Source organism: Geotrypetes seraphini, chromosome 16 (genome assembly GCF_902459505.1).
Source record: "Geotrypetes seraphini chromosome 16, aGeoSer1.1, whole genome shotgun sequence".
Lineage (NCBI taxonomy): Eukaryota > Metazoa > Chordata > Amphibia > Gymnophiona > Dermophiidae > Geotrypetes > Geotrypetes seraphini.
The window spans coordinates 8,940,910-9,002,540 of record NC_047099.1 but is presented as its reverse complement, the minus strand read 5'-3'; the positions used below and the strand labels follow the sequence as shown (position 1 = coordinate 9,002,540).

The window sequence follows — 61,631 nt, the reverse complement described above, 5'->3', positions numbered from 1 at the left end:
CTAAGATGAAACACATTTCATTCCCTTCAGAAGAGAGGAATGATTCACTGGAAGTATTGTGAGATTATAAAAGCATTCCACCGATGGCTATGTAGATATAATTAAATAACATCATGAGAGAACTGATGAACGATGCTCAAGTTTAGGGAAGGGGGCTAGTGGGTAGTAGATGGTGAGCAGACTTCAAGTGAGAAAAGTGCTGGTTTAAGTGGTTGAGCTGATCTCGAGATATGGAAATGAGATGGATTTTTTGTTTAAATGAGCACCTCATTTGGCTACAGTTGGGTAGACCTTTATTCATAATCTCCAGGTAATGAGCTATATACAGTAATGGATTAAATAAACGCCTTTTATCAACATATGTATTTATGTTTTCAAGAGCAATTTAAAATCTGAGAAAGCATCTTAAGAGAGACCATCATCCAAAACTGTGAGGATGTCTGTTTTACTATTTTGGATCTAGCTAGGTTCTTAGCACCTGAGTTGGCCACTGTTGGACCTTCTGTCTGACCTAGTATGGCTATTGTTATGTTCTTATATGAACCAAGTATAAGACAATCAAGCCATTGTGACATCACTGATGAGGTTGGCTCTTAGGCATTGGTGGAATGAGGCATTATGACATCACAATCTCAGCTCTGGAATGTTGCTACTTTTTGAGTTTTTGCTTGGTACTTGGGACTTGGGTTGGCCACTGTTGGAAACAGGATGCTGGGTTTCATAGACCTTCGGTCTGTCTCAGTACGGTAATTCATTTGTTCTTAATAAAAACGTATGAACAGCAGAATTATTTCAGTGGGTAAAGATTACTTTAGGGGGCTAATGAGTGTATCTTGAGCATATTAAGCCATATAAAATCCTAAAACAGAATATAAGACAAAGCATGATAGACCAAATTTTTATGGCAGCTTAAGTCCTTACTTACATTAACATTTCCAAAACACAATTAGATGTACACAGCACTGTAAAGACACATACGAGAGAGAGAGAGAGTCCTTGATCCATACAAAGTACACAAGAGAAACACATAATAAACAAGAGAATATAGAGGAGTGGTCAAGATGTAAAGGTCACCTCAAAAAATGTGAGTGTTTAACCTGGATTTGAAATAGACCATGACACAGCAACTCAGGAGGTCCTTCTAAAGAATATTAATGTTCTCTGAATTTGTCTCATTTCATGTATTCTCTCTATTGTCTCTTCTGTTATTTTTTTTCCTACAGTTGATGAAGTAGAAGAGATGGCAATCAGGAATGAATCCAGAGTCACAGACTTCATCCTCCTTGGAATTTCAAGTGATCCAGATTTACAGTTAATATTCTTTGTGCTGTGTCTAGTGATGTACCTGCTCACTGTAGCTGGGAATCTTCTCATTCTGGCAACCATATATGTGGACCCTCACCTACGCTCTCCTATGTATTTCTTCCTCAGCAACTTATCTTTCATAGATTTGTGCATTCCGACAGTCACTGTGCCCAGATCCCTTGTCGTCTATCTTTCACCAAACAAAACCATCTCTTTCACCGCCTGCATGACTCAGTTGTTTTTATTTCATTTCATCGGGGGTGCGGAATGCTTTCTCCTGGTCCTGATGGCTTATGACCGCTATGTTGCCATCTGTCATCCTTTACATTATACTACAATAATGAACAGACAATTCTGTCTTCTCCTGGTGGTCTCTATATGGGCATGTGGTTTAATTCATGCCTTTGCACAGGTAGTTCCAACGACTCTGCTGCCCTTCTGTGGTCCTAATGAGATAGATCATTTCTTTTGTGATGGCCACACCTTATATTTGTTGGCTTGCTGTAGTACTTTTCTCAGTGAAGTTACGGATATGGTTAACAGTGGAACCTTAACACTTAGTTGTTTCTTGGTTGTGTTTATATCTTATGCATACATCATCTCCACTGTCTTAAAAATTTATTCAACTAAGGGAAGATGGAAAACTTTCTCTACCTGCACTTCTCATCTCACGGTGGTCACTTTGTTCTTTGTCCCCTGTGTCTTCCTGTATATGAGACCATCAGTTGTTTTTGCAGCTGACAAACCAATCTCTGTGTTTTACAGCATCGTGACCCCTTTGTTAAACCCCTTCATTTATACTCTCAGAAACGAGAAAGCGAGAATGGCCATGAAGAGGCTGGGAGGTTGGAAAGTGTCCAATTTAAGCTGAATCTGTCCATTGAAAGAAAGACGCCATTACGAGGGGGTGATGGATAGTTCTCAGCCCAACCAAGAAGAGAATGACGTGGATATGGCTCAGTCAATGATCTGAAAGAATGTCAAAACATAGAATTTCATTTCTGCAAATTAGCACTTAATAAAATAAGATAAGATATTTTTTTAGCTACAGTGGCAAAATAACACGCAGAATTTAGGAAGTTGGTTGATCTGTTAGACTGAAAACTTTTCAGCACCCCTCGTATGTAAACCATTTGCTCTCACTGATTGAAATATGTTCTTTTATCTAGTGTTTAAAATTCTGATCACTTTTCCCTTGATTAATTTTTAAAATGGAATTTCTATTGAAAAAGGTAGTAAAGCTGAATGAATAATGCTGATTTTAACAAAAAGTGGGAGCTCTCTCTCTCTCGTGACATCCACATTAGAATCCAAGAACCATGATTTATAAATAGATGCTCATTAAAATTGTGTTTTTAAAAAGTTTTTCTTGAGAATCAGTAGCAATTTTATTATGAGACACTTTTATATCTTTTTATTAAATAAACTTTTGCTGTTACATGCTATCTTTTGTCATCAAAAATGCACTCACTGAATGCTATTTTGAAATGAAAGTATTCTATGGCGTTTCTGCTTTGGTAACGTGTCTTTTGGGGAATGGATCCTCAATCTGATCCTGGAGGTTACCCCAGCCATTCAGGTTTTCAGAATATCCACAATGAATAGTCATAAGAAATATTTGCACACTGTTTCCACTGCATGCAAATCTCTCTTATGAATTTTGCATGCAATTAAATTCCAACCTAAGCATATGAATATCCACTTATCTGCTTGTAGTGGTGTCAGTGGTCATGAGACAGGCAGCTATGTTTTTGGTTTATATTCAGGTACTCAAGCATTTTTTTCTTTCTGTCCCAGTGGGCTCATACTCTTTCTAATGTAGCTGGAGCGATGGGGGATTAAGTGACTTGCCCAGGATCACAAGAAGCAGTTTTAAAAGTTCCTTGAAAAGCTTTTTGTGTACAGATTCTTTTGACCTATAGCTCCCCAAAACACTATTGCAATTCCTCTCTTTTACATTTTTCCAATCCCCCTCCCTACTGTGTCTTCCATATATGTTATCTTTCTCTTTTCTATAATAAACTATAGTTCTAGCCCCCTATCCTTACATAAAAGTCATAGAAACATAGAAAGTGACGGCAGATAAGGGCCAAGGCCCATCAAGTCTGCCCACACCAATGACCCTCCCCTACCTCCCTTTGTGAAGAGATCCCACCTTTCGATCCCATTTAGCTTTAAAATCAGGCACACTGCTGGCCTCAATTACCTGTATCGGAAGACCATTCCATCGATCCACCACCCTCTCGGTGAAGAAGTATTTCCTGGTGTCGCCATGCAATGTCCCTCCCCTGATTTTCCACGGATGCCCTCGTGTTGACGTGGGTTCCTTGAAGAAGAAGATATCCTCCCCCACCTCTATACGGCGCGTGAGGTATTTGAATGTTTCGATCATGTCCCCCCTCTCCCTGCGTTCCTCTAGGGAGTAGAACTGCAATTTATTCAGCCGTTCCTCATACGGGAGATCCCTGAGCCCTGTGACCATCCGTGTGGCCATTCGCTGGACCGATTCAAGTCTCAGCACATCTTTGCGGTAATGTAGTCTCCAGAATTGTACACAGTATTCCAGATGGGGGTCTCACCATGGACCTATATAATGGCATTATGACTTCGGGCTTACGGCTAACGAAACTCCTGCTTATGCAACCTATGATTTGTCTGGCCTTAGATGAAGCTTTCTCCACTTGAGTAGCAGTCTTCATGTCCTCACTAATGATTACCCCTAAGTCTCGTTCCACTACAGTTCTCTCTAGGATCTCACCATTAAGAGTGTAAGTCTTACATGGATTTTTGTTGCCAAGGTGCATGACCTTGCATTTTTTGGCGTTGAAACTTAGTTGCCAGGTCCTGGACCAATTCTACAGTAGGAGGAGGTCGTGTGCCATACTATCGGTCTTGGATTTGATGTTAGGTCCTGTTGTGTTCTTGTCTACTATAATGCATAATTTGGCGTCATCGGCGAATAACGTTAATTTACCCTGAAGTCCCTCAGCCAAGTCCCTTATGAAGATGTTGAATAAGATTGGGCCCAAGACCAAGCCCTGCGGTACTCCACTGATCACCTCTGTCGTTTTGGAGGGGGAGCCATTCACCACCACCCTCTGAAGTCTACCTCCTAGCCAGTCCCCCACCCATGTAGTCAAGGTATTACCCAAACCTATAGAGCTCATCTTGCTCAACAACTTGCGGTGTGGTACGCTATCGAATGCCAAGTACACGATGTCCAGGGACTCCCCAATATCCAGCTTCCTCGTCACCCAGTCAAAGAAGCTGATCAGGTTGGATTGCCAAGACCTCCCCTTTGTGAACCCATGTTGATGGGGATCTCGCAGATTCCCCTCGTTCAGGACCGTATCCAATTGGTGTTTGATTAGAGTTTCCATTAGTTTGCTCACTATTGATGTGAGACTCACTGGTCTGTAGTTCGTAGCTTCCGTCCTGCATCCTTTTTTGTGGAGTGGAATGACATTAGCCATTTTCCAGTCAGTATATGTACCCGTTTTATTTTAGTGTTTTAATTGAGATTGGTTTTAAGCTATATGATACTTTATGTTCTTATATTTTTATTGTTGTATTTCGCTTAGATAAGCGATCTAATCAAATACTAATAAACCTTGAATAAACCTTGCAGCCTTAGGGTGCTGAGACTGTAGGTCTAACCACTGCACCATGCACTCCGCATGCTCCCCACTTCTATGTTTCTATAACCATAGAGCTCTATGATCTCACAATGCAAGTGTTAAGAGCCTTAGAGGGGCATAATAAAAACAAACGTCTAAGTCCAATTCAGGCGTGTGGTGCTAGATGGCCAAAGTCGGCAGTGGAAAAGGGCCCATTTTCGAAAAAATACGTCTAGAATGTTTTTTTCCTGAAAAGCATCTCCCTGTACGTCCAGGCGTTTGATCATCCAGACCGCCACTACGTCTGTCTTTAAACCACATTTTCGAACAAGATTTTATCCAAGTCCCAAATGTCCCAAACAAGACCATTTGGATGTGGGAGAGGCTAATCATGCAATAGACTGGCCACCCAGACATGTCAACAGAGCAGTGGGGCACTTAGAAGGCACTGCTGTGAACGTCACAAAAAGGGTGCCACAAAAACACATCACCAGAACTCCCTTATATGTTATGGTGAGCCCCCCAAAACCTACTGTACCCACCTATCAACAACCCCAATAACCCTTATGACTGCAGGTGGCACCTATATGGCAGTAGAATAGGGTTTTGGGCGGGGTTTGGTGAGCGCACATGTTCCACCATAAATGTAGCGGTTAAAGTGGCTTATGGATCTGGGTCCTCCTCTTTATGGTTCACTAGCCCATCCCAAGCTATTTAAGAAACCTCTGTGCAGCTCTACTAGACTTTCCTATACCAGGTGCTGATATTCTGGATAAAGGTATGCACTTTTTTATTCTGATCTTTGTGGGTATATGAGGGGGTCAATGAACACTGGGGGAATGTGTGGGGGTCTTTACTTTGGCTTTGCAGTGGTTATCTGGTCATTTTGAATACCTTTTTGGCACTTATACCTGTTTTTACATCGTCTAACTTACAACATTTAAGTTTTGTCCAGGATGTCTAGTAAAACCTTTGATTATCTCTACAGGACGACTAAGTCTAGGTCGGCCCACATCCCGCCACTCCTCCAGATATCCCCCTTTTAGCTCTGGGCACACAGCAGGATTCAGAGGCCTAAAAAATCCTGTGACACATCCAGAAAATCAGTTTGATTATCGGCAATTGGACAACCTGTCTTTTAGGTTGTCCAAGAGCCGACTTGAGTGGGTTTTTAAACGTGTTTAAGTGGATGGGCAGACTGGATTGGTCATTTGGCCTTTATCTGCAATCATGTTTCTATAACCATAAAACTCTATGATCTCACAATGCGAGACATTGTATTGAAAACAACCATGAATTTATGTCATTGAGAGCAGTGGTAATTGAAGTAATGAAGCAAGGGATACGGGGGGGGGGGGGGGGGGAGGTGATTTCAGACGATATTTAGCCCAACATGAACAGCGTTGGATTCATCAGCTGGATACTCTGAGCCCGAATGGTTTGAATAAAAATATAGAATGGCAACATTTCTATTAGAACGGGGTTTGTGAAAGTTTTTTATTTGTAGTGTTAGTCCTGAAGTTCTGGATCAATAAGATCAGCCGGGAGGAGTCACGTCAGTACATTTGAGTTAGTATAAAAAAGACGCCGTCGCCATTTTGATGATGTTTGAAAACTTTGATGGGAAAATTTTGACGAGAGAATACAGCAATGTAAGTAATGTTTGCTTTTGAGGTTATATTTTAACGGAGAGCTAATCAATTTTTCTAATTGTAGAGCTGGATGCCTTAGTGCTGGCCCTGAAGCAGTAGATAAGAATAGACTCCGCGAAACGCTGGCCGCGTCGGCATTTTTACAAACAAGCACTGCTTAAGATAAGTAGCTTTTTTTGTCAATTTTTTCAACGTGTTGGATAAGTGCATGCGAACAAATGATTGAAATTACAAATAAGGTGGACACTGGTGTAAAGACTGTGTGGAGAAAATATTGATGAACAAAATATATATATATATATATATATATATATATACAAAAAAATGTTGAGGAATTAGAAAATCTTAATCATTTATATAAAGAAAAGTGGAAAAATGGGGAAAAAAAAATGAGTAACAACATCAGGTCCTTCGGCCAATGATTGGAGCAAGGAGATACAACACTACGCTGATCACTTCAGTTTATGATAGTACAACTGTGCGTAGGCTCCAACTCTGAGGCCTTTAGAAGTATACCTGGAAAACTGGCTGAAAGTTGCTAGATGCACTTCTCTGGTGTGTTATATGTTCTGTAATTCTATATTTCTATAACCATAAAGCTCTATGACCTCAAAATGCAAGTGTAAAGAGCAGTGAGCCTATAGGGAGAGGGATAGATAGTGGATGCTGCGGATGGGCCATTTGGCCTTTGTCTGCTGTCATGTTTCTCTGTTTCTAAACTTCTTTGCTCAAAATATCAATCTAGAAGTGGTATGTTACAAGATGTTATTGCATGATAATTTCCAACAGCTAACAGGAAGGCTTTGCATTTACTGTAGGTTAATTATGATAATTAGTATATAATAACTTTAGAACCTTAGTACACTTTAGTATCTAGGACCTGCAATGACTTATCTAAAGTTTCAAGGATTGCTAGAGGCAGAAAGGGGATTTGAACTCTGGTTTTCCTCCATCAGGAGTGGTGCATCAATGTCATGGTTTTAGTTGCAAGGAACAAGCGATTGCTGTGGGAGTCACAAAGTTCCTGCCTGCTCCTGTACTGAACCCATGATATTGATGTACCAGACACAATAGCAGGAATGTGACCGGAGGATTCCTGTACACCTTGGAGAGAATGCAAAAGACAGAAACATTGGACACACATCATGGTTCTCTTTTGCTTTATAATTGCAGTTTGGTAGACTGAAAATCTTTTGGCTTAGTATCAGTGGAGTTAGAACTAGGGGTGCTAGAAATATACCAAAAGAGTAAAATAGATGCAATTTCCCAGGTCTAGAAGATCTTGAATTGGAAGGAAATGAAAAAAGATCAAGCAAGTACTCAGGACTGGAGTAATCATGTATTTTAAATATTATGCATGCCAATTTGAAAAAGATGCACACCTGAAGAAGAAACCAATGAAGTCTAATGAAAGAATGGGAACTCTATCAAAGTTTTTAAAATGAAGAATTCATTTTGCCACTGTGGTTTGGAGAATCTAAAGTTTAGAATTTAATTTAGATGTAAGGTAGCAATAAAGTCTAGTCTAAATGGGACAGAATAAGAGAGAACTTGAATCAGAATTGAAAAATGTTTCTCTCCGAATAACAGACAGAATGAAGCTGACAGAGTTAAAAAAAAACAAACAAAAAAATTAACTGCATAAGGTAATTAACATGAGGTTCCAAAGATAGTATAGTATCCAGAATAAAGCCCAAATGCTCTACAAGATATTTCTGTTTAGGTCAATGTACCGGGAAAGACAGGGAAACATGGCAAAAGCAAATAACATTGGTTTATTGCAGAAAAGGATGCCTACTAGGTGATAATAAAGAAATATGGTAGAAATACTCATGCACTTACCTTCTAAAGCATGAAAGTCTTCAATGAATGAGATGCAAAGGATCTATCTATCTATCTAATAGTCTTGGCTGTGGTTTGATGGTTCTCTGATAGGCTACTCAATGTTTGGTCAACAAAAAACATTGTTGGCTGTCTTGTGCCTGATTTCACTTATGGAAGTGCATAGGGTCTGACCAGCAATGTTCCCCTTGGAGGTTAGTGAGAGTCTTCCATTGATTATGTTCTTGCTATTGAAACTGTGACATTGCTGCATCATCACTTCCATAATAGGAATGTGGGTGATGGAGTCCACCACCAGGAAAACTAGATGCTAAAGGGAGGCAAGGAGACAAGTGAGATGGAAGGAAGAACTGTGGTGGAGGACTGTCCAACATACCTTCTAAAGCAATGGTTCCAAACTGTAAGTTAGGACCACAGATGGAGTCACTGCTTCCCTTCTCTCTGGACTTCCACTCTGACTTGTTTCCTGCAGTGTAAAGTCATCTTAAGGCTTATGAATCCATGAACATTCACAGGTCCTTAACCTTAACCAGAACTGTGGCAGAATGAGACCTGGGAGTAATCATTAGTGAAGATATGAAGGCAGCCAATCAGGTGGAGACAGTCTCATCTAAAGCTAGACAAATGCTGGGTTGCATCCGGAGAAGCTTTGTCAGCTGAAAGCCCGAGGTGGTAATGCCGCTGTACAGGTCCATGGTGAGACCACATCTGGAGTACTGTGTATAGTTTTGGAGGCCACACTATCGGAAAGATGTGCTAAGAATTGAATCGGCTCAATGATTGGCCACCAAGATGGTCTCATGGCTCAAGGATGTCCCTTATGAAGAACGACTAGATAAGTTGCACCTTTACTTTCTCGAAGAACGCAGGGAGAGGGGTGACATAATAGAGACGTTCAAATATGTTACTGGCCGCATTGAGGTGGAAGAAGATATCTTCTTCCTTACAGGCCCTATGGCAACAAGAGGGCATCCGCTGAAAATCAGGAGCGGGAGATTCCATGGTGACACTAGGAAGTACTTCTTCACCGAAAGGGTGGTCGACCATTGGAATGATCTTCCACTTCAGGTAGTCAAGGCCAGTAACGTGACTGACTTTAAGATCAAATGGGATCAACACGTGGGCTCACTTCAAAGAAGAACTTAGAAGGGAGGGTTATTTGAATGGGCAGACTTGTTGGGCCGTAAGCCCTTTTCTGCTGTCATATTCTATGTTTCTATGGTCCTAACTCTTCTTTTGTGTGGACTTCCTGTTAGACTGGAACCCAGTGGAGTATATTGGGTGAGTGCACACTGTGCCAACTGCTGCTATTGGTGCCACCGCTGACTCTGGCACTGATTTCATGCTTTGGTTAAGTGAGAGGAAAGTGGAGATTCTTTTTTGTTTTCATCATGCCTAGATATGATCGACGAATGGGCATTAAGCAATAGGTTAGTTTTAAATCCTCAAAAAATGACTGAGATTTGGATCAGAAGGACTCCCACCTTTCCTCCTGTCTCTCGGCTTTTCTGTGACAAGCCCATTGAGTTGTTAGGCACCATGTAATATCTAGGTGTACATCTAGATACGTTGTCATTTAGGAAACAGTTAACTTCTGTGACTAGATCCTGCTTCGCCAGATTCAAGCTGTTCGTCCGTATATTGATAAATCAAGTTGTGAATCTTTAATTCATGCCTTAGTAATTTCAAAATTGGACTACTGTAATATAATCTACACTGGCCTTCCAAAAGTTGATCTAAAAAAATTACAAACAGTGCAAAATACTGCTATCAGAATTCTAAACAAGGCCCTCCGATATGACCATGTAACTTCTTCTGAAGGAGCATCATTGGCTCCCCATAAAATTCCGATTAATGCACAAAGCACTGACTTTGACCTTCAACGCTTTACATTCAGGTACACCTGATTACTTATCAAAGCTCTTGGTACCATATAGACCAATTAGAAATTTACGTTCTTCTAACACTCACCAGTTGTCCCTGCCCTCGGTTCACCTGGCAAGATTGACTTCGACATGTAATTTTTTGCTTCCTTATTTATGGAATTCTCTTCCTACTGAATTATGTACTGAACTCTCCTATATTAAATTTTGAAGTCTCTTGAAAACTTACCGTTACAATTTAGCACACTCTTAGAAGAATATGAGTTTCTTGCTATAACTAGATTTTCTTGGATTAGAACCTGGGGAGGGATTCCAGACTGTAGCTTTTTTTTATATTTTATTTTTATATTGTTATATTTAATTTATCTTTCCTTTTGACAATGGAGTTCCTTTCTTTTGGGTTTTCTTTTTTTTTTTAATTTGTAAACTGCTCTGCTCTGCTGTTATTGCGAAGGGTGGTCTATAAATGCTAATTAACATAAACATTATCACATGAATATGCTGAGAAGTTCTCAGCCCAACCAAGACGAGAATGATGTGGATGGTTCAATCAATTATCTGAAACAACAGACTTTTGTTTCAGTAAATTGGAACTTAATGAAATAAGATAACACTATTTTCAACTGCAGCGGCAAAATAACACTCAGAATTTAGGAAGTTGGTTAGTTGGGCTGTGAACTTTTCAGCACCCCCCTCATACATAATCCAGATTTCCATCTCTTTCCTTCACTTTGAATTTCTTGATAAGGAAAAATATCAATGAGAAAATGACGTATTCATTTTGCATGCAAGATTTACCCGCATGAATCCCATTGGCTCCAAACTACTGATATTTCACAGATGTATTTGTGAACAGTGTCGCTGGCAAAGTGGTTTAACCACCTGCTTCTTGTAAAATCCTCCAAAGGTTATAATCCCCATAGCCTCAAAATAGTTTAAGTTCATCATATTAGAGAAAGCCTTTCGGCCTGTAGATGGAGCAAGAGCCAGTGAGAGGGTAGCTGTTTTTCAGGATCTCTGAATTTACTCTCTCTAAAGATAAGACTTTAATGTTAATTTCCACGAAACTGTTTGGTATTTGGAAATGAACAAGGCAAAAATCATCCATTCAAGTTGTGATCTCTCCTAATAATATGTTGTAAGTATTATATCTATGTATATCTCATATGAGGAAAGACTAAAACGGTTGGGGCTCTTCAGCTTGGAAAAGAAACGGCTGAGGGGAGATAGGATTGAAGTCTACAAAATCCTGAGTGGAGTAGAACGGGTACAAGTGGATCGATTTTTCACTCCGTCAAAAATTACAAAGACTAGGGGGACACTCGATGAAGTTACAGGGAAATACTCTTAAAACCAATAGGAGAAAATATTTTTTCACTCAGAGAATAGTTAAGCTCTGGAACGCGTTGCCAGAAGATGTGATAACAGCAGATAGCGTAGCTGGTTTTAAGAAAGGTTTGGACAAGTTCCTGGAGGAAAAGTTCATAGTTTGTTATTGAGAAAGACATGGGGGAAGCCACTGCTTGCCCTGGATTGGCCACCGTGAGAAAGGGCGCCTGGGTTTGATGGACCGTCAGTAAGGATATTCTTATGTTCTTATGTAGAATTTATCTTTCTGGTTTAACTCACCCTGTAATTTTCAGTATTTTAATATGTGTTACAATTTCACTTTGAAAACTATACTTCACTTATAGGGTAAACCAGGGAAACTGCATCAGATTATCTTTTCATAAGCATGATAAAGAATATGACTTTTGTGCCAGTTCCGGTATATATCCATCTCCTGTCTTGTTCGCCTTGTTTTTCCTCTTCCCACCTCACTTGCTCTGTCTCATTGTCTCTTTCCTAGTCTTCCTCTAATCTATCAAAAAATAGCAGTTATTGTCCAAAAACCTTGAGTAGAACATACTACTATTTATAATTTCTATAGTGCTGAAAGGCGTACACAACACTGTACATTTAATATTTCAGAGACGGTCCCTGCTCAGAAGAGCTTACAATCTAATATGGACAGACAGGACAATTTAGAAAGCTGCTTAATACCCATTTGTTTGTTCAAGCTTTTTAAAGCTAATATTCTGCTCCTTGAGTGAATATTTTTCTTTCTGAATATCATCTTTTTTGTGCAGGTTATTAGATTTGTGCTGCTTGATTGAAGTATAAATGAGCAGTTGAGATGTAATTTATAGGTTGAGATAGTATAATCTTGTGATTTTTGCTGATGTATGAGATTTTTATGTTGTGCAAATTTTGAAATACGTACGTAAAACTGTGAGCCGCCTTGGATAAAAGCGGATTATAAATGTATAGGGGGGTTGAGGAGTTACTTGCAGAGAGGATGAAAAGATGGACATAAGTGTCGTACAGTGAGTGGGAGTTAGGAGTTGAAAGTAACCTTGAAAAAGTGGACTTTTAGCTTGGATTTGAATACTGCTGGAGATGGAGTCTGACATAGTGACTCAGGCAGTTTGAGGCATAGGAAGAGTTGGAAGCCATTGTGCAGATTAGAATTATATTGCCAGTGACATCACTTCTTAATTATTAATGCTGTTGTTTACTTTTAGGCCCAGACCGAGATGAAATACGTTTTACTCTTCCGAAAAAAAGAATTTCTCACAGAAAGTACTGTAAGATTAAAGAACGTTTCAGCGATGGTTTTGGCCACGCAATAACATCTTGAGAGAACTGATGTACAGCGACGGAGTAGGAGGGAAGGAGATTTCAGTGCATAGAACTGTATTCCCAATCTTTCGGATCACCAGGTAAAACTTTCCCTGAGGAAATAAGTTATATAATGGATTAATCAAACCCTTTATATCAACCTATGAAACTATCCCCCTCTTTTACAAAGGTGCGCTATGTTTTTTAGCGCACGATAAACACGTGCTAAACGCTCATGCCAGCGAATGGCCACTAGGAAGGTCTCTGGACTCAAGGGTCTCTCATACGAGGAAAGACTGGGCAAATTGCAGCTGTACTCTCTAGAGGAGCGCAGGGAAAGGGGTGACATGATTGAGACTTTTAAGTACGTCACAGGTCGTGTCGAGGTGGAAAACGATATATTCCTTCCCAAGGGACCCTCGGTCACAAGGGGGCACCCGCTCAAACTCAGGGGAGGGAAATTTAGAGGTGACATCAGGAAGTATTTCTTCACAGAAAGAGTGGTAGATCACTGGAACAAACTTCCGACGCAGGTAATCAAGGCCACAAGCGTGCTCGACTTTAAGAATAAATGGGACATCCACGTGGGATCCCTACGTGGGTCGAGCAGCACTCAGACTTAATGGGGTGGGTCAGTAGAGTGGGCAGACTTGATGGGCTGTAGCTCTTTTCTGCCGTCACCTTTCTATGTTTCTATGTTTCTATGTTATCCTATGGACGCGTTAGCAGTTAGCGCATGTGTTGATTTAGTGCTCGCATTGATTTAGTAAACGCGCTCTAAAACGCTTAGCGTACCTTTGTTAAAGAGGGCAATTTAAAATGACTGAAAGTGCCTTAGGAGAGACCATAATCCATCATTTGAATGCCATTCTCTGAAGGGTTACTGAGATAGAATTGTGGGATGTCTGTAAGAATAATAGCGTATGGGTAACAGAATTCATTCAGTGGCGCAAGGATCACTTTAGGAGGCCAAAGAGTCTGTTTTGAGCATATAAAACAGTGTAAATGCCTAAATCAGAACAGAATAGTTTGGCAATTTAAGTCCAGGCATATGCAGGGCTGTAGACAAGACACGTAAGGGACAGCCCCCATCTTCAGAATGTACCATCTAATCCAAAGAAACATTTTTAAGAAATGATTTTAGGAGAAGGTATAATACAGAAATGGTTGAGCTGTAAAATTGACTTCAAAAGGACAGTTTTTAACCTAGATTTGGAGTCAAAAGATCATGCGGCAGCATCTTAGGAAGTCCTTAGAAAGAATACAGTGCTCCCCCGGTCATTTGCGGTTGGCGATTCGCGGTCCCGGTCAATCGCAGTATTTTCCGACCGCAAATTACCGGGCAGGAGAGGGCAGCCGGAGCGCCAGCGAGTGAAGGAAATCACTCGCGGTATGCTCCGACTGCCTCTTCCTGCGCTAAAGTCGGGCCTCACCAATCAGGAGCTGTGTGTCAAAGCAGCTCCTGGTTGGTGAGGCCCGACATTAGTGCAGGAAGAGGCGGTCGGAGCGTACTGCGAGGGATTTCCTTCACTTGCCGGTGCTCCGGCTGCCCTCTCCTGTCTCTCCCGCTAAAAACTGTATTTGCGGTTTTTCAAGATTCGCGGAGGGTTCCATGAATGGAACCCCCCCGCAAATATCGGGGGAGTACTGCATTAGTGTTTTCTGAGAATCTTCTCATTTCATGCGTTCGGTCTGTGGTCTCCTATGTTTCTGTTTTCTTACAGCTGATGAAGCGGAAGAAATGGCAGTCAGGAATGAAACCAGAGTCACGCAGTTCATCCTCCTCGGACTTTCTAGCAACCCAGACTTACAGATCGCATTCTTTGTGCTGTTTCTAGTGATGTATCTGCTCACCATTGCTGGGAATCTTCTCATTATGATAACCATATATGCGGACTCTCAACTGCACACTCCAATGTACTTCCTTCTCATCAACTTGTCTTTCATAGACCTGTGCTTTTCTACAGTCACCGTCCCCAGAGCCCTCGATCTCTTTCTCTCACCGAGCAAAACCATCTCTTTCACTGACTGCATGACTCAGTTATTTTTTATACATTTCATCGGGGGTGCAGAATGCTTTCACCTGATCCTGATGGCTTTTGACCGCTATGTTGCCATCTGCAATCCTTTGCGTTATACCACAATAATGACCAGACGCGTCTGCCTCCTGATGGTGATCTCTACGTGGATAGGTGGTTTCATTCATGCATTCTCGCAGTCACTCCCAATAATCCAGCTGCCTTTCTGTGGTCCTAATGAGATTGATCATTTCTTTTGCGACGGCCCCACCTTATCTGTGTTGGCTTGCTCTAACACCTTTATCAGTGAAAGAGCTGATATGATCAACAGCGGATCCTTAACCGTGGGTGGTTTATTGCTGGTATTGATATCTTACGCATACATCCTCTCCGCTGTCTTAAAAATTCGCTCAGATGAGGGAAGACGGAAAGCCTTCTCGACCTGTGCCTCTCACCTTCTGGTGGTCATTTTGTTCTATGGCCCCATTGTATTTAGCTACATGAGACCGTCGGTTATATTTGCAGCTGACAAACCACTCTCTGTTTTTTACACCACCGTGACCCCTTTCCTAAATCCCTGCATTTATACTCTCAGAAACGAGAAGGTAAGAAGTGCCATGAAGAAGCTGAGAGGCAGGAAAGTGTCCTTTCTGGAGACGCTTATAAACTGATTTTCTGCCCTTTTAAGAAAGACATCCTTGTGTAAATCAAATGCTGTCACTGACTGATGCATTCTTTTGCATTTACTCTTTAAAATTCTGATTATTTTTCTATTGATTTTATTTTAAAATAAAATTTCTGTTGAAAGATTACTCACACGATACACTGAATAAAATTTGCTGTTTTTTTTTAGTGAAATGTGAGACTGTCTCCTGTCACGTCCCCACGAGTATCTAATAACCTTGATTTATGTAAATAGATGCACATTAACTTGTACTGATTATGTTTATTACCTTTATTTAGACTCATTAGCAGTTATGTGCTAGGAAACTTTATTGATTAAATATACTTTGGCTATTGCATGCTAACTTTTGTTATCAAGAACTCACTCAATGTGTGATTTACAATACAAATATTGTACGGCAGTCCTTGTCTTGAAACCAGTACGCAGATGTGCCTTTAACAGCTTTGGATGTGAGAAAATTTGATGTCTGTCCCCCATCCTTATCAGATCCCTTTCACTCACTCCGTCTCCTATACTGTCCCTTATCCCCTCCTATCACCTTCTTGTGTGCCCTGCTTATTTCTGAAGTCTAGAAATGTATATGGGGCACCTGAAATATCCAGCAGATTATATTTCACATGGATTTTTTCCTACCTATGCGCTTGAAATAAAAGAAATCCTGTTTAGTTTTATCAGAATTTGCTCAGCGGTCCTTAAAGATCTGGACAATTGTTTGAGATGAATGAAGAGCAGAGACAGTGTTTGCTTGTGAAATAATTATTTCGATGTTATTATACCTAAGCAAATAAAGACCTTTTTTTTTCTCTCTCTGCAGGTCTGAAGCTTTGCTTCTTGCTTCTGTGCTTCAATAAAAAAAATGTGACTATCGGTTCTTGTTTATACTGATAGAAGCTAGCAAGTGATAATTTGACAAATGGTAAGTTTAACACTGAGGAAACTGGGAACATGAGCTTTCTAAACGGTTAGGTGAGGAAAACCTCCTTACAAGCTACAAGGGTGCTTTAAGAAGTTTGGTAAATTTCCATGAGATGGCGCCACAGTCAATGAAACTTGCACAGCCCCAGTGGCATAGCGAGGGTGAGAGGCACCTGGGGAAGTCACAACCCTCCCCCACCCTCTTCCCCACCCCCTCCTGCCGCACACGGGCCACTTCCCTTCCCCGTACCTCTGGAACTCCCAACCTGCTGTCGTACCAGCGTCGGCTTGTCCTCTGATGTCACTTCCTAGATGCGGGTCCAGGAAGTGACATCACGGGAAGAGCTGATGCTGGCACAACAGCAGGCTGGGGGTTTCTGTTCACACCAGGAACGTTACAGAGGTACAGGGAAGGGAAGTGGCACGGGGGTCGGAGAGGAAGATGGGTACCTGTGCCCTCACCAAGACAGCGCCCGAAGTGGACTGCCCTTCCTGGTCCGCCCTTACTATGCTACTGCATAGCCCTCAATGGAGACTATGGGGCTCATTTTCAATAAAGATAGATGTCTAAAAGACACACTTGGATGTCTTACTAGTCAAAACATCCAAGTGCACATTCTTGAAACAGACTTTCTAGACATCTTTCTGGTCACTGCCTCTCCAGTGCATCTAAATCTTAAGGGCTTAGGACTTGGACATTCTGCAGGGGTAATCAAACTTTTAACAAAATGTCCAGGGCACCATTTAGATGTTTGGGGCTAGACCTGTTTTAAAAATGAATAAGGACCAAAAAGGTGCTGCCGCATGGCAAACGCTCCAGTGCCCATTAAATTCCTATGGGCACCGTAACAATTACCGCAACAGAAGCCACGATAGTGGCTTTGTAAAAGGAGCCCTTAATGCCTCTTAAGGTCAGGAAAGGTGTTATAAAACTTCTGAACAAAGACTAAGTTCTTCAACACGTTTGCCTTCCTCTGGATCACCGCAAATAATTTCCACCAAGCTCTTTTGAACGGGACTGAATTGGCCTTAATTTCTCCTTCGTTATGGACTCTGGCAATCCAAAATAACTTTTAAAGATGAAGGCTATCAACTTGGGGCTACTATTAAGATTTTGCTGTTAAACTGGGTCATTAGTAACTGGATATCATTGCATAAACTAGCACAAATTAGTGGCAAAATAACCCATCAATGCTATCCCACTTCCCCTCTTATTGTGAAGAGTTTCAGGTAACAAGAGCTGAGATTGTGACATCATAATGCCTCATTCCACCAATGCCTAAGAGCCAGCCTCATCAGTGATGTCACAATGGCTTAATTGCCCTATACTTGACTCACGTAAGAACACACTGGGACAGACCGAAGGTCCATCAAGCCCAGCATCTGGATTCCAACAGTGGCCAACCCTGGTTCCATGAACCTAGCTAGATCCCAAGTAGTAAAAGTGGTTACAGTGTCTGGTAACCAGAGCTGAGATTGTGATATCATAATGTCTCATTCTACCAATAAGAGCCAACCTTATCCATAATGTCACAATGCCTTGATTGTCCTATACTGGTCTCACTTTCATTACATACAGGAGTGATTTCGATTTCTAGAGACATTTCTTTTTTCTTTAATTAAGGGGGAGTTACCTCGTATCAACTTGGGCTCTTGCTAAGAAGTGTCATTTAACTGTTAACCCCAGTTATTAGTAACTAGGTCTCATTGCATAAAATGGGACCTGTGCTAAAATAACATGACTTAAGGTAAAATAGCCCATCTTAACAGTATCCTAAATTGATAACTTCCCCCCTTAATGTGAAAAGTTTCAGCCTCTCATAACCAGAGCTGGTATTGTGACATCATAATGCCTCATTCCACCAATGCCTAAGAGCCACATCCAGCCATTGGATCGTCCAGACCGCTATGCCATCTATCTTTATACTCCATTCTCATCCCAAAATTCACCCAAGTCAAAAACGCCTAGAACAAGACCTTTTGGATGTGGGATGGGTTAGCAAAGATATTGAAGAGAATTGACTTAGTAGAGAAAGAGAGATTGTTCACCCTCTCCAAGGTGAAGAGAACGCTAAAGTTAGAAGGGAAAAGATTCTGTACAAATGTAAGGACGTTCTTCTTCACCCAGAGAGTGGTAGAAATCTGGAACGCTCTTCTGGAGGCTGTTATAGGGAAAGCACAAGACAAGGTTGGATAAGTTCCTATTGGAACAGAGCATATGCAGGCAAGGCTAGACTCAAATAGGGCAGTGGTCTTTGACCTAAGGGCCGCCGCGTGAGCAGACTGCTGGGCATGATGGACCACTGGTTTAACCCAGCAGCGGCAAATCTTATGTTCCTTCTTAATGACACATGGCAGCACAGTAGTGGGGCACCTTACAGGGCACTGCTGTGAACTTCACAAAAATGGTGCCACATAAACATCTCACCACAATTCCCTTTTAGGTCATGATTAACCCACCCAAACACTCCCAAAACCAACTATACTACCTGTCTACCACCCCAATAGCCCTTATGGCTGCAGGTGTCACCTATATGGCAGTAGAGTAGGGTTTTGGGGGGTTTGGGTGGGTGTACATGTTTCCTAATGAATGTAGTGGTTAGAGTTGCTTATGGGCCTGGGTCCTCCTCTCTATGGTTCACTAGTCCAGCCCACCCCCCAGACTACATAAGCCACCTCTGTGCAGCTCTACTAGGCTTTCCTATGCTAGGTGCTGATGTTCTAGAGGCAGGTTTTTATTCCAAAATTTATGGCAGTGGGGGAAGGGGGTTCAGTGATCACTGGGGGAGTGTGCGTGGGCCTGTACTTTGTGTCTACAGTGGTTATCTGGTCACTTATACCTGTTTTTAGATCACCTAAGTCACAATGTATAAGTTCTATCTCGGAAGTCTCGAACTTTCGATTATCACTGCAGGACGATTAAGTCTAGGTTGGCCCACATCCCGTTTACCTCCTGCCCTAACCACTGCTTCAAAAATGCCCCTATTCACTCTGGGCATACCACAGCACTGAAAAGGCCTAAGATGTTTTTAGATACATCTAAAACCCGTTTTGATTATCAGCACTTGAACGACCTGTCTTTTTGATCATCTAAGTGCCGATTTAGGTGGTTTTTTTAGATGTATTTCCATTTCGATTATGTACCTCACAGTCTCTGTTTCCACCACTTCCTCTGAGAGACTGTTCCACGCATCTATCACCTTTCTTTAGATTACTCCTGAGTCTATCACCTCTTAACTTCATCTTATGCCCTTTCATTCCAGAGCTTCCTTTCAAATGAAAGAGACTGGTAGCTACTCTTTGGGCTTCTGCTAGGTACTTGTAACCTGGGTTAGCCACTATTGGAAACAGGATGGACCTTCGATCTATCTTAGTATGGCAATTCTTATAGTCTTAGCCATTCAAATTATAGGTCAGGCATTCAAATAGGGTCACAGAAACAGAGCTGATACCAAGTTTACCAAGTTTAAACTAAACTAAACTAAACCTTAAGTTTGTATACTGCATCATCTCCAGAATGATAGAGCTCGGCACGGTTTACAGGTAATTCAATAAATGAGGGAAGGACATAATAAGAAATTAGAGGTTATGAAGAGGATAGCTAGCTTTAAATTTTAAATAGATAGCTCTACGATTTGGAGAAAAGCCAGGTTTTTTCACTATTTGATATACTAACTATCGACTAGTATCTGGTCGGTTTACAATGCTAAAATTAGGATAAAAAAGAAAAAAACAAAAGAGGATTGTATATAAATAACATAGATATTAGATGAGACATTTATTGAATTTGATACAAGATCCCCCCTCTCTTGCCCTCTACTGTAACTTGTGCCCTGCAGTGGCAATCAGCTTCAGACATTCACAGGTACTCCACCTCCTCTTCTATGGGCCTTCTCATTTAGACTGGAAACTACTGGAGTGTACTGGAGTTTGTGAGCAGCTTGTATTTACTGGGACAACCACTCTTGTTGTCACTCATGTCAAGCTTTCAATTAGTGAAGGAAAAACCGAGGTCTGCTATTTTGTCATCATCTATGGTCACATGAACTGGTAAATATTAAAAAGGGAGTTATAAGGGATAAAAGGTTGGGATCCTGTGTTCTTAGGTGTTCCAGAATCTGATACCTGGGTTCCTATGATAGGAGAAGATGCAGCGATATTGCCGTAACAATGGTGAAAGGTAGGGAGACTGGGGGACTCAAGGAACTTGTTTGATTGATATTGAAACTGTGGCATTGCTGCGCCTCCCCCCCCCCCCCCCCGAAGGCAGGACTATGGATGGCAGACTCCTTTTGGGGTTCAGGAGCAGTATCAATGCTTGGGAGTTGGGCAACAAACATGAGGAAATGGGTAAGAATGGAGAGAGGCCAAGAATACCCTTCTGTTGAATTTTCAGTCACAAATGGAATAATAAAATATTATGATAAGTCTTTGGTTTGTAATGCTGACATAACTATTACGTTAGAGATTTCTATTCCGCCATTGCCTTGTGGTTCAAGGCTGATTACAAAAGAATTACAAAAAAGGTATTACATGAAGAAGATATCTGGTAATTTCTAGGGCAGATACGGAGTAGATGAGGTTGCTTTGGGGAATTGGGATTGTATTAGGGAATGGTATTGGAAAGTGGGAAGGAGCTCACGGTATTAAGTTGTTTGCAGGAATTTCTTGAAGAGTAGAGTATTTATTTCTTTTCTGAATGTTTTGTAGTCTGGAGTCATGATTAGTAGACTGGAGATTTGTTTGTCGAGTTTTGCTGCTTGTGTGGCTAGGAGGCCATCATATAGTTTTTTCCGTTTGACTTCTTTGATTGGAGGGTACGTGAATGGAGTGTGGATTTTCCTATGTCTAGTTGATGTAGTTTGGATGAGACGGTTGTTCAGGTAGATTGGGCTATTGCCGTTTATGGTTTTAAATAGTAGACAGTAGAATTTGAATGGTATTCTATGAAGTATGAAAAACAATCACTCGAAAGTGAATAGAGGTCCTTAGCTAGTGTTCCTTCCATGGGGGCTGGTGATAATACTGTTGCCCCAGCTACAATGGTAGAAAACTTTAAGAGACTGATGATTAAGAAAGACTGCATATCTCCTTTCTTATGACTTAAATCCTAACTCTTTGAATTTTCACAACAAGAACAAAAATCAGTGAGAAAATGACCTGTATTAAATTTTCATGGAAGATTTAGCCACATGAACTCAATAAGTTCTGAACTACTGCTGGATTTTTTTTTTTTCCAACGTTGCTTAACCACCTGCTTCTTTTCAGATTCTCCAAAGACTATAATCTCAGGAGCCCCAAATACAGTTTAAGTTCACGTCATTGCTCTGTACTGGAGAAAGCCAGGAGGCTTTAGGTGTTGGCAGAGCTAGTGAGGCAGAGATGGTCTACGCTCATATTCTCTAGAATTTCTGAATTTACTGTACCCAGAAATGATACATTATGAGAATTTTCAGGAATATGCTTTATGTTTGGAATGTGCAAGGCAAAAATCATGCATCCATGTCACAATCTCTCCAAATAATATGTTGTAAGTATCTATCTCTTTTTGATTTTATCTTTATTGTTTACCCTCCATATAATTTTCAGTTTTTAAAATGTTAAGGTGTCATTTTGAAAATATTCTTCACTTTCAGGATAAAGCTGGGAAACACAACAATAATATCTAATTAGGTGCAAGTATATATTTGTCTCTTGTCTTGTTGGTCTTACTTTTCTGTCTCACACCTCAGCTTTTGTATCTCATTCTTTCCAACTCTTTCATCAATATATCAAAAGAGAACAATCATTGCCGAAGAAAATGCAAGTAGACCATCAAGTTAAAAAAGGAAGAATGGGAAGGTAGCTGTCAGATTGGAATTGTGTTACTAGTGTCGTCATTTCATAATTACATAACCCTTAATTCTATCATTTACTTTTAGACCCAGGCAGAGAAGATTTGTGAGATAATGAAACGTTCCATCATTGTTGTTATCCAGGTAATTGAATAACGTTTTGAGAGAGCTGAAGAACTTTCTTTGAGGATGGGAGAAGGAGGCCAGTGGATAGCACATGGTAAGTAGACGTCATGTGGGAAAAGTGCTGATCTGAGGGTTTGTGCTGATATTAATTTGATTACAAATGGAAAGAACTTTATTCACAATCTTTTTTCTATCAACTTATGAAACTATGGGCACCTTAGTAAAACAGGAGGTATGTTTTAAAGGCCCTAAAATAGAATGGAATAGAAGACAGAACACAAGAGACTAAAGTTATCTGGCATTTTCAGTCTTTACTACAATGTCTCATTTTAAAAATACTCCTACAATTTACAGACACATAAAAGAGAAAGTCCCTGCTCCACTGAGCTTACAATGTAGTGACGAAAAAACATAAAGATAAATCAATTTCTAGACAGCATAACCTCACAGTTCTATGCGGTTTACAAAAGACTAAAAATAAAATAACATTTGGAATAGGAATGAAATTAATTACCTAAGAACCTAGAAAACAAATACGTTTTCAAGTGTTTACTAAATTCCAGATTGAACGATGAAATGTGAGTATGTAGGTAGATATATTACAGAGATGTAAAAATGACCTCAAAAGAATTTTACATAAGAACATAATTACTGCCATACTGGGACAGACTGAAGGTCCATCAAGCCTGTTTCCAACAGTGGCCAACCCAGATCCCAAGTACCAGGCAGAAACTCAAAGAGTAGCATCATTCTAGAGCTGAGATTCTGATGTCATAATGCCTCATTCCACCAATGCCTAAGAGCCAAACTCATCTGTGATGTCATAAAAGCTTGATTGCCCTAGACATGACTCACTTAAGAACATAAGAATTGACGTACTGGGACAGACCAAAGGTCCATCTAGTTCCTGTTCTAGCAGTGGCCAACCCAGGTCACAAGAACCTATCTAGATCCCAAGTAGTAAAATGGATTTTATGCTGCTTATCCTAGGAATAAGCAGTGGATTTCCCCAAGTCATCTCAATAATCTTTTAGGAAATTATCCTAGCCTTTTTTTAAACCCCACTAAGCAAACTAATTTCACCACATTCTCTGGCAACAAATTCCAGAGTTTAATTCCACATTGTGTGAAGAAATACGTATTTTCCCTGGTTTGTTTTAAATCTACTACTTAGCAGCTTTATCGCATGTCCCCTAGTACTAGTATTTTTGGAAAGCGTAAACAAGCGATTTGCAACTACCCTTTGCACGCCACTCAGTATTTCATAGACCTCTAAATATCATCCCTGAGCTAAGCTATGATTTGAAAAAGACTAGACCAGGGGTGGGCAAGCACATTCCTCAAAGGCCTCATCCCTCCAAGATTTTCACAGTGAATATGCGTGAGATTTATTTGCAAGTATTGCTTCCATATTAATAGTGGAACTTTTAAAAACACAGCTGGGTTGTAGCCTTAGGGGAATGTAGTAGACCACATCTGAACTAGAGATAGAGCATGAAACAGTAATTCAGGAAGACCTTAAAAAGAAAATTATTGTTCTCTGGCTATCTGTCTCGGTTCATTTATTTGTTCTATTGTCTCTTGTGTTTCTGTTTTTCTACAGTTGATAAAGTGGAAGGAGTGGCAGTCGGGAATGAAACCAGAGTCACACAATTCATCCTCCTCGGACTTTCTAATAATCCAGGCTTACAGATTATATTCTTTCTGCTGTTTCTAGTGATGTATCTGGGCACCATAGCTGGCAATCTTCTCATTATGACAACCATATATGTGGACTCTCAACTGCACACTCCTATGTATTTCTTCCTCAGCAACTTGTCGTTCATAGATTTGGGCTTTTCCACAGTTACTGTCCCCAGAGCCCTTGTTCATTTTCTTTTTCCTAGAAAAACTATCTCTTTAAGTGACTGCATAGCTCAATTGTTTTTCATGCATTTCATCGGGGGTGCTGAAAGCTTTCTCCTGGTCCTGATGGCTTATGACCGCTATGTTGCCATCTGTAATCCTTTGCGTTATACCACAATAATGAACAGACGAGTCTGTCTCCTGCTGATGGGTTCTTCATGGGGAGGTGGTTTCATTCATGGCTTCGGTCAGGCTTTTCCAATAGTTCAGCTGTCCTTTTGTGGTCCTAACGAGATCGATCATTTCTTTTGCGAAGGCCACGCCTTATCTGTGTTGGCTTGCTCTAGTACCTTCTTCAGTGAAATTGTGGATAGGGTCAATGGTGGAATATTAGCAATTATTTGTTTCTCAGTGTTGGTCGTATCTTACACATACATCATCTCCACTGTCTTAAAAATACAATCAGCCGAGGGAAGGCAGAAAGCTTTCTCTACCTGTGGCTCCCATCTCTTGGTGGTCACTTTGTTTTATGGTCCAATTGTCTTTCTCTACATGAGACCGCCAGTAATATTTGATGCTGACAAACTGCTTTCTGTTTTTTACACAATCGTGACCCCTTTGTTAAACCCCTGTATTTATACTCTCAAAAATGAGAAGGCGAGAAATGCTATGAAGAAACTGGGAGGTAGGAAAGTGTCTTCTCTTAGGACAAATAAGAACTGATTTACTGTCCTTTTATAGTAATTCATTCCTGTGTAAATTGTTTGCTCTCACTGATGAATGTATGTCCTTTAATCTACACTTTACAATTCTGATTATTTTTTACTTAAGGCCCTCTTTTAAGAAGCCACGTTAGCCTTTTCTGCTTCTCTCTTTGGCGGCATTAGCTCCGACGCTCACAAGAAGTCAATGAGCATTGGAGCTTTTACTGCCTTGGCCTGCAATAAAAAAGCTTAATGCAGTTTCATAAAAGGGGGGGGGATACATTTTTAAGGATGTTTTTTTTTTTAAATAGATGGCAAACCTGAATGAATTTTGCTGTTCTTATTGTAAAGTGGGAGCTATCTCCAGACACAACCCCTGTGGAATCCAAGAACTCTGATTTGTGGAAATAAATGCATATTGAACTTGTATTGAATTTTTTTTTTTTGCATATTCTCCAGCAGTTTTCTTCCAAGACACTTTGGGCCTGATTCTCTATAGAACACCGATCTCGGTGGATGCCTAAAAGGTGGCCGCTAATTGCATGTCAATGAGACATTGGCTTCCTATAGAGAATCACGTCTATATCGTTGAACAGACGCCTTAAATGTAGGCCAGTATTTTGCAGGGCTACATTTATGACATCTGTCTCGTGCTTACGGAGAAGTGCAGGGTTGCTTAAGCATGCCCAAGGCAACTTTCAGGTGAAACCATGCCCATGCCCTGCCGTGATTCTCACCCCAAAGTGCTGCGGTTCGATGGGGGTGGACAATCACCATCACAGCAGGAGAGATGAGCCATCTCGCTTGCTGCGATCCACCCCCCCCAGCAATGATCGGGGCAGGAGGGAGCCCAAGCCCTCCTGCCCAAACAACCCCCATCCTCCCTGACACAATCGGGGCAAGAGGGAGCCCAAGCCCTCCTGCCCCTGTGACCCCCTACCCCCAACCCCCACTAAAATACGGGCAGGAGGGATCCCAGGCCCTCCTGCCCCGATGAAGCCCCCCACATAGGGCCCCCCGCACCACTGATTGGTCCCCCAAACACCCCCCAACCCACTGACCCGCGAGATCTCAGACAGATTTGAATACCAAGGTTAGAATCTTAAATTATACTCTCCAAACAATTGACAACCAATTATTTAATTGGTTCCTAAATGTGATTGACACATGGCTAGCACTGTTTTTGTAAGCAGCTGATGATTTAGGCGCCATTTACAGAATCTGGCCTAGACTCTCCAGAGAATTTGATTGCTAAAATAGTATATGTAAAACTCTCACCCCAAATTGGCTGGAGGGACGCCCACTCCCTCCTGCCTGAGGACACCCCTCCAACACCCCCATACCCAAAATCAGCAGGATATTTGCCCACTCCCCTTGCTTGAATGACCTCCTCCACAACCCCCATATCTTGAATGGTGGCAAGAGGGATTCCCACTCCCTCATGCTAAATCAAAACAAAGTAATGGGGGAAAACAAAAAATTTGGTACTCTATCTATTAGAGTGATTAAAGGGAGTAGTATATCAATACTAGCATAGAATCACTCCTTTAATACTGTAGATACTTTTCTTATGCCCCCGTTCCCAGTGTACCCTGGTATGCACTGAGAGGGGCCCAAGACTCTGATTATAGTATATCTGTTGAATATATATAAGGAGTGATTTTATGCTAGTTTTGATACACTCCCTCATGCTGGCAGACCCGACTCTTCAAAATTGTGGGCCTTTCCCTTTCCAGTGTACCCTGCGATACTGGGAGGGGCCTAAGACTATGATTGGCCCAGGTACCTAAGGTCCCTTAGGCATCTGGACCAATGAGGGCTTTTGGCCCCTTCCCAGTGTACCCTGGGATGCACTGAGAGGGGCCCAACTCTGATTAGCCCAGGTGGGCAGGTGGGAATGGCCTTAGCTGCCTGGGCCTTAGACTTGGATATGTGAACCTTTAATTTCCTTTAGGCATCAAAATTTTAGCCAGTAAAAATGTATGCCTGAAGGGAGGTAAGATGAGAGATATAATTGCAGAGAGATGATACAGCTAACAGAGGAAGGAGAAACATACCTATTAAAATAATAGCAGAGTATAGTTCAGGACCTCAAATGGAGTCACAGAAACAGACTCTTCCATCTCTCTCTGGACCTCCATTATGATTTGTACCTTGTAGTGTCAGACATCTTAGAAAACATGGGCTCATGAGTCAATAAAATATCACAGAATCTATAACCTCCTTCTATGAGTTCTTCCTGTTAGACTGGAAACCAGTGGATTGCACTGGGTTCTGCAAGTAAACATTAATCCAAAGTGCCCTGGCAGGTAGCACCACTGATACTGCCACATGTATCATGCTTTCAATTAGTGAGAGTACACTTACATACGATCACATGAATTTTTAAATGTTAAAGGAGTTTGTATTGGATAAAAGGTTGGGATGTACTGTTGGTAGGAGTGAAGGAATCTGTCACCTGTGGTCCTTTGGTTAGGGGAGATGCAGCAGTATTATGATATAAATGGTGAAGGGTAGGGAGGTCCTCTGGGAAACTTGAAATAATTAACACAAATACACAATTGGGTGTTCAAAATATATGAGCAAAAGCAAAAAACACCCAAAAAATTAGCACAAAAAGTACTATTTTTAGCAGAGGAGATGGATCTCAGAGACCTAATTTCAGGCAGTAGACTCCTAGTATGTATTGCAGGTCAATATCTCAATCATCGGCCCAAACTCCCAATCTTAATCAACTTAAATATTTTTAAAAGTTTTTATAAATAGTTGTAACATTTTTTAACTTTATATAATAAATAAAAGATAGCACCTATAATTTCAAAAAGCAGTTATCTTTGTAAATGCCGCTGAAAGTGAATGGCATTGCTCAGTGAAATTCTGCCTCAGGGTTTTGCAGCCTCATTTCAATATCACAGCCATTGCAGATGCTGGGAGATTTGGCAGTCATGACCCAACAGTCCACTTCATAATTGTCTGGCCTCATTTATGTGCAAAGTTGCAACTGAGTGTTTGGTGAGTGTACCCAATTATGGATGATTGATATGGTTTGATTAACGTGTAATGATGTTTTGGAACAGCTGAAATAGCTCTGACTTTAAAGGACATAGCTGGGAGAGCTCTGCCTCCCTGGTACTCTCAATCTTCGACTACTGCGATGCGATCTTGCTGGGCATTCCAAAGTACGTGATTAGACAGATCCAAATAGTACAAAATGCATCAGCTAGATTTCTGCTGGGAAAATCAAAGCAGACAAGTGGCCACCCCACTACTGAAAGAGTTACACTGGCTCCAATTGAAAGAAGGATGAAATTCAAGAGCATGTTGTTGACACACAAAATCATTCATCCGTCAGAGCCGCAGTACATAGCAACCATACACCAACACGTGTCCTACATTCGAGCCAAGAATACCTACTAGAAATACCTTCCTTCCGAGACATCAGATACAAGAGTGTCAGGAAAAGAATATTCTCAGTGATGATCCCAATGTGGTGGAACTCCCTTCCAAAGGAATTAAAACTAGAAAAGAACACCAAAAAGTTCAAGAAAGGAATAAAGATGATACTCTTCACAGAACACTAGCAAATAAAGAAACATTTAGGTATGAGGAATAACAACATAGCGGAAACAGCGGGCTATCCCCACCCCACATGGAAATCAAAAGGGTGAATTCACAAATAATACAAAGAAAGACAAGTATATGACAATACAGAAACAATAATTATCGTATATCTATATAGATGGTATAAATAGGTAAGATTCACATATATTTAGCTCATGTAACACCACTACTGAAGCTCATGCATTGTAACATCTTTACTGAAACTCACGTAAACTACTCAGAATTGACTCCCCAGTCATTAGTGGCAGTATAGAAGCTTCCAATAAATAACAATAAAAACAGCTGGAAGAGCTCTGCCTGGGATGGACACAGCTAGAATAGCTCTGTCTCAGATAGACACAGCTGGGAGAGCTCTGCCTAGGATGGACACAATTGGGAGAGCTCTGTCTGTCAAAAACCACTTTGAGGGAACGTGGGTGAGGGAGTAGAGTAGTGGAATGGAGAAGCATGATTGCTGGGGCTGAGTCTAGGTATCAGAGCTGTCCATGATTGAAATTGAGATATTGCCTCACCAACCTAGATGGTAGGAATGTGGACGCCACATCCCTGAGCACCTTAGGAAGAATGTTTGCTAGAGCTGGATTGAAATGTTTTAGAGCTGAACCAAAGACAGGAGAAAATGAGTGGGGATGGGTGGGGGATGGGTGGGGGATGGGTGGGAGCCCATATACCTATAAAAATGAACTTTGGTTTGTAATGCTGACATGCAACGATCAATCCCTCAAAAATGTGCTATGTCCATAGTGTTCCTACCATGGGGGCTGGCAATGATAAACAAGGGAATTCAAATAATCAAAGGTGATAAACTTTATATTCACTGATCACCTTAAAATACCATATTATTTTGAATATATAAATTATAACTACACATTCAGCTGGTGCTTAATAGTGAACACTCAGACCCACAACTTAATCCCAGTGAAAAATCACAGGGTAGCTGTGTATAGAGACCATCATAGTTGTTCACAGTCTCACCCACCAGAACCATACACCATAGTTCAAACAATACCAATTATTAGACAAACAGTCGGTAAACTCAATATAACAGCACAGAAAAAGGAACTGGTGGGTGTATTAGCTGAATTTGTTATTTGCCATAATTATTTTCATTTTGAAAATAAGTACTTTATATAGACTAAAGGAGTGACGATGGGGGCTACTGTGGCTCCGTCAGTCGCATGCCTCTATATGTCTAATTATGAGGAGCTGCATGTATACACATCTCGGTGGTTCAGTAAAGTTGGCTTTTGGAGGAGATTTATTGATGATATTTTCTATGTGTGGAATGAGGAGGGTTATGAACTGGAAGAATTTTTTGAAGAGCTTAATCAGATGGATTTTAATATAAAGCTAACCCATATTGTTAGCAGTGACATTATATCCTTCTTAGATATACAGGTAATGAAATTTGATAAAGATTCGGTAGTACAGTATGAGACTACTCTTTTCAGGAAACCTACTGATCGTAACATGCTCCTGCATTACAATAGTTTCCATCCAAAGCCCCTCCGGGATAGTATCCCGGTGGGACAGTTTTTGAGACTGAGGAAGGTCTGCTCAGGCCATGCAAATGTACGGGAAGTTTGTGGAGCGAGGTTATCCATCTAGGGTGGTGAAATTGGCTTGGAAAAGAGCTCGTAACTGCCGATGTGAATGGTTGTTTCACCCGCAGGTACGTAGGAGAGAAGGGGCCACAGTGTGTGTACTGCCGTATTCTAGTCAGAGTCATCAAATTAAACAGATTATCCTCAAGCATTGGTCAGTGTTGCAGGTACATGAGGGTATGAGGGAAGTTCTCCAGTTCGCCTTCACACACGGGCGTAATCTGTCTGAGATTCTCAAACACAGAGAGTATACACGATAGCCCATAGTGGGTCCTCATGTTAGTTGTCAGCAGTGTGTATATTGCCCCCACATCCTGAACACTGACCATTTGCTTATTCCTAGATCAGGGGGTAAGAAATTCTATTTATGAACTGGGACGAATGTCAATCTCTTGCAATAGTATATTGTATAGTATGCCCTTGCAGTCTGTACTATATAGGACATACACGATGTGTGGTGAAAATCCGCATAGCTGAGCATCTGAGCAATATTCGTTGCAAACGAGATTCAGCTCCCCTGGTTAGCCATTGGCTTGAAAAGAATCATACGGCTGAAGAGGTGAAGTACACAGTGCTATTGCGTGCTTATAAGGATACTGGGAATGTATCTCAGTATTTGCTGTACCAAGAACACAAGTTCATTTTTCAGTGGCACACCCTGGCCCCGGCAGGGTTAAACAACGAAATTGACTGGTTCAAGATTTAGGGGTTTTGAGATGCACACCAGTGACATCCGTTGTGACGTCGGCATCATGGAAATATTTTAGGGGTGTGGCCTGCTGGTGTGTAACGTGACGCCAGCAGCGTGTCTGTTCGCAGGATGGAGTTCTCTTCCCGGTAAGCTGTAGGCAGGGATTGTAATTTGTATTATGAGGATGGGAGTTGTTTGTATAAGAGATTTGGTTGTGTGCTGGTGGACTCGGTGTTGATTAGAATTAGTCATTTTGTTTGTAGCACTCCTCCTGAAGAAGCCAACCGGTGAAACCTAGATTGGGGAGTCGGTGAATATGTATTTATTCAGTTCAAGTATCTAAGGCAGCTGTAATGATTATTTCCCACCACATACCAAGATAAATTACATTTTATTTCATAAAGAGATGATTGGTATTGTTTGAACTATGGTGTATGGTTCTGGTGGGTGAGACTGTGAACAACTATGATGGTCTCTATACACAGCTACTCCGTGATTTTTCACTGGGATTAAGTTGTGGGTCTGAGTGTTCACTATTAAGCACCAGCTGAATGTGTAGTTATAATTTATGTATTCAAAATAGTATGGTATTTTAAGGTGATCAGTGAAAGTGATGATATAATTGCACCATCTACAATGATAGAAGCCTTAGAAGGAAAGATTACTAAGAAAGAATGCAAATCTCTGTTCTCTGCATGAACTCAAATCCTAACTCTTTAAAAATAAAACTGAGTAGCTTTGAATGCTGAGAACCAAAAAACAATCAGTAAGAAAATGCACTGTATCAATTTCTCATAAAAGATTTATTCACTTGGACTCAGAGATTCCACACTTTCAGGTTTTTTTTTTTTAAAGATGTATTGGAGATAGTGAAAATGTTACACTGTTTAACCAACAGCTTTTTTCATATCCTCCATAGTGTATAATCCCAAGAGCATTAAATACAATTTAAGTTCATCACTTTCCTGCTTTAGGAGAAAGTCTTTAGCTGGTAGGTGTTGGCTAAGCTAGTGAGGCAGAGACCACCTATCCTCCAAAATTTCTGAATTTACTATATCTACAAAAGATGCTTTGTGGTAACTTTCAGGAAGTTGGTATTTGCAAATGAGGAGAACAAAAAATCATTCATTTGATCGTGATCTCGCCAACTAAATAATATGCTGTAAGTAGTTCACTCTTTTGACATATATCTGTATTATTTATTCACCTTGCAATTTTCAGTCTTTTAAAATAAAAGAAAATATTCTTCTCAAAGCTGGGAAAGAGTAAAACAACATCTACGAGGGGGTGATGAAAAGTTCTCAGTCCAATCAACCAACTTCCTAAATTCTGAGCGTTATTTTGCCACTGTAGCTGTAAAGAGTGTTACCTTATTTCATTAAGTGCTGATTTGCAGAAAAAAATTCCATGTTTTGAAATTGTTTCAGATCATTGATTGAACCATATCCATGTCATTCTCTTCTTGGTTGGGCTGAGAACTTTTCAGTACCTCCTCCTATTCAGGTGAAGGATAAAGAATATATTATATCCCTCTTTAGCAGCAGACTTTTCTACTATTTTCAGTACACTATTCCTGTCTTGTTCAACTTGTTTCTCTAGGTCCCTCCTCACTTATGTCTCATTGACTCCAGAATCTTTCTTTAAATACATCAGAAGGCATCAATCATTGGCAAAGAATCCTACTTGTATGCAATCAGCTACACACTCAAAGAGTGATTAATGATATGGGCCATTTGATATGATAGTATGGCCCCTGGGTATAAATCAGGACAGCTATTAACCAGTGTAGGTATTAGGACGATAGATAAGCAGTATTGTTAGAGCTAAATATTGTTATATCGTCAGAGCTGACGTCGGAGGAAAGCCTTCCGGGTTAGCAAGGGATCCCAGTTACCTCCTTCCAGAAGGGCTGTTCCTTCCTGCCTTCACCAATACTTGTTGTAGGGCCGCATCAGCTGCTATTTTATGCTGCACCTGGCTGACCCAGAAAAGTCAGAGGTGACATTAGAGGGTTGGTTTGTGAGTCAGCCACATGCAGCATGTGAGCCACTGCCCGCACATCTCTGTAGAACAAGTGCCACTGAAGGCAGAAGGAGCAGCTCAGCTGGATGGCCCTGAAAGAAGCGAGTGTGGCCCTGGAGTAAGCAAGTAAGGGAGAGAGGGGACATGATGTTGGACAAAGGTAGAAAGGAAGTAGGAGTAGGAGGTAGGGGAAGATCGCATTGTGAAATAGGAAGGGCATGATTTTGGTACAAAGGCAGGAAGGCAGGGGCAGGCACAAACTTGGGACACCAAAGGAAGGGAGGGGGCATGAACATGGAACACAGAAGGTAGAAGGAAGGGGGCACTAACTTGGGACATAAGAGGGAGAGAATAGAAAGGGAGTATTTTCGGGCATGAGTTTGTGAGTGAGAGGGAAAGAGATGATGCACATGAGGAAAGGAAGAAAGAGGAAAATTGGGCATACAGAGAGAGAAGAGAGAGGGGGAGAGAAGGATGGGGGAGAGAAGGATGAGAGGGCAAATGTTGGATATGGTGGTGGAGAGAGAGCAGAGGGACAGACTGAAGGGGATGCAAGGAGGAATGTTGTACATAGTGATGGAGGGACAGTTGTGGCATTGTGCTGGAGAGGGGTGAGAGAAGAAGAAATGGGCATGGGGTTGGTGGGCAGTGGTGAAAAATGCTGCACATGAACTAGGGGATGAGAGAGGAAGAAATATTAGAAGTTGAAGTAGAGGGGGTGGAAGAGATGCACCCTGGATCTCTCTCTCTCTTTTTCTTTCCCCATTCCCTTTGTAGTAAGGGAGAGAATGAGAGAAAGACAGATGGACAGTGAAAGAGAAAGGGAGACATGTTGCCAATAGGGGTGAAGGAGAGAGGAAGAAAAGTTGGACTCATGCAGCACAGAGAGAAATGTTGGTTGGGGAATGGAATGAAGTGTGGAAGAAAGGAAGCATGCAAGAAACAAAAAGAAAGAAATATTGGATGCACAGTCAAAAGGAACCAGAGACTCATGAAATCACCAAACCACAAAGGTAGGAAAAATGATTGTATTTGCAATTTAGTGAGAATTTATATCTGGTGTATATATTTTGCACTATATTTGTCTGTCTATTTTTCTATAGTTGTTACTGAGGTGACATTGCATATTTTAAAGTCATCTGCCTTGACTTCTTTGAAATTAATACCAAATATAAATAATAACATTTCTCTGCATACTGTATGCTTTGTGGGTTTTTTTTAAAAAAAAATTGTGGTTACCATTATGTATTAATACGATTATATTGTGTGTATATGAAAAATGAATGGTAGAAATCGCATTACAATTAGTACAATTATTATGGGGGTGGGGTCAGGGTGGATCTTGGGTGGGGGAACTCGGTTGATATTTGTTCGACTTAGGGGGTACTTGGCTTGAAGAAGTTGAGAAACACTGTTCTAGAGAAGCGGTCAAGATGTAAAAGTGATCTCATAGCTCAGTTTTTAAAAAGACTAGAGCAGGAGTCGGCAACCTCAGTCATCATGGGCCACAACTTTGTCAGGTTTTGCATAGAAAATAAGCAGGATTAATTTCCATGGATTGCAAATAGATCTCATGTATATTTATTGTGGAAATCGTGAAAACCTGACTGGGATGTACCTCTCAAGGACTGTAAGTGTTTGTCACTGTACTAGAGGCAAAATATGACACAACAAATCAGGAATTGCCTATTAAGAATATCAATGTTTTCTGATGTTATGTCTCATTTTATGTATTCTGATTATTGTGTCTTTTTTCTCTTTTCCTGCAGTTTGTAAGGTGGAAGGAATGGCAGTCGTGAATGAAACCAGAGTCACAGAATTCATCCTCTTAGGACTTTCTAGCAATCCAGACCTTCAGATAATATTCTTTGTACTCTTTCTAGTGATGTATCTGGGCACCATAGCTGGGAATCTTCTCATTATGACAACCATATATGTGGACTTTCAACTGCACACCCCTATGTACTTCTTCCTCAGTACCTTGTCTTTCATCGATTTGTGCTTTTCAACAGTTACTGTCCCCAGAGCCCTGGTTCATTTTCTATTGCCAGGCAAAACCATCTATTTCAATGACTGCATTACTCAATTATTTTTCTTTCATTTCATTGGGGGTGCAGAAAGCTTTCTCCTGGTCCTGATGGCTTATGACCGCTATGTTGCCATCTGCAATCCTTTGCGTTATACCACAATAATGAGCAGACCAGTCTGTCTCCTATTAGTTCTTTCTACATGGGTAGGGGGTTTCATTCATGCCAGCGGTCAGACATTTCCAATAGTTCAGCTGACCTTCTGTGGTCCTAATGAGATAAATCATTTCTTTTGTGATGGCCATGCCTTATCTGTGTTGGCTTGCTCTTCTACCGTTTTCAGTGAAATTACAGATAGGGCCAACAGCGGAACCGTAGCCATTGGTTGTTTCTCAGTGTTGCTCGTATCTTACGTATACATTCTATCAACAGTCTTAAAAATACCGTCAGCTGAGGGAAGACGCAAAGCTTTCTCTACCTGTGCCTCCCACCTCCTTGTAGTCACTTTGTTTTTTGGTCCCATTGCCTATCTCTACATGAGACCATCGGTTGTATTTGAGACTGATAAACTGATCTCTGTTTTTTATACAATTGTCACCCCTTTGTTAAACCCCTGCATTTATACTCTGAGAAACAAGAAGGCAAGAATAGCCATGAAGAAACTGGGAGGTAGCAAAGTGTCTTTTCTGGTTATGCAAAAGAACTGATTTCTGTGTATTTAAAGAAAGATACCCTTGTATAGTGCATCTGCTCTCACTAACCGAAGTATGCCCCGTGATTTTCAATTTAAAATCTTGATTATTTATTCTTTGATTAGTATTTTAATTAGGACTTATTTTGAAAGGGATAGTAATCTCAAAGAATTGTTCTGTCCTTATTGAGAGCTACCTCCAGTCTCATGCAATGTGGACTCCGAAAGCCCTGATTTATTAATGTTCATTGAATTTGTATTGATTTATGAATGTTCATTGAATTTGTATTGATTTGTATTATTTTTGATATGAAGTAACAGTTTTGTTCTAAGAAGCTTTATATCTATTGATTAAATAAGCTTTTACATTTCATTACATTACATTAGAGATTTCTATTCCGCCTGTGCCTTGCGGATCTAGGCGGATTACAATTTAGAAGATATCTGGGCATTTCCAGTAGAATTACATTACAGGAGAAGAGTAAATTACAGGTAACAGTAAAGAATTACAATACATTCAATATCACAGAAGATGTTTCATAACAACTGAGTCAAGTTACATCGGATGGAGAGTAAAGAATTACAATACATTCAAGATCATAGAAGATGTTACATAACAACTGAATCAAGTTTCATCGGGTAGAGAGTACTATCAGATACCTATAAGCAAAGGTGGTTACATAATGTTGATGATTACATGACGTTGGTTACTTAATGTTGATGATATAGACTGTAGAGGTGTTTAGTTTGAGGGTTGGACAAAGTGTTACTAGATGGGTGGTGTTCCCAAAGGTGTTGTTTGGGAACTCATTAGATAGCGGTTAGAGTGATGGGAGATATTTTTTGAATAGTAGTGTTTTTATTTCTTTTCGGAACTCTTTTATGTCTGTTCTTTTGATCAGTAATTTTGAGATGGCAGAGTCAATTTTAGCTGCCTGTGTCCCTAGAAGGTTGTCGTAAAGTTTCTTACATCGAGTACCATTGAGGGGTGGGTAGGTGAAAAGGTTCTGTGTTCTCCTTCTTCTGGGTGAGAGGTAGTAGTAAAAACGGTTGTTTAGGTAGCTGGGTGCTGTGCCATGGATTACTTTGAATAGGAGACAGTAGAATTTGAATTGTGTTCTTGCTCTTATTGGTAGCCAGTGAGATTCTTAGTATGCGTTGGTAATATGGTCATATTTGCTGAGTGAGTATATGAGTCTGAGGGCTGCGTTCTGGACGGTCTGTAGTTGTTTTATTGTGTTGATTGGGCATGGTAGGTAGAGTCTGTTGCAGTAGTCTACAATACTAAGCACAAGGGATTGGACAATGATCCTGAATTGATCTTTGTTAAAGTATTTTCTTATTTTTCTTAGATTTCGCATTGTGAAAAATGCTTTTTGGATGATTTTGTGGATTTGTGTCTGCATAGTGCAGCATCTGTCATGTGAGGCCAAACCGTAAGCCGTGCATGCGCACTTCCTATGGGTCACTACAGCTCACGGAAAACTGGCGCACGCAAAGGAAGTGCGCATGCGCGGCTTACCATTTTATTATATTAGATTGTTAAAATGTGTGTTTAATGGCTTTGTTTGGATGTGAGAAGAATAGGGAGACTGGATGGTAGGAGACGGCACCTAGTCATGGTAAAAACAGTACATCGAGCAATCTGGGAGAGGTTATATTAAAACTCCATTCGAGCACATTGAAAATGTCTCAGCCAAACTTATGATGAAAGAGAAGGTTCATCCCAGGCTGGTTCACTCTGCCTTTGCATACGAGATCCTACTCAGCAAAGTTCTGACTGTGGGCAGACAAGTGTTGCCTTTGCTGAAGCATGCAAATATTCCCCCTCTCCTCCACCACCGAAGTAAATGCACTGGTTAGCAGTAGCGTAGTGAGGGTAGGAGGCACCAGGGATGAAGGTACTCCCCACACACTCCTCTCCCCTGGTCTTTCCATGCTCCCTTGTTTCTTCCCGCCCTATGTACCTCTGTAAATCTTTGCCAGCATGAATGGCTTCTCTAGCATGCCACTTGCACCAGCATTGGATTTTCCTCTGATGTCACTTCCTGGTCCCGTGACCTGGAAGTGATTCTGAGGGTGACCAGGTCTACAGAAAATCTACAGAAGTACAGGATGGGGCAGGAATGATGGTAGGAGTGTGGCGTGGTAGGGTGGAGAGGTGCTGGCACTCCCATTGAGACTGTACGTGGGACAGTCCACTCCCCTGCCCCTTGTCAGTACTAGCCTCAATGCACTAATGTGCATTTTACATAATATAGCATGGCTGGTTTGTAGTCCCTTCCGAGACACCAACTACGAGAGAACTTGGGTGAGAGAGTAGAGAAGTGGAATGGAGAAGCAAGATTGCTGGGGCTGGATCCAGGTATCAGATCTGCCATGAATGACATTGAGATATTGCCTCACCAGCCTAGATGGTAGGAATGTGGATACCAAATGTTTGTTGGGGCTGGGATGAGATGTTTGAGAGCTGAATCAAAGACAGGAGAAAAAGAGTTGGAATGGGTAGGAGCCCAAATACCAGTAAAGGAGATAAAATAGGCTTTGGTTTGTAATGCTGACATGCTATGATCAATCCCTCAAAAAATGTACTGCATCCATAGTGGGGGCTGGTGATGATATAACTGCACCATCTACATGATAGAAGCATTTGAATGAAAGATAACTAAGAAAGAATGCAAATCTAAGTTCTCTGCATGACCTCAAATCCTAACTCTTCAAAAATAAAACAGAGTAGCTTTGAATTTTGAGAACTAAAAAAACAATTGGTGAGAAAATGCATTATATCAAGTTTTCAGAAAATATTTATTTAGTGGACTCAGAGATTCCACACATTCAGGGTTTTTTTCTTAACTTTTAACAGATGTGCTGGAGACAGTGGAAATGTTACGCTGTTTAACCGACTGCTTTTTTCATATCCTCCAAAGTGTATAATCCCAAGAGCATTAAATACAATTTAAGTTCATCACTTTCCTGCTTTAGGAGAAAGTCTTTAGCTGGTAGGTGTTGGCTAAGCTAGTGAGGCAGAGACCATCTATCCTCCAAAATTTCTGAATTTACTATATCTACAAAAGATGCTTTGTGGTAACTTTCAGGAAGTTGGTATTTGCAAATGAGGAGAACAAAAAATCATTCATTCAGATCGTGATCTCGCCAACTAAATAATATGCTGTAAGTATTTCACTCTTTTGACATATATCTGTATTATTTATTCACCTTGCAATTTTCAGTCTTTTAAAATAAAAGAAAATATTCTTCTCTTATTCTTCTCAAAGCTGGGAAAGAGTAAAACAACATCTACGAGGGGGTGATGAAAAGTTCTCAGTCCAATCAACCAACTTCCTAAATTCTGAGCGTTATTTTGCCACTGTAGCTGAAAAGATTGTTATCCTATTTCGCTAGGTCCTAATTTGAAGAAACAAAATTCTATGTTTTGACATTATTTCAGATCATTAATTGAACCATATCCACGTCATTCTCTTCTTGGTTGGGCTGAGAATATTTCAACATCCCCTCGCAGTGTGAAGACTTTCACTCACTGGTAACCAGAGGCTATGACCCTTGGTGCGGGTTAGACCATTTTAATAAACTTGGAAACTTGGATGTCATAATGCCTCATTTCATCAATAAGAGCCAACCACATCAATGATGTCACAATGCCTTTATTGTCCTAAACTTGGCTGACTTTTATTACATAGGAGGAAGTGCTGAAAAGTTCTCAACCCAATCAACCAACTTCCTCAATTCTGAGTGCTATTTTGCCACAGTAGCTGAAAGAGTATTACCTTATTTCATTAAGTGCTGATTTGCAGAAACAAAATTCCATGTTTCGAAATTGTTTCAGATCATTGATCATTCTCTTCTTGGTTGGGCTGAAAATTTTTCAGCACCTCTTTGTAGTCAGGTGCAGGATAAAGACTATATTATATTATATATATTATAGGAACAGTTTTTTCTACTATTTTCAGTACACTATTCCTGTCTTGTTCAACTTGTTTCTCTATGTCTCTTCTCACTTATGTCTCATTGACTCTTTAGAATCTTTCTTTAAATACATCAGAAGGGATCAATCATTGGCAAAGAATTCTACTCCTATGCAATCAGCTACGCAATCAAAGAGTAATTAATGATATGGGCAGAGGCCCTGAATTCCCCCATTTGTTGTGATAGTATGGCCTCTGGGTATAAAACAGGACAGCTATTAGCCAGTGTAGGTATTAGGACAATAGATAAGCAGTATTGTTAGAGCTAAATATTGTTATACCTAAGTAGGGAATAAGTTGCATGTTGGTGATACATGCTGTATTGCGATCGTTTGTAACCATTCATTGCCTGAAATAAATATTTTCTCTGCATACTGTATGCTTTATGGTTTTTAAAAAAATTTTGTGGTTACCATTATGTATTAATAAGATCCCGTCCTTGCGTGAACTCATTTTCCCGCTCTGTCTCTGCATATTCTTTTCCTGTCCCTGCCCCATTCCTGCAAGTTCTGTCTCATCTGCACAAGCCTCAAACACTTTAAAATCATGTGTTTGAAGCATGCACGGTTAAGGCAGAGCATCTTATCCCACACTGTCCATCTTCTGGTTATTCCTTCCCCGCAACATCTATTCTATGATACCACCAAAAAGAAAACTTTCTCTGTCATAGCACCTACAGTGAGGAAATCTCTGCCCCTTCATCTCTGGGAGGAAATACCTTTGGACAGATTTAAAACCAACTTAAAGCCCTTTACTTTTAAGAATGCCTTTGATAAATAAACGCTAGATTTTAAGAAGAAGGAAGAACATATTCCCCGCTTTTTGTGCTGACCTCTTGTCTCTCTCTTCTGTTACAAATTGTACTTCTCCCCCAACCCTTTTGTTTTGATATGTCACTTAGGGTCTCTTCTATCAAACTGCGCTAGCAATTTGTAGCATGGTGAGCCGCACTGAATGGATCTCTGCGCTAAAAACTGCTAGCGCAGTTTGATAGAAGAGGCACTTAGTCTTATTGTCGTAATGTCTTCCCCTTTGATTTTAATAGTTATGATTTGGTACACCGCTTAGTCAACTTTTTTAAGCGGTATATCAAATTTTAAATAAAACTTGAAAAACTTACAGGAATGGGACAGGGAGAGCGACAAAACTTGCAGGGATGGGATGGGGACGGAGAAAAATTTGTCCCCGTGTCATTCTCTATGTTCAAGGACTGTAGGTGTCTATTACAAGAATAGAGATTAACCCCTTCTTCTATTAAACTGTGCCAGCAGTTTTTAGCGCAGTGAGTCGCTCTGAATGGCCCGCGCTGCTCCCGACACTCATAGGAACTCTATGAGTGTCGGGAGCAGCGTGGGCCATTCAGGGCAGCTCACCGTACTAAAAACTGTTAGCGCAGTTTAAAAGACGAAAGCCTAAATATGGAATGGAGACTGCAATCTGCATTAGTTTGTACTGATTCCTGTTGATTTGGATTTATTTATTTCATATAATAGTTTTAGTGGATATGTTTTAGAAATGTTAATTTCTTTTCTTTCTCTTTTTCCCTTTCCTATTTTCTAATGGAGTTCCATTCTTAAATATGATTAAGTTGTGATATAGATCGCTTTGATCCTTTTTGGCTTTATGGGCAGTAAAGAAAGAATTAAATAGACATAAACATAAATATGACACAGTAAATCAGGAATTGCCTATTAAGTATAACAATGTTTTCTGATGTTATGTCTCATTTAATGTATTCTGATTATTGTGTCTTTTTTCTCTTTTCCTGTAAGGTGGAATGAATGGCAATCGTGAATGAAACCAGAGTCACTGAATTCATCCTTCTCGGACTTTCTAGCAATCCAGACCTACAGATAATATTCTTTGTACTCTTTCTAGTGATGTATCTGGGCACCATAGCTGGGAATCTTCTCATTATGACAACCATATATGTGGACTCTCAACTGCACACTCCTATGTATTTCTTCCTCAGCAACTTGTCTTTCATAGATTTGGCCTTTTCCACTGTTACTGTCCCCAGAGCTCTGGTTCTCTTTTTCCTGCTGAAAAACACCATCTCTTTCAGAGACTGCATTACTCAGTTGTTTTTCTTGCATTTAATTGCAGGCGCAGAAGGCATTCATCTGGTCCTGATGGCTTATGACCGCTATGTCGCCATCTGCAATCCTTTGCGTTATACCACAATAATGAGCAGACCAGTCTGTCTCCTGTTAGTTCTTTCTACATGGGTAGGGGGTTTCATTCATGCCAGCGGTCAGACATTTCCAATAGTTCAGCTGACCTTCTGTGGTCCTAACGAGATAAATCATTTCTTTTGTGATGGCCACGCCTTATCTTTGTTGGCTTGCTCTTCTACCGTTTTCAGTGAAATCGCAGATAGGGTCAACAGTGGAATCTTAGCCATTAGTTGTTTCTCAGTGTTGCTCATATCTTACACATACATCCTCTCCACAGTCTTAAAAATACCGTCAGCTGATGGAAGACGCAAAGCTTTCTCTACCTGTGCTTCCCACCTCCTGGTAGTCACTTTGTTTTTTGGTCCCATTGTCTATCTCTATATGAGACCATCAGTTGTATTTGAAACTGATAAACTGATCTCTGTTTTTTACACGATTGTCACCCCTTTGTTAAACCCCTGCATTTATACTCTGAGAAACAAGAAGGCAAGAATAGCCATGAAGAAACTGGGACGTAGCAAAGTGTCTTTTCTGGTTATGCAAAAGAGCTGATTTCTGTGTATTTAAAGAAAGATACCCTTGTATAGCGCATCTGCTCTTACTAATTGAAGTATGCCCCGTGATCTTCAATTTAAAATCTTGATTATTTGTTCTTTGATTAGTATTTTAATTAGGACTTATTTTGTAAGGGATAGTAATCTCAAAGAATTGTTCTGTCTTTATTGAGAGCTACCTCTAGTCTCATTCACTGTGGACTCCAAGAGCCCTGATTTATGAATGTTCATTGAATTTATATTGACTGTGTTCTTTTAAAAAATTATTTTTGATATGAAGTAACAGTTTTGTTCTAAGAAGCTTTGTATCTATTGATTAAATAAGCTTTGTCTATCATATGATTTTTGTTGTGAAGAATATTCTCACTGTGTAACTTATAAATATTGGATGGCTTACTAACCATTGTTCAAATGTGTGTTTAATGGCTGTGATAGGATGTGAGAAGAATTGAGGGTCATTTAACTGGATCATCAGATGCTTATCCCCATCCTTATTGGTTCCCTATTACTCCCTTTCTCTCCTGTACTGTCCCTTATCCCCTCCGATCACATTCTGAATCTGCCTTTTTGTGCATCTTGCTTACTGGGGAAGACATGCCTGTGTGCATCAGTCGGTCAGCTTCCCCTTCCTACTTTCCTATCAAACTTTGTATTTCCCTCTTCAACCCTCACTAATTTCCCTTTTCCACCTCCTAATTTCCCTCTTGCTATTAATGTTTTGTCAAATTTGTAGGCCGCTCTGATGTCCCATGATGGGCGGTATATCAAAAATATATTAAACTTGGAAACGTGTCACACTTTTATATATCCTAATATTGTATAGAGTTTTAGGTACTTGCCCTTACCTATATTGCTTTCCATTCTGGGACCTCTCAATTCTTGACCACCTCTACTAGGAGAATATTCCAAGCATCTACCACCCTTTTAGTTAAAAAGTATTTTCTTAGATTACATCTGAGCCTATTACCTCTTAACTTCATCTTATGCCCTCTCACTCTAGAGTTTCCTTTCAATTGAAAGAACATAAGAATATAAGAACATAAGCAGTGTCTCTGCTGGGTCAGACCAGAGGTTCATCATGCCCAGCAGTCTCCTCATGTGGCCTCCCATTAGGTCCAGGTCCTGTATAGTAATCCTCTATCTATACCCTTATATCCCCTTTTTTTTCAGGAAATCATCCAATCCCTTCTTAAACCCCAATACCGTACTCTGTCCTATCACACCCTCTGGAAGCGCATTCCAGGAGACCACCACCCTTTTGGTGAAGAAGAATTTCCTAGCATTGGTTCTGAATCTGTCCCCTCTCAATTTTTCTGAATGCCCTCTCGTTTTTGTAGTTTTCGAAAGTTTGAAGAATCTGTCCCTCTCCACTTTCTCTATGCCTTTCATGATCTTGTAAGTCTCTATCATGTCCCCTCTAAGCCTTCTCTTTTGCAGGGAAAAGAGCCCCAGTTTCTCTAATCTTTCAGCATATGAAAGATTTTCCATACCTTTTATCAATCGCGTCGCTCTTTTCTGAACCCTCTAGAGTATTGCCATATCCTTCTTAAGGTACGGCGACCAATACTGGACGCAGTACTCCAGGTGCGGGCGTACCATCGCCCGATACAATGGCGGAATAACTTTTTTCATTCTGGTTGTAAAACCTTTCTTGATAATACCTAGCATTCTATTCGCCTTCTTAGAGGCCGCTGCGCACTGTCTCGACAGCTTCATTGTCCTGTCCACCATCACCCCCAAGTCCTATTCTAGGGTACTTTCACCCATTACCAGCCCTCCCATCTTTGGGTTTCCGTTTCCTACATGCAATACTTTACATTACACTTCATCTGCCATTTCATCACCCACTCTTCTAGTTTGTTCAGGTCCCTTTGCAAATCCTCACAGTCCTCTTTGGTCCCAACTTCACTAAATAGTTTAGTGTCATCTGCAAATTTTATTACTTTGCACTTCATTCCTGTTTCTAGATCATTTATAAATACATTGAACAGCAGCGGTTCGAGTACCAACCCATGCGTAACACCACTCGTGACCCTCCTCCAGTCAGAGTAGTGGCCCTTTACTCCTACCCTTTGCTTCCTACCCACCAACCAATTTTTGATCCATCTATGTACTTCTCCTTCCACCCCATGGTTCTTCAGTTTCCGTAGTAGGCATTCATGGGGTACCTTGTCAAAGGCTTTTTGGAAATCTAAGTATACGATGTCTATGGGGTCCCCTTGGTTCATTTGCTTGTTAATTCCTTCGAAGAAGTGCAATAAGTTCTTTAGTCACGATCTTCCCTTGTAGAAGCCGTGTTGGCTTGTTTTCATCAGTTTATTCCTTTCTAGATGTTCATCGATGCTCTCTTTTATCAGCGCTTCCACTATCTTCCCCGGAACCGAAGTCAGACTTACAGGTCTGTAGTTTCCCGGGTCACCTCTCGATCCTTTTTTAAAGATGGGTGTAACATTAGCTATCTTCCAATCCTCCGGGATCACGCCTGTTTTCAGGGATAGCTTACAAACCTGCTGTAGTAGTTCCGCTATTTCCTCCTTTAGTTCTTTCAATACCCTGTGGTGGATTCTGTCTGGGCCCGGAGATTTGTCAGTTTTTAATCTATCTATCTGCTTATGAACGTCTTCGATGCTTACCTCCATGGATGTTAATTTTTCTGCATGATCTCCTTTGAAGATTTTCTCAGATTCTGGCACGCTGGATGTGTCCTCTTTTGTAAAAACTGATGAAAAGATCATGTTAAGCCTATTTGCCACTTCTTTTTCCTCCTTCACCACTCCTTTCCTATCTCCTTCATCCAGCAGTCCCACCTCCTCTCTTGCCGGCTGCTTCCCTTTAACATAGTTGAAGAATGGTTTGAAATTTCTTGCTTCCCTGGCTAGCCTCTCTTCATATTCTCTTTTTGCTCTTCTAACCACGTGGTAATATTCTTTTTGATGCTTCCTGAGCTCTTTCCAGTTCTCCCCGGTTTTGTCCTTTTTCCATTTCCTGAATGAATGTTTCTTGTCTCCTATCGCTTTCTTCACTTCTTTAGTTATCTACGCTGGGTCTTTTGTTCGGTTCTTTATGCATCCTTTTCTAAATCTGGGGATATACAAATTTTGCGCTTCGCTCAATGTGTTCTTAAATAAAGACCAGGCTTACTCTACAGTCTGCGATTTCTTTGAGCTGTTCCTAAGTTTCTTTCTTACCATTACTCTCATCTATTCGTAGTTTCCTTTCTTGAAGTTAAAAGTTGTCGCTGTGGTTCTTTTCACCTTCGATATTCCTACTTCAGCTTTGAACTTAATCATATTGTGGTCGCTGTTTCCCAACGGTCCCACTACTTCCACTTCCTTTGCAGGTCCTCTTAGCCCATTGAGGATTAGCTCCAGGGTGGCAATCCCTCTCGTCGGTTCTCTGACAAGCTGCTCCATGAAGCAGTCCTGCATAGCCTCCAGAAATCCAGTCTCCCTAGCGCATTGTGAGTTTCCAAGACTCCAGTCTATCCCGGGATAGTTGAAGTCTGCCATAACAATCGTGTTACAGCTTTTGCATTCTTGCCTTATCTCGGTTTTCATGTCTTCATCGTTTGCTTCGGTTTGCCCAGGTGGATGATAGTACAGTCCTATCTTTATCTCGGGCCCATTCCTTCCTGGAATTTTGACCCATAGAGACTCTACTCATGCACATTTACATCACATAGGTATTTAAACGTCTCTATCATATCTCTCCTCTCCCGCATTTCCTTCAAAGTATTCAGATTGAGATCTTTAAGTCTGTCCCTATATGCCTTATGATGAAGACCACACACCATTTTAGTAGCCTTCCTCTGGACTGACTTCATCCTTTTTATATCTTTGTGAAGGTTCGCCTCCAGAATTGTACACAATATTCTAAACGAGGTCTCTCCAGAATCTTATAAAGAGGCATCAATACCTCCTTTTTTCTACTGGTCATACCTCTCCCTATGCACCCTAGCATCCTTCTAACTTTCGTCATTGCCTTTTCAACCTGTTTGACCACCTTAAAATCATCACACCTAAGTCCTACTCCTCTTTTTATACACTCAGTTTTTCCTTTCTTTCATTGAAGGTAAATGTCTTGCATTGAAAAACATAGATTCGATCCAATATCTCTCACCCCAGAATTCTCCTTCTCTTGTACAGTGCTTTTTACACAAAATAATGTAATTAGAAGAATCACCCAAGCCGAGCAGTTGCAGCTCACACTTTGTACTTCTACCATTAAAGCCAATAAGCAGAATGGATGGTAGGGGGTGGCACCTAGTAACGGTAAAAACAGTACATTGAGCAATCTGGGAAAGGTTATATTAAAACTCCATGCGAGCAAATTGAAAATGTCTCAGTCAAACTTATGATGAAATAGCAGATTCGTCCCAGTCTGGTTCACTCTGCCTTTGCATACGAGATCCTACTCAGCAAAGTTCTGACTGTGGGCAGACAAGTGTTGCCTTTGCTGAAGCATGCAAATATTCCCCCTCTCCTCCACCACCAAAGTAAATGCACTGGTTAGCAGTAGCTAGCAAGGGTAGGAGGCACCAGGGATGAATGTACTCCCCACACACTCCTCTCCCCTGGTCTTTCCATGCTCCCCTGCTTCTTCCTGCCCCCCCATGTACCTTTGTAAATCTTTGCCAGCATGAATGTCACTTGCACCAGCGTTGGGTTTTCCTCTGATGTCACTTCCTGGTCCCGTAACCCAGAAGTGATTCTGAGGGTAACCAGGTTGGTGTGAGCAACAGGTAGGAGAAGTTGCTCACACTAGCAAATATCTACAGAGGTACAGGATGGGGGGGGGGGAAGGATGGTAGGAGTGTGGTGTGGCAGGGTGGAGAGGTGCTGGCACTCCCATTGAGACTGCACCCAGATCAGTCCGCTCCCCTGCCCCTTGTCAGTACTAGCCTCAATGCACTGATGTGCATTTTACATAATATGACATGGCTGGTTTTAGTCCCTTCCGAGACACCAACTATGAGAGAACATGGTGAGGGAGTAGAATAGTGGAATGGAGAAGCAAGATTGCTGGGGCTGGGTCCCGGTATCAGAGCTGCCACGAATGAAGCTATTGCCTCACCAGCCTAGATGGTAGGAATGCGGATGCCAGATGTTTGTTGGGGCTGGGATGAGATGTTTGAGAGCTGAACCAAAGACAGGAGAAAAAGAGTGGGAATGGGTAGGAGCCCAAATACCTGTAAAAATAGACTTTGGTTTGTAATGCTTACATGCTATGATCAATCCCTCAAAAAATGTGCTGCATCCATAGTGGGGGCTGGTGATGATATAACTGCACCATCTATATGATAGAAGCCTTTGAAGGAAAGATAACTAAGAAAGAATGCAAATCTCTGTTCTCTGCATGACCTCAAATCCTAACTCTTGAAAAATAAAACAGAGTAGCTTTGAATTTTGAGAACTAAAAAGCAATCCGTGAGAAAATGCATTATATTAAGTTGTCATAAAATATTTATTTAGTGGACTCAGAGATTCCACACTTTCAGGTTTAAAAAAAAAAAACTTTTAACAGATGACAGTGGAAATGTTACACTGTTTAACCAACTGCTATTTTCCCAGATCCTCCAAAGTATATAATCCCAAGAGCATTAAATACAATTTAAGTTCATCACTTTCCTGCTTTAGGAGAAAGTCTTTAGCTGGTAGGTGTTGGCTAAGCTAGTGAGGCAGAGACCACCTATCCTTCAAAATTTCTGAATTTACTATATCTACAAAATATACTTTGTGGTAACTTTCAGGAAGTTGGTATTTGCAAATGAGGAGAACAAAAAATCATTCATTTGATCGTGATCTCACCAACTAAATAATATGCTGTAAGTAGTTCACTCTTTTGACATATATCTGTATTATTTATTCACCTTGCAATTTTCAATCTTTTAAAATAAAAGAAAATATTCTTCTCTTATTCTTCTCAAAGTTGGGAAAGAGTAAAACAACATCTACGAGGGGGTGATGAAAAGTTCTCAGTCCAATCAACCAACTTCCTAAATTCTGAGCGTTATTTTGCCACTGTAGCTGAAAAGATTGTTATCCTATTTCGCTAGATCCTAATTTGAAGAAACAAAATTCTATGTTTTGACATTATTTCAGATCATTAATTGAACCATATCCACGTCATTCTCTTCTTGGTTGGGCTGAGAATATTTCAACATCCCCTCGCAGTGTGAAGACTTTCACTCACTGGTAACCAGAGGCTATGACCCTTGGTGCGGGTTAGACCATTTTAATAAACTTGGAAGTCATAATGCCTCATTTCATCAATAAGAGCCAACCACATCAATGATGTCACAATGCCTTTATTGTCCTAAACTTGGCTGACTTTTATTGCATAGGAGGAAGTGCTGAAAAGTTCTCAACCCAATCAACCAACTTCCTCAATTCTGAGTGCTATTTTGCCACAGTAGCTGAAAGAGTATTACCTTATTTCATTAAGTGCTGATTTGCAGAAACAAAATTCCATGTTTTAAAATTGTTTCAGATCATTGATTGAACTATATCCATGTCATTCTATTCTTGGTTGGGCTGAAAATTTTTCAGCACCTCTTTGTAGTCAGGTGCAGGATAAAGACTATATTATATTATATATATTATAGGAACAGTTTTTTCTACTATTTTCAGTACACTATTCCTGTCTTGTTCAACTTGTTTCTCTATGTCTCTTCTCACTTATGTCTCATTGACTCTTTAGAATCTTTCTTTAAATACATCAGAAGGGATCAATCATTGGCAAAGAATTCTACTCCTATGCAATCAGCTACGCAATCAAAGAGTAATTAATGATATGGGCAGAGGCCCTGAATTCCCCCATTTGTTGTGATAGTATGGCCTCTGGGTATAAAACAGGACAGCTATTAGCCAGTGTAGGTATTAGGACAATAGATAAGCAGTATTGTTAGAGCTAAATATTGTTATACCTAAGTAGGGAATAAGTTGCATGTTGGTGATACATGCTGTATTGCGATCGTTTGTAACCATTCATTGCCTGAAATAAATATTTTCTCTGCATACTGTATGCTTTATGGTTTTTAAAAAATTTTATGGTTACCATTATGTATTAATAAGATTATATTGTGTGTATATGAAAAATTAATGGAAGAAATTGCTTTACAATTAGTACTATTGTTATGGGTGTGGGGCCAGGGATAGAGATTGGGTGGGGGTACTGGCTGATATTTGTTCAACTTGGCTTGAAGAAGTTGAGATACACTGTTCTAGAGAAGCGGTCAAGATGTAAAAGTGATCTCATAGGCCAGATTTTGGAAAAAGACTAGAGCAGGAATGGGCAACCTCAGCCATCATGGGCCACAATTCTGTCAAGTTTTCCATAGATAATATGCATGAGATTGATTTCCATGGATTGCAAATAGAGCTCATGCATATTTATTGTGGAAATCGTGAAAACCTGACTGGGTTGCGGCTGTCAAGTAGAGAATGATAAGGGGACAAAATTTTCTCCGTCCTTGCGTGAACTCATTTTCCCGCTCTGTCTCTGCATATTCTTTTCCTGTCCCTGCCCCATTCCTGCAAGTTCTGTCTCATCTGCACAAGCTTCAAACACTTTAAAATCATGTGTTTGAGGCATGCATGGTTAAGGCAGAGCATCTTATCCCACACCGTCCAACTAGAACGCTTCAGTCAGGTAGCCAGAATCTTCTGGTTATTCCTTCCCCGCAACATCTATTCTATGATACCACCAAAAAGAAAATTTTCTCCGTCATAGCACCTACAGTGTGGAAATCTCTGCCCCTACATTTCTGGGAAGAAATACTTTTGGACAGATTTAAAACCTACTTAAAGCCCTTTCCTTTTAAGAATGCCTTTGATAGATAGACGCTAGATTTTAAGAAGAACATATTCCCCGCTTTTTGTGCTGACCTCTTGTCTCTCTCTTCAGTTACAAATTGTACTTCTCCCCCAACCCTTTTGTTTTGATATGTCACTTAGGGTCTCTTCTATCAAACTGCTCTAGCAATTTGTAGCGTGGTGAGCCGCACTGAATGTCCCGCGCTTCTCCTGATGCCCATAGAGTTCCTATGAGCGTCGGGAGCAGCGTGGGCCATTCAGGGCAGCTCACCATGCTAAAAACTGTTAGCGCAGTTTAAAAGACGAAAGCCTAAATATGGAATGGAGACTGCAATCTGCATTAGTTTGTACTGATTCCTGTTGATTTGGATTTATTTATTTCATATAATAGTTTTAGTGGATATGTTTTAGAAATGTTAATTTCTTTTCTTTCTCTTTTTTCCTTTCCTATTTTCTAATGGAGTTCCTTTCTTAAATATGATTAAGTTGTGATGTAGATCGCTTTGATCCTTTTTGGCTTTATGGGCAGTAAAGAAAGATTTTAATAGACATAAACATAAATATGACACAGTAAATCAAGAATTGCCTATTAAGTATAACAATGTTTTCTGATGTTATGTCTCATTTAATGTATTCTGATTATTGTGTCTTTTTTCTCTTTTCCTGCAGTTTGCAATGTGGAAGGAATGGCAATCGTGAATGAAACCAGAGTCACTGAATTCATCCTTCTCGGACTTTCTAGCAATCCAGACCTACAGATTATATTCTTTGTACTCTTTCTAGTGATGTATCTGGGCACCATAGCTGGGAATCTTCTCATTATGACAACCATATATGTGGACTCTCAACTGCACACTCCTATGTATTTCTTCCTCAGCAACTTGTCTTTCATAGATTTGGCCTTTTCCACAGTTACTGTCCCCAGAGCGCTGCCTCTCTTTCTCTTGCTGAAAAACACCATCTCTTTAAGAGACTGCATTAGTCAGTTGTTTTTTCTTACATTTGATAGCGGGTACAGAATGCTTTCACCTGGTCCTGATGGCTTATGACCGCTATGTCGCCATCTGCAATCCTTTGCGTTATACCACAATAATGAGCAGACCAGTCTGTCTCCTGTTAGTTCTTTCTACATGGGTAGGGGGTTTCATTCATGCCAGCGGTCAGACATTTCCAATAGTTCAGCTGACCTTCTGTGGTCCTAATGAGATAAATCATTTCTTTTGTGATGGACACGCCTTATCTGTGTTGGCTTGCTCAACTACCGTTTTCAGTGAAATTGCAGATAGGGTCAACAGCGGAACTGTAGCCATTAGTTGTTTCTCGGTGTTGATTGTATCTTATGTATACATCATCTCCACTATCTTAAAAATTAAATCAGCTGAGGGAAGGCGCAAAGCTTTCTCTACCTGTGCCTCCCATCTCCTGGTAGTCACTTTGTTTTTTGGTCCCATTGCCTATCTCTACATGAGACCATCAATTGTATTTGACACTGATAAACTAATCTCTGTTTTTTATACTATTGTCACCCCTTTGTTAAACCCTTGCATTTATACTCTAAGAAACAAGAAGGCAAGAATAGCCATGAAGAAACTGGGAGGTTGCAAAGTGTCTTTTCTGGTTATGCAAGAGAGCTGATTTCTGACCATTTAAAGAAAGATACCCTTGTATAGCACCTCTTCTCTCACAAATTTGAGTATGCCCCGTGATCTTCAATTTAAAATCTTGATTATTTATTCCTTGATTAATATTTTAATTAGAATTTCTTTTGAAGGGACATAATTATGCTGTCTTTATTGAGAGATACCTCTAGTCTCATCCACTGTGGACTCCAAGAACCCTGATTTGTGAATGCTCATTGAATTTGCATTGATTGTGTTCTTTTTAAAATAATTTTTTATATGAATTAACAGTTTTGTTCTAAAAGTCTTTATATCTATTGATTAAATAAAATTTGCCTATTATATGTTTTTTGTTGTTAAGAATATTCTCTCTGTTTGACTTATAAATATTGGATGGCTTATTAACCATTATTCAATTGTGTGTTTAATGGTTGTGTTTGGATGTGAGAAGAATTGAGGTTCATTCAACTGGATCATCAGATGCTTGTCCCCATCCTTATTAGATCCCTATTACTCACTTTCTCTCCTGTACTTTTCCAGTCTACTCAACAAGGTGGCCAGAGCTATGCCCACCAATCCATGAAGGCCCCAGTCACCCATGTTCAAGTGCAGGTTGTGAAGTCACCAACATGTCAACCACATAAAGCAGCCAAACATGAAGGGAATGATACTTGATTATAACATGATGGGAAAGGTACATGAGAGTCTTCCATTCATTATATTCTTACCATTGGCAGTAGTGAAGGAATATTAAATATTCAGTTGCGAGGGGCAGACAGACTCTCTAGAACTCCCACAGAAGTTGGCTGGCCATTGATGCATCATCATTTTCCATGGCAGGACTATGATAATGGATTAGAGAGATTCTTCTGACCAATGTTACACCATTGTCTCTCAAAGTGTGTGACAAGGCATAGTGGTGTGCCCCAAAGAGATTCAAGGTGTCCCATGAGAGATTCCAGAATTTTACTTTATTTTTAAAAATACCCTTCATAAGTATACACTAGAACAGATGACTTGTACGTCGTGTCTGTCAATGTTATGAGCATCTCTTTGCATAAGATACAACCTCCAAGTCAATCGTCAATCTTTGATGTGATTAGTCCTTGAAAACTAAGGGCAAGTAATTTTATTTTTATTTTTTATGCAGTAGTTATCCTAACCTAAGCAACAAAGCAATCAAGGGTTTATTATCATTTGGATTTTCTTATCTTTGCGAACTTGGATTTTCAGTTTTGACAGATATTAAATAGAAAAAAAGATAATGACTGCGGATAATGGATGATGAGATGCGTGTTTGCTTGTAGACTATTGAGACGCATTTTGAGTTAATTTGCGCTCAAAAACAAACTCATCCATCGCATTGATTAGAATTCTATTCTATCTACTTTAGTTTCACCATTTTTACAATTACCCATACAGAGCTTAAATAAATTTAAATAAACAACTTTCAAATTTAATTTTTTTGTTGGTTTTACAATTTAATAATTTCACTTATAATGTGCCGCGAAAAACATTTGCTCTGTTTAGTGTACCATAGCTAAAAAAAAGTTTGAGAGACACTGGGTTACACTCAGTGCATAATTCCACAGGAAGCCAGCAAAACTGCATGGCTGAAGGGAGGGAAGAGGACAGATGTAATGGCAGAGAGATGATACAGCTAAGGTAGAGGATGGAGAAACATACCTACTAACATAATAGTTTTCAAATTATAGGTCAGGACTTCTAATGGGGTCACAGAGACAGGACTGTTCCACCTCTCTGTGGACCTCCATTATGATGTATGCCTTGTAGTGTCAGACATCTTGGAGAATGTGGAGTTCACCAGTCAGTAAAATATCACAGGATTTACAACCTCCTTTTGTGAGTCATCCTTGTTGGAATGGAAACCAGTGGAGTGTACTGGGCTCTCTGAGTGCATACTAACACACAGTCTCCTGTACTGACTGCAGCTGCTGGTACCACCACTGATGTTGCTACATGTGTCATGCTTTCAATTAGCAAGAGTAGAATGTGTTACCCAGATTGGAGGTATCACACCATTAAATATGTGTTCTTTGAACTGTCTCATCTCACAACATTTCTGGTAACTAAGTGTGTGGAGAGAAGTCAAATGGATATTCCTGTTCTCTTCTCATAATTTAATACCTCTGCCTTTTGGTTAGGCAATTTTTTCTTCTTTCTTTTTTGATTTACTCATTTTTTTTCACTCATTGTTATCTTGGGTCTTAATGGACTTGAGAGAGATATACTTTAATTTGTTTTAAATATTATATTTCCTAGGTGTGCAATAGAATATATTTCTTTTCTGTACAAATAATGGAAATTCTAATAAAAATAAAGTTAAAAAAAACTATTCTACCCCTCATTTTTAATATTGCATTTTCACCTAGAATTTTGATAGGCGTGTAATCAAATTTTAAATAAACTATGAAGCTATGAATGAGGTCTATTATTTTGTTATCACCTACGATCACATGAATTTCTAAATGTTAAAGGGGTTTGTATTTGATAAAAAAGTTGGGCTGTATCGTAAAATGTGAAGGAATTATGGTTAAGGGAGAAGCAGCAGTATTGCGGTATCAATGGTGAAAGGTAGGGAGGTCCTCGAGGTGACCTGGAATAACCCTAATTGGGCTGATATGAGGCCACTGGACTAAGGTGTGGACATTTCACCCGTCCGACACTATCCTGGGAATCCACCCCCTTAACAGCAAAAGACCAGGTATGAAGTCTTGCAATTATTCTGGATGGCTACCTGTCCTCTCCGCCCATGTCTCTCAGGTAGTTTCCACATCTTTTTGCTACCTACGCCAATTGCGAAGGATCAAACCCTACCTTCCAGAAACAGACTTAGCCCAACTGCTATATGCCTACATACTCTCTAGACTAGACTACTGCAACCCCCTATTCAATGGCATCGCTGCAAGAGATCTAAATGCCTCCAAAAAGTCCAGAACTCAGCAATTCAACTCCTATACAACCTCAGTTACCATGACCCCATTATTCCAGTGCTCTACGCAGCTCACTTGTTACCAGTCAAAAAGCAATGCATCTTCAAAGACCTGGACATGACACACAAGAGATTCTACCAAAAAACCCTAGCCTACATAGCATCCAAGTTACGCCTATACACCTCTAACCTTCCCCTCCGCTCCAAAGCAGAACAAAGACTCAGCATTCCCGCAGTGAGATCCCTCCAAATGAGTACGGCATACAAAAGATCCTACAGCCATTTCCTACCTTTGCTATGGAGCCAACTACCCACACAGATCAGGTCGCAGAGCATTAAAGACCTTCTTCTTCCACCAATCGGGCCATTAAAAATTGCCTCCTCAATATACTTCTCCTAGTACTCTTCGCTATGACCAGTCTGGTCTCTAGAATAAGCTCTGTTGTTGTCATGACTACTCTGTTTTCAAATGATTGTAAATGTCTACTTGTAACCCGTTCTGAGCTTCTGGGAGAACGAGATAGAAATCAAAAGAAATAAATAAATTCTTCCTAACTCAAACTAGGCAGCCTGTTGAGAAGTTGGTTGCAATGTCTCATCTCAATGCTGCATCCATTGTAGGTGAAAGGGAAAGGGATTGGGACTTGTATGCCATCTTTTTGTAGCTTTACAATCACACTCAAAGTGGTTTTACATACAGGTACTTCAAGCAATTTCCCTATTTGTCCCAGTGGGCTCACAATCTATCTAATGTACCTGGGACAGTGAAGGCTTAAGTGACTTGCGCATTGTCCAAGTCCAAAACGCCCAGAAGAAGACCATTTAGACGTGGGAGGGGCCAATCTTGTAATGGACTGGTCACCCAGACATGGCAACAGAGCAGTGGGGCACCTTACAGGGCATTGTTGTGAACTTCACATAAAGGATGCCATATAAGCATCTCACCAGAACTCCCTTATAGCTTATGGTGAGCCCTCCAAAACACACCCCAAACCCACTATACCCACCTGCCTATAACCCCAATAGACATTATGGCTGTAGAGTGGAGGTTTGGTGGGCACACATTTTCCACCATAAAGGTAGTGGTTAGAGTAGCTTAAGAGCCTGGGTCCTTCTCTCTATGGTTCACAAGCCTGTCCACCAGGCAGCTCTACTAGGCTTTCCTATACCAGGTGCTGACATTCTGGAGACAGGTATGTACTTTTATATTCTGATCCTTGTGGGTATGTGATGGGGGGGGGGGGGTCAGTGAACACTGGGGAAGTGTGTGTGGGTCTTTACTTTGTCTCTGCAGTGGTTATCTGGTCAATTTGGATATCATTTTGGCATTTATACCTGTTTTCACATCGTCTAACTCACCACGTCTAAGTTTCATCCAGGATGTCTAGTAAAACATTTGATTATCCCTGCAGGACATCTAAGTCTAAGTTGGCCACATCCTGCCCAAATACTACCCTAACCACTCCTCCAGATACACCTCTTTTACTGGAATGGCGGGCCTGCCCCTTCCCAGTGCATCTTGGGATACACTAGGGAGGGGCCCAAGGCCTTGATTGGTGCAGGTGCTTAAAACCCCTCCTGTAGGAGGAGCCTTAGGCACCTGGACCAACCAGGTCTATCTTCCAGTGCATTCTGGGATGTGGTGGGAGTGGCCTAAGATTCTGATTGACCAGGCACAGGAAAGACCCATCCATCCATCTAAAAAATGTTGGGGGTCCGTGCGGGGTAAGGGGGGACCCTGGGGGGTGGGGGTCCCAGTGGGGGTGGCCTTGAGAGGGTTCAGGTGGGCTACCTTTGGGGGGATAGGGGTGGCTGGCAGGAGGGACTGGGCATCCCTCCTGCCGGAAAACTTTTTGGGGGTGTATCTGGCAGGAAAGATTGGATTTCTCTCCTACTGGAGAACTATTGGGGGTTGTGGTGGATGACGGGCAGCAGAGATTGGGTACCTTTCCTACCGTGATCATTTGGGGGGGTTTGCGATAGCCGCTGGGCAGGAGAGAGTGGACATCTCTCCTGCCGCGATCATTCGGGTGGGTAGGGGTTTGCGGCTGCTGACGGGCAAGAGAGATTGGGCATCTCTCCTGTGATCATTCGGGAGGGTCGCAGTGGGTGCCGAGCAGGAGGGACAGGGCAACCCTCCTGCTGCGATCGTTACGGGGACAGGGGGATGGGTTGCCTGGGCCGCTGAGCTGATTGCGGGAGCCTCGATCAGCTCAGCGGCCCGATCCAGAACTTATACATGTTTTGACTTGGTCTAAGTCAAACTTATAATTTCTGTCCAGGTAACCTTGTTCGATTATGGCTGTCAGATGACTAAGCTTAGGCTGGCCCACATCCCGCTCACCTCCATCCCTAACCACTCCTTGGAAAACACCCCTTTTCACTCTGCGCAGTGAAAAGGCCTAAACTGCTTTTACATACGTCTAAAATCTATTTTGATTGTCGGTACTTGGACGACCTGTCTCTTTGATCATCCAAGTGCCGATTTAGGCGGGTTTATATATGTATTTTCTTTTTGATTATGTACCTCATAGGGGTTTCTTTTCTTTATTCTTTTTTTTAAGAGATGTGCTGGAGAACAGTGGAAATGATAAGTTTAACCACCTGCTTCTTTTCTGATCCTCTAAAGCGTATAATCCCAAAGGCACTAGATACAATTTAAGTTCATTACTTTACTGCTTCTTAGAGAAAGTCTTCAGCCACTAGGTGTTAACTAACTAAGCTTGTGAGACAGAGACCACCTATCCTCTAGTATTTCTGAATTTACTGTATCTAAAAATGATATTTTGTGCTAATTTTTAGGAAATCGTTTGAAAATGAAGAGAACAATGAATCATCCATTGAGATCATGATCTTTCCAAATAATATGCTGTGAGTAGTTTGCTCTTTTAATATACATATTCTTCAGTTATTTTTATTAAAGCTGTGAAACATGGAAAGAATTTCTACTCAGGTGCAGGATAACTGCATGGGCAGGATGAATTTTAAGAAAATGCTGAAAACTCAATTATTTGCCAAAGCCTTTTTATGCTAAGGTATATTTCAGTTGATAATAGCCTTTTAGTATTTTTCTGACATCAATGAATGATTTAAAGCTTGCTTGTATTTCTGAATTGAGTGAATGTGTGCTCCGTCCCTATTATAATAGTAGATAAAGACAGACTGTTCACCCTCTCCAAGGTAGGGAGAACGAGAGGGCACTCTCTAAAGTTGAAAGGGGATAGATTCCGTACAAACGTAAGGAAGTTCTTCTTGACCCAGAGAGTGGTAGACAACTGGAACGCTCTTCCGGAGTCTGTTATAGGGGAAATCACCCTTCAGGGATTCAAAACAAAGTTGGACAAGTTCCTGCTAAACTGGAACGTATGCAGGTGAGGCTGGACTCATTTAGAGCACTGGTCTTTGACCTAAGGGCCGACGCGTGAGCTGGGCACGATGGACCACTGGTCTGACCCATCAGCGGCAATTCTTATGCTCTTATTATTCCATAAATAGTGGTTCTTCAGCCTGTCCTGCGGGACATAGTTGTATGCGGTATATAAATTTTGTAATAAATAAATAAATATTATGATTCTTAACTAGCCCCCTGTGTTTTGAACGCATAGCACGGGTTTTAACGCCGGTAGCGCCGGTAACTGCTCCAAGGCTCATAGAATTCCTATGAGTGTCAGAGCAGTTACCGCCGCACACGGCGCTAAAGCCCGCCCTATGTGTTCGTAAAAGAGGGGGTAGCAGCAGACTTTTCTGCCAGTTTTATTAAACATTCATCTCTTGTCTTATTTCTCTTGCTCTGACCTCACTTGTCTCTTTCATCAAAAGAGCAATCATTGTCAAACTAAACCTTGAGAATATTGAGGGCTCCTTTTACGAAGCCGTGTTAGCGCGCACAAATTTTAATCACGCATTAACCCCCACGCTAGCTGAAAAACTGCTGCCTGCTCAAAGAGGAGGCTAGCGCACCCGGCAGTTTAGCGCACGCTATTATGAGCGTGAAACCGCTAACGTGGCTTCGTAAATGGAGCCCTAAGTTTAAATATGAAGTGTTAGAAGGCTATTTTGGAACTGTATTGCCAGTGCCATCACTTCTTAATTATATAAACTATTAATTCTATAAATTATTTTTAAACCCAGAATGATAAATATTGTGAAATGACAAAAAGTTCCACTGAAGGCAGTGTCCAATTAATTAAATAAATCTTGAGAGAACTAATGAATTGTGCTTGAGCATCAGGAAAGTCAGAGAGCATATGTAGACATCGTGTGGGAAAAGTGCTGATTTTTTTGGGGGGGAGGAGGGGATAAAAAACAAACCCATATATTTGCCTCCCCCCCCGACATCTCAGCCTTACCTGGAGGTCTAGCGGGCTTTCGGGGCAGGAGCGATCTTTCTACGCTCCTGCCCCGTGTAGATCGCCAATAGGAAATGGCTGAGGGGAGTTCACGTCGTAGTCTCGAGAGACTATGGGAACCCACAGCAGTCTGCACGGTGCAGAAGCGTAGGAAGATCGCTCCTGCCCCGAAAGCCCGCTGGACCACCAGGTAAGGTCGGGATGCTGGGGGAAGGCGGGAGGGAGGCGAGGGTGGGACAGAGCCGGATATTCGCGGTATTTCTCTATTTGCGGTCCAGCTCTGCCCCTATCCCCTGCGAATAACGAGGGAGATGTGTATTTAGCCTGTCCTCAAAAACTTTAGTGGAAATACAGACTTGGGAGGCATAGGGGGGTTTAAATTTCAGCATTTACAGTATAGACATAACATACAGACTTGAAAATACAGACTTACTGAGTCTGTTACATGGGTGCGTTAATGACTGAATGTGAATAAGTTTTTCGGGTAAACCAACCACAGTACGTATTGTGAGTTTCTTTGAGTTTTCTACGACTGTACCTTTTTTCTTTTATTGAGACATGGGTGTGTTAGCCATTTTAGTGTGTGGTAAATCTACGTGCACGCTAAAAGCTAATGTGTGCACTTGCTAAAACGCTTACCGCGCCTTTGTAAAAGGACCCTTTAGTGGACAAAGGGTGATTTACTTTGCAGCATTTTTAGTAATAGACACAGCTTAACATAGAGGTGAAATAGTTTTTGCTTTGCAGGTGTGTACATCATTGAAGTATGGCAATTTTTGATCCGGTGGGTATCACAGATAAATTTTACTGGGAATGAATTAGTACAATTAGATTTTGTGTGTAGTGATTTGTAAGTTTGGTAGTAATTCATAAGAACATAAGAACCGCCATCTCCGGATCAGACCTTCGGTCCATCAAGTCCGGCAATCTGCACACGCGGAGGCCCAGCCAGGTGTACACCTGGCGTAATTTTAGTCACCCATATCCCTCTATGCCTCTCGTAAGGAGATGTGCATCTAGTTTGCTTTTAAATCCTAGAACGGTGGATTCCGCAATAACCTGGTTGTGGGTTCAAAACCCCGTGCTGCTCCTTGTGACCCTGGGCAAGTCACTTAATCCTCCATAGCCCCAGGTACGTTAGATAGATTGTGAGCCCACCGGATTGTAAAAACCGCTTAGATAACCTTGATAGGCGGTATATAAAATCCTAATAAACTTTAAACTTTAAACCTCCTCTGGGAGAGCATTCCAGGTGTCCACCACTCGTTGCGTGAAGCAGAACTTCCTGATATTTGTCCTGGACTTGTCCCCCCTTAGCTTCAGTCCATGTCCTCTTGTCTGTGTCACATTGGACATTGTAAATAATTTTTTTTTCCTGCTCTATTTTGTCGATTCCTTTCAGTATTTTGAAAGTCTCGAGCATATCCCCTCGCAGTCTCCTTTTCTCAAGGGAGAACAATCCCAGTCTCTTAAGTCGTTCCTCGTATTCATAACCATAAAAACCTGTATATAAGCTTAAAATAGAATAGAATGAAAGATAGATCAGGTGAGGGGTGGTAGATTCAGGGGCAATGTTAGGAAATTCTACTTTACCGAGAGGGTGGTGGATGCCTGGAATGCGCTCCCGAGAGAGGTGGTGGAGAGTAAAACTGTGACTGAGTTCAAAGAAGCGTGGGATGAACACAGAAGATTTAGAATCAGAAAATAATATTAAAGATTGATCTAGGCCAGTTACTGGGCAGACTTGTACGGTCTGTGTCTGTGCATGGCCGTTTGGAGGAGGATGGGCAGGGGAGGATGGGCAGGGGAGGGCTTCAATGGCTGGGAGGGTGTAGATGGGCTGGAGTAAGTCTTAACAGAGATTTCAGCAGTTGGAACCCAAGCACAGTACCGGGAAAAGCTTTGGATTCTCGCCCAGAAATAGCTAAGAAGAAAAAAAAAAAAAATTTAAATTGAATCAGGTTGGGCAGACTGGATGGACCATTCGGGTCTTTATCTGCCGTCATCTACTATGTTACTATGTTAGGTGAGACAAAAGGCCTTACTATTATTTATCATTTCTAAATCACTACCAGCACTGTGCAGCACTGTATTGATACATTTAAGAGAGACAGTCCCTGCTACAATTAGAGCTACAATCTAATTAAAATAAACATATATTAAAAAACCCAAACTTTTGGGAGAGAAAGTATTATAGAGAAGTGGTGAAGATGTAAAAACAGTGACCAACCCAGGTCACAAGGACCTGGCAAAATCCAAAGGAGTAAAAAAGATTGTATGCTGCTTATTCTAGGAATAAGTAGTGAACTTCCCCAAGTCCATCGTAATAATGGCTTATGGACTTTTCATTATGACCTCATAAATAGATTTTAACCTGGATTTGAAATGGACTAGAGCAGAGTTGGATAACCAGCGTCATCAAGGACTACAACTTGTCAA

The 61,631-nt window shown here is 40.9% G+C and overlaps 5 protein-coding genes and 1 pseudogene across 5 annotated transcripts; all 6 read left to right on the top strand.

Moving 5' to 3' along the window:
- Positions 1-1,240: 1,240 nt before the first annotated feature.
- On the top strand, positions 1,241-2,176 carry LOC117350508 (olfactory receptor 4Q3-like). The gene has a single exon (XM_033924804.1). The coding sequence runs from the start codon at positions 1,241-1,243 to the stop codon at positions 2,174-2,176; it is 936 nt and encodes a 311-aa protein (XP_033780695.1).
- Positions 2,177-14,701: 12,525 nt separating this feature from the next.
- Positions 14,702-15,649, top strand: LOC117350507 (olfactory receptor 4E2-like). Its single transcript, XM_033924803.1, has one exon. The coding sequence runs from the start codon at positions 14,702-14,704 to the stop codon at positions 15,647-15,649; it is 948 nt and encodes a 315-aa protein (XP_033780694.1).
- A 5,099-nt stretch (positions 15,650-20,748) lies between these two features.
- Positions 20,749-25,106, top strand: LOC117350506 (olfactory receptor 1509-like). Its single transcript, XM_033924802.1, has 2 exons — positions 20,749-20,758; positions 24,142-25,106. The coding sequence occupies exons 1-2, from the start codon at positions 20,749-20,751 to the stop codon at positions 25,104-25,106; spliced, it is 975 nt and encodes a 324-aa protein (XP_033780693.1).
- A 9,705-nt stretch (positions 25,107-34,811) lies between these two features.
- Positions 34,812-35,759, top strand: LOC117350505 (olfactory receptor 1509-like). The gene has a single exon (XM_033924800.1). The coding sequence runs from the start codon at positions 34,812-34,814 to the stop codon at positions 35,757-35,759; it is 948 nt and encodes a 315-aa protein (XP_033780691.1).
- A 5,748-nt stretch (positions 35,760-41,507) lies between these two features.
- On the top strand, positions 41,508-42,455 carry LOC117350504 (olfactory receptor 1509-like). Its single transcript, XM_033924799.1, has one exon. The coding sequence runs from the start codon at positions 41,508-41,510 to the stop codon at positions 42,453-42,455; it is 948 nt and encodes a 315-aa protein (XP_033780690.1).
- An 8,502-nt stretch (positions 42,456-50,957) lies between these two features.
- On the top strand, positions 50,958-51,906 carry LOC117350503 (annotated as a pseudogene).
- Positions 51,907-61,631: the final 9,725 nt, after the last annotated feature.

Bases quoted from the DNA above. Each gene is read 5' to 3' on its own strand.
- LOC117350508 (XM_033924804.1), top strand. From the start codon at position 1,241: ATGGCAATCAGGAATGAATCCAGAGTCACAGACTTCATCCTCCTTGGA.
- LOC117350507 (XM_033924803.1), top strand. From the start codon at position 14,702: ATGGCAGTCAGGAATGAAACCAGAGTCACGCAGTTCATCCTCCTCGGA.
- LOC117350505 (XM_033924800.1), top strand. From the start codon at position 34,812: ATGGCAGTCGTGAATGAAACCAGAGTCACAGAATTCATCCTCTTAGGA.
- LOC117350504 (XM_033924799.1), top strand. From the start codon at position 41,508: ATGGCAATCGTGAATGAAACCAGAGTCACTGAATTCATCCTTCTCGGA.